Genomic DNA, 65,641 nt, shown 5'->3' on the forward strand with positions numbered 1-65,641 from the left:
CTTGACTTAGTAGGACTTGTCTTATGATTGTGGTCAAGGTGAACCATGTTAATTTTCCAGTATCCGTGAATATCTAAAGATGCAGATATTCGAGCTTTACAACCCGTTTGAATTGTTGGGTGTGGCTTCAAAGAAATGCTTGTATTACCACTTCTTCGTCCCTCCCGACTACATGTGAATGTGACATATCTCAAAACACCATCATCATCCTTCGACGAACTCCTTTTCCTAACTGGAAAACCTACGGTATAAGCATATCTTGCATAAAATGCATACAGTTCTTTTTCATCCTTGAACTGCATACCAACCTCAGGCACGATCAAACCATCTCCTTCTACATTTTCATCTTCCACACTATTGACATTGTCGCAGACATTCTCATTTTCAGAATCCATGAACACAACATCTTCCATATTTGGCAGATCCTACAAAATATAAACCATCACCCAAAAATTATGTTTTTTTTTTGTTTAGCGTAGGAAAAGTAGTTCCACAATAAATTTATATAATAAAAATAAAGCTTAACTCTCTACATTATTCAGATTATTTTATTTTTTTTGGATAAGGTACATTATGCAGATTATGTTAATTATAATTATTAATACATTAACAAACAACAAAATATAAATATATTCATGATATATAAACTACTAAGAACACTGATGTCAAATGAAATTCAAACAAACAATACCTAGAACGTGACTTTCTACTAAGGTAAGACAAATAAATTTAGAACCCTTCTCACCTGGTAGTGGTAATGAACTAAATGGGCAATACCACCAGCCAAGTTTGGGAACGAGCATGTATCGCTGGAAAAAAATTGCAAAATTTTCAGCTCATTTAAACAATAAAATTCCATTCACAAATTCGTACCTTCCTGTGTCATGACCCGGTTTCGGAGATGGGGAAGATGGGCAATAGCGTTCAATGCCGACTTCGTCGACGACACAAGCAACCAGCCAAGTTTGGGAACAATCACGTAATAAATGAAATAGATTTTGGAAAATTTCAGCTCAAAACTCCAACCACATGAACGTACCGTCGTGTGTAATGACCCAATTTCAGAGATGGAGAAGATGGGCAATCGTGTTCAATGCCGGCTTCGTTGCAATCCCGCTCTTTTTTGCCGCCCTCAATTCCTCTGCCTTACTTGTGTGCCTGTGTCAGAAGTCAAGATTTTATAAAATGGTCAGTAAGTGGGTTAAACATTGTAGACCAAATCCCTACCGTCCATTGGTTTTTATTCTCAGCCATACACGTCATTTTGTCAACCACTTTTGTCATCTAACTTGGTACAAGTAGCATTATTGATACAAATAAGTATTTATTTTCTACTTATATCAATCTTCACTTATTTTTGTCATTTTTGCATTCTAAGGACAACGTGCTTGTCTTCTGCGTTTCCAATGCAGGCATGCAGCGAAAGATCCGCTCCGGTTCAAATTCGAATTCGAATTCAAATTCGAAAAACACACTAAAACAACAGCGCCTTTCTCTCAACCACCAATCACAACTTGCCAAGTTAATTACAATTTAAATTTTCTCATTTCTGATTGGTCGTTCACTAAATCACTTGTCACCACATAACACCCCAATTTAAACGGACAGCTCCTGTGGGCCCCATCTCTAACGAATACCCAAACTCAATCAACGGTCCAGATCTTCCTCAATACAAATCAACCCTTTTTCCCCGCCTCTAAAGTATCCATTAAACCCATTCTTCTTCACTTTCTATTTCTACTGAAATCCATGAATTGAGGTTGAATTCAATTTTTGAAACCCTAAAGCGTAAAATTTCGACAGGGTTTTGAAAATTCCTTTTATAACCCAACTTTCCCCCTCAAATTTTGAGTTCTCTTGCCAATGTAATTTTTAGAAAATCCATTTCTAAGAATAGTTGCTTAATTTCAAATTCTGAAAGGTTTTAGTGGGAAATTCCAGTTGGGTTCTTGAAAAATCCTTTTTAAAGCCCTGTTTTTCGATTCAAATTTTCAGTTCTTGCCATTGTTCATAAGTAATAATAATGGCGAGTGCTGCCGGTGGGGGTAGGAGGTCTACGACAGCAACGGCGTCATCACTGGCAAAGCGGCATGCGTCAACATCGTCGGGATCAGAGAATTCTGGGAAGGGAGCTACGGCGGCTGCCGCTTTGTCGTCTCAGCATGCGGCCAAGAAACGACCGGCGCTAGCGAACATCACCAACCAGCGGCATGGTTCTGGTCCCTCCAATCCGGGTCGGAAATCCCTGCCCGAATCATCAAGAATTGTAAGTCCAACTGTTGATCTCTCTAGCGAGTTCGTTTTTATGGTGATCCTGCATGAAGAATAGGCTCTTCAAATCATAGAATGCCTTCTGCAAGGCGATAATAAAAACCTTTTTTGGCTTTTATGCATACATGAATGCACAAGATCATACATCCAAACATCTATTTCATTTTTCTTTTTGTTCACTGATTTTTTTCTCACATTTCCCGTCAAAAATGGGTTTTCGAATTTTTTGAAGCCGAAATTGTAGTTCCATTACGTTAGAAAACTTAGGGATGAATTTTGATTAATCCATTGTTCTGGAGAAGGAATTAATTGTTTGAATCCTGGGTTCTTCTTTAGTATATCTGTAGTATGAGACAGACACACCACATAAACCAAGCTAATTTTGAGGGAAATGTGGGATTAACAGTAATTTCGTTTCTTGTCAATGTTTTCTGCTTAGTTGTGCAAATCTTTGTCCCATTGAGATTTTTAGGAAACCTTACGGATCAAAGGAAAATAAACTCAATAGGCGACTATAAATAGCTTGATTACTTTTATTGGTTGTATTAGTAATGCGTTCCAAACTGTTGGGAGGATGAGCTGAAAGTGCGAATTGTTTAGAGCTTTCATTTGAAGAGAAGTTAGAAAAATGTTCTTGATTGATGCTTGAGCCTTTATAGGTTGGGAAAGTGAATTCGTACAAGGCAATGTCTTTGTTGAACTGTTATTTTCTTCTCTCACCAAATGTAGAGCTTTTTGTTTCTAATTTGGATTACACTTTTGAATTGATTTGTTAAAGAAGTAATATTATAGACTTTCTCAAGTTGAAAATGTTTTGCAACTGAATAGATAAAAATGTGCTGCCAAACAAATTTACTTTTTGTCGTTTTGGCTTCAAACTCGAAAGCTGATCTTCTTCTTCTAGCATTATGCGATTAATTTGAATATTGGTTTAAATTTGTAGGTACCGTGCACTGCCAAAATTGTGAGCGTCAAGAAGGGGTCTTCGACTTCGACTTCAACAAATGCAAGCTTCTCAGTGCCTACTCTGCCTTGTTCCAATGTGAAACCGAGTGTGGTTGTTTCTAGTAAAAATACTGCTTTTTCAAAAAGTAATGCAGTGCTCTCCAGTATTAGTGTTGCGCCTGCACCATGCAGTATGAATGTATCTCCAGATCAATCAGTTGGTCTTTCAATTTCGATCGACGAATCTATGTCTACCTGTGATTCCTTGAATAGTCCAGAGGTTGAATACATAGATAATAATGAAATAACAGCAGTTGATTCCATTGAGCGAAATACATCCAACAAGCTCTGCATCTCAGAGTGCGTGGAAGTAGCAGGTAGTTCATTGTGATCTCTTTACCGTACCTTTTGATTTGTCTTGGTAGTAGGTGTGTACATTTTGATTTTCATGGTTTGTAAATATGTTTCATTACATCGTGCGTGCAGGGAACATATGCAAGCGAGAAATACTTGCAGCATTGGACTCTGATGATATGGTTGTCGATGTTGATGGCAATCTGAAAGACCCGCAGTTATTTGCAACCATTGCTTGTGACATTTACAAGCACCTGCAAGCATCTGAGGTTAAAATTCTATTTATCCATTTAGAAAATTGTTGAAATAGTTGAAATGCTTCACTAGTATTAAAGCATGACGCACATAAATAAAGATCAATATATTATCTCCTTAGCTTTTTTATGTTCAGATTTATCCTAGTCTCATGAGCAATCGGTTACATGTTATTGTGCCAGGTTAGCACGTGAAGACTGTTGCATATATAATGTTGAATGGATAATTTTATCTCAATTATATAGGGCAAAAACTTTTCCTTTACAGTCGTATGCAAATGGAAAAGTTTATTCTTAAAAAGTGTGAATCACTGTAGATTCCAGAAATTTAAATTTTGTAATGTTTGTGATTGGTAATATGTATCAAGAATTTTAAGTGTAATGGGAGTAGCATTGACCATCTATTTCTATTTCTCTCACAATTTCAAGTGTCCGTTCTCAAAAGTTCTGCCTAAAGAAATCTGGAAATCTGGATACTGCTTGACATGGTGTTGTGCAGCGGAAGTACTTTTCTCCATGATAACTTGCTGATTATTTGTTTTATGATGTTCACTGTATTCCCTTGTTTGTGCAATTTAGGCAAAGAAAAGGCCTACTACTGACTTCATGGAAAGAGTCCAAAGAGATATCAATCCCAGCATGCGAGCAATTCTTATTGACTGGCTTGTTGAGGTAACGAGTTTATATCTTAATGTAGAGGACTTAATCTGTCATCTTTCGTAAAGAATTCAACCTTAAGCTCAACATGAATCTTGTGTCTGACAACAACGTTGAACTGCAGGTTGCTGAGGAGTACAGACTTATCCCAGATACACTATATCTAGCTGTCAACTATATAGATCGTTATCTTTCAGGAAACATCATGGATAGGCAAAAGTTGCAATTGCTAGGTGTGGCTTGCATGATGATTGCATCGTAAGATTCGGCATTTTGTCTATTTCCTTTTCCGTTCATATCTGTAACTCTGAATGATTTCTCTCTTATGTCTGTCTACGTACACCCCTCTTTCCCTTTCTTGTTAAGCCCCAAAAAATGCAATCGTTTCTCTCAAATAATTCATAATATGAGTTTGTACTTTGCAGCAAGTATGAAGAGATTTGTGCGCCACAGGTGGAAGAGTTTTGCTACATAACCGACAACACATATTTTAAAGATGAGGTATCTTTTGATTTCCACGAAGTTCAAATATGCTTTTAGCTTTGAACTACAATTAAGCAGTTTAAGACTCCAACAGGTTTTGCAAATGGAATCTGCTGTTCTGAATTACCTGAAGTTTGAAATGACTGCCCCTACTACTAAATGTTTCCTGAGGTGATCATTGGATTTTTATACGTCGAAAGAAGTATTTTAGTTTAAGACATGCTGGGTGTTGACTTTCTTTTCACTTCTTTGTAGGAGATTCGTTCGTGCTGCACAAGATGTCAATGAGGTATCATCTCATTTACATTATATGTAAATAATTACTTAGGAGAGTACTAATCAGTTCTAATTTGCTTATTTCTGGTCATTCGTTATGTTCCAGGCTTCATCCCTGCACTTAGAGTGCTTGGCCAACTACATTGCAGAACTGTCTCTTCTAGACTACAGTATGCTTCGCTTTTTCCCATCCTTGATAGCAGCTTCTTCGATCTTCTTAGCCAGATATATTCTTCTCCCTTCAAAGATGCCCTGGGTATGCTTTTAGAAATGTTGCTTGGTTGCTTAAATTTTTCTATAATCTTTTCTTCTTATTATTTCTAGTTTCTTTGTTAGTAATTCGACTCCTAACGTTAATGCAGAACACTACCCTGCGACATTACACGCTCTATCAGCCTTCTGAGTTACGCGACTGTGTTCTGGCATTACACGGCCTTTGCTGCAATAGCCACAACTCTAGTCTACCTGCAGTCCGGGAGAAATACAGTCAGCATAAGGTCAGCATAGTTTCTTTCGTCCCAATTAATGCTTCTCATACTAGAATGAAAATGTAGAAGACTGGTAGAAAAATAGGATGTCTAAATCCTGGGATACCTTGTCCTGCTAGTCGAAATCCTAAGTAGCACAAGTTAATAATCTTTTCAAGAATGGCAGTGGATATTTTTCACTAAATCTTTTGTGCATGCATAGTAATGCTGACAAGCAAAAGCTCTATAAACTCTTTGAACTAATGCGTTCCTGTTGTGAATCAGTACAAGTTTGTTGCAAAGAAGTACTGCCCTCCATCAATACCCCGAGAATTCTTCGAGAACATAAGCAGCTAGTCTCGAGATCATGTTGCCGTCCCAATGCTCCATTGGATAGACTTAAAACTCACACAGTTCATCTTCTACTGAAACTCCAGAGAATGGAAGACATATGCAGTTTGCTTCCTCATCCTTCTTGATGACGATACGTGCCAAATAAGGCCCGACCTGGAGTGGCGTCGTAATCTTGTTAACATTTGTATGGTTCAACTGGTATGGACTGATTTACATTGTATCATGCAAATTCAATTAGTTTTAGACTTAACCTAGTTGTATAGATGAGTTTTGTTATAATTGGAGTTTGTCCTTGCATTTTGCTATACAATTTCTTGCATAAAAAGACAGTGCCGTAACAAAATATAGCCGTCAGGTACTTCGAATTGACTTGTGTAAAATTGCTTCGAGAGGGTACTTCGAAAACATACATGATAACCGATACCGAACATGGCTTGACATAACAATACTTGCCAGAAAGAAACTACAAAATGTTACAATTTGTATGTTTTCAAGACTATTTCACATTAGCCTTTTTTTTTTTTAATTCCCTATTTTGTTGAAAAATAGAATTAGTAACATTGGTTTTCAGGAGAAAAAGTAAGAAAATATGGTATTTGCTTCCTCATCCTTGTTGATGAAGATACATGCCAAATGAGGTCTGACTGGGGGTGGGGTCGTAATCTTGTTACCATTTATATGGTTTAATTAGTATGAACTGATTTGCTTACCATCATGCAAATTCATTTTAGTCTTAGAGTTAACCTAGTTGTTATATAGATGAGTTTTGTTCTAACTATAATTTGTCAACATATTTTTTTTGTACGATTTCTTGTATAAAAAGACGAAGCCGTAACAAAATTTAGCCACGAGGTAACTCAAATCAAGACTTGTGTAAAATTGCATCGAGAGCACACTTACAGAACATCCATAACAACCAACAGTGAACACGTTGCAACACTACATGTTAGTATGTTATCACATTTACAGTAGATATTATAACTCCTGCTCACTATGGGCAGAAGATCAGATCTGAATATAACAATATCTGCAAGAAAGGAACTACAAAATATACCTTAACACACTATTTATTACAATTTGTGTATATTTTCAAGGTTGTTGCCATATTGGAAAATCTTGGCAATAAATCCTAAAATCAAATTCCTGGCCCTTTGTTATAATTTGTTGAAAATTTCAATAATCACAAGCTCGCTTGAAAAATTAAAAAAAAAAAAAAATCATATTCTACCCTATTTTGGTACTATTTTGTCTTTATTTCAATATTTAATGGATTAAATTAAAGTGATGGTCATCACAGTGACCTCAATAACGTTCGTGATACCATTATAAGGGAATGGTGCCCAATTAATTATAAAATCATGAACTATGCTTTCACTCGGGGATGTGAAATATAATTAGATTCGTTATATCATTCTTTATTTCTCTTTCTTTTTTACACTAAGGGCCCGTTTGATTGCGAAGATGAAATTTGGGTGGAAGGAAAATGAATTTCAAAGAATTAAATTATTTAGAAATTGTTTTATTGAAAATTGTAAATTATTGTGTTTGATTGGTATAATTTTTCAAGTGGAAAATGTTGAAATAAAAGTATTTTTTGGTGTTCGTTTGGTTTTATTTTACATGAAAATTTTCAATTATGGATAAAATTTACTGGTATTGGGGATTGTTTCCATTGCCACAAAAAAAAAAAAAAAGACAATCATCTATCTTTCGGTGTTCATTTGGCTTTTTCTACATAAAAATTGTCAATTAAAGGGAAATATTTTTTACAATATTTCTTAGAATTTGATTTCATTGCCCCAAAAATGGTTTATGTGGCAAGAAACTTGGAAATGAAATTTTGGAGAAAAAATGTTATCAAACAATGCAAAAATGGAAGTTGTAAAATTTTCATCTATCAAACGTACCTGAAGTGAACATAACATGCTCATTCAAGAACTATCGAGTCTCGATCGGGTGAAACCCAAATTTCGTGAGATATGATTGGACGTCACACGATCAATGGTCCGAACCAATGTTTTGATTAAGAAATTTGACCATTGGTGGCATTCAAAAGCAGTTATGGTTTTTTAGTGGTCCCCACATATATAGTTGACCGTTTTCTGATCGTCCAACGTGGGAAGAACAAAATATAGTGTATTTTCCCTTTTTGACAGCTTTCTAATGAAGATGAGAAGTCCTAACTTTCCACAATTGGAGTTTTCAAATTAAAGTAAGGGTTTGTTTGGTTGTATTTATTTTTTATGGAAAATATTATTTTTTCATCCAAGTTCTTATTTTGGATTTGGAGTGTCTGATTACTATTTTTTCCATTGAAATAATTTTTCAACTTTTGAAAATATGTCTAATTTTCCTTCTTTTAAGGAAAATATTTTCTTTGGTGGAGTAGATTTTTATTTTTCCTCAAAATAAGGAAACCATTTTCTTTTTAGGTGATATTTAACATGTCAATTAAACACACTTTTAATGTTATGATTTTAGGCAAAATTATACCGTCGGGCTCCACCCAAAGTGTCGTCCGAATAGCAAGTTGGTCGTCTGCTAGTTTTAATTATGCTTGCACAATTAGTTTCTATGAAATAAATCATTCAAAAATATGTTGAAATTGTCATGTGACTCTAATGTATCTAATTTTATGGAATTGGGTTTCGTTTTCTTAATTAGGATTAATACTTAAAGATTTGAGTCGAAATGTGATTTTATGAGAGTCGCATGATAATTTAGCGAAGTTTTGAGAGTTTTAATCACTGTGAATTATTTGTGCAACTATGATAAAAATTTAGTAATCAACTTAAAATATTTTTAAAGATTGAGGACCAACTTAAAACTCGAATCAATAATGTAATTCTCCGTAAATTTATTTCAATGAATTACTAAAATAATATAGTCTTAAAAGATTTAGTATTTATTTTCATCCTACATACATGCTATGGAATTTTCTAAGTTTTAGTGGATCGTATCTTTATGTACTCGTCGTATTATAAATATGTGATGATAGACTCGAATGTATGATGTTTACGTATATGTACGTGCAAGTGCGTATAACAAAATCTCAAAAGAATAATATTTGTCTTGGTTCTAACACTTAGTCAAGATAAGGGAGAACTCGATTTGTTGTCATAAAAAGTTTATAGATGAAATTCTATTCTTTATGCGTCCTTTCATTTTCATAATAATGGTAAACAAAAATATGCAAAAGTAACTTACTTGAAGTTTGAGAATTTTTTTATTTTTTATATAGGAAAAATAAAAATAAAAATTATAATGTTGTTACTTAATTATAATTTTCTTCATCCACGATCGAGTTTATGAGGAAAAACCCCATACAAAAATAATCACAAATTATTTTGAATAATAGCAATAAAATATAATAATTACTCAGGCGGTATTTTTATATATCGAGTTGAAATATATAATTCAAATACGTGAAACACCAAATTTAATTAATGGACATAGTGAAGATTGTACTTAGAAATAGACAAATAATTAACTTACTGTTTTCATCAATGACGAGGATTTGAAAGCACTGAAAAAAAAAAATAAAAAAAAAATCACTAACGTCCCGTTTGGTCCACATTTCTTAAAATTCATTTTTTTCTCAAACTCATTTTTCATTCTACATTTTATGATACCCACTAATTTTATCATTTTTTTCAACCTAACATTTTATCGATTTTTATCAAAATTCGCTGCAGAATCTGATTTTATAGCAACACTATAAATGACCAAAAATAAATAAAATATTATTTATCATATTGTATAATAGAAAGTAGTAAGTTTCAAGCATGTCTAAGTATTGTGCCTTAGAACTAATTGATTTTGGATGTAAACTCGTTTAATATGACTATGAAATTTTACTTATGCCATATCTATTATTTACTTGAATTACTATTTCAATAAATCAAATTGAGAGAGATCATATATTCAAGTTTTGGTAACTTGTTAATCATAAGAAGTTGTGACTGTAGAAATAAAATTACACATGGTTGAATTTTAAATTATTCGTGATTGTAAGTAATAATGAGTTACTAATATCATTATTACAGGTAAACCAACACGTCTGTCCATTTCTTACTTGTGAAGTGAGCTGATTACACAAGCTAAAATGTAGTGATGTGTAAATGGAAGCATATATGTTTTGTTAAGAGAACAAAATATTGGAGCATTGTTGGAGAGATTTTATATGGATAACCATCTGAATATCAATAGTTAATCTCTAACATTTGATAGTAGAATTGGTTATTCAACGTAAGATCATCTTAGTGTCTTATATGAGGACGGTCAGACCTTATTAATGTCGGATGTTGCTCTATTAAGAGTCGCTAATGCGATATTGTTTGGGTATGTCAAGAATTATATGAAGGTTGTGAACTATCAATAAATAATTCAACACTCTTCGGTAGTAAGACTTTATGTTATACGTTTCATTTGGTTAAGTTAATATTGAAATCCTTGACTAAGGTGAGTATATCAATTGAAAAGTGTCTCGACGTTTATTGATTTAAGAGTGGGATGGAATATATAATCGATCTTCGAGATGACATACTTTCATATAATAATTGATCGGACTATATTGATGAAAGAATTATATTTTTTACGATAAACAATAAGTTTGATTTTATCACATTATGTAATATTTTTCGTCACATGACATTATTAGATATCAATATGGGACGACAAATGTGAATTAAATAATTTAGGTGAATTAATGATATATAAAAATGGACTTTTAATCTATCATATCTTGATTGGATCAAAATAATTATTCACGTCGTCCAACATCGTGATAAAAAATCTACTGGGTCACACACAAAAAGGGGAACTAGAAGAATTAATTAATTGACAAGTGTCGAACATTTGAGACTTAATTAATTAGATCATTTATTAATGAGCTTAAATTAATTGATTGAATTAATTAACTTATGAACCAAATTTAATTAATCTGATTAATTAAAGAGAAAATTTCATAACTAAGAAGATAACTATTACCCATTTCAAAAGCAAGAATACAAGTTTTAAATTTCAAAAATCAGAAATTCATTAAAATTTATTAATAATTTAATTAATTAATAATATATTTTATTAATTAAATATATTAAGGTCATGGATCTATACACTTTGGTCACAGATTCCCAATTTAATTAATCGTATATTATTTTTTGATCACAAATTAAAATTTTTTAATGTCAAAAATTATTTGACGGTCACAATTCAAAAAATTTATAGGTAACAATTTATTCATCGGTCACAAATCAAAAATTTATACGTTGCAATTTATTTATAGGTCACAGATCATAAATACTATAGGTCACAAATTATTAATTTTTTAGGTCACAATTTATCTTATTGGTCACATAATGTCAAAAATTATTTGACAATCACAATTCAAAAATTTTATAGGTCACAATTTGTTCATCGATCACAAATCAAAAATTTATACGTTACAATTTATTTATAGGTCACAGATCATAAATACTATAGGTCACAAATTAATAATTTTTTAGGTCACAATTTATCTTATTGGTCACGTATTTTTTATTGGTCACATATTAACCAATTTAATGGTCAAATTAACAAATTAATCTGTGACCACCACCAAACAATCACTGCCTCCAACACCGCTGCCGGCACTACCATCACCCTACAGCAAACACCACGATCAAAAACAAATTAACACATCCGAGACCACAACCACCTACAGCTCACTATCGCCGTCGCACCCACTGCCACGACCACTGTTGTCTACCATCACAACCACCGTACCACACAACACGACCACCGGCACAACCAAAACCACCACAACCACCACATCGCCCCCACGAACACCACCACCACCGCAACATCCCACCAGAAAAAATCCCCAATCTGCCACTAGACTCTACCACCATCCCACCGCCCATATCAACAACCAACACCACTAGTATCATCACCTCCACTCAACCACAACACCACCACAAACACATCACCACCACAGTAACAACCATCACAAACAATTGCTGCCAACCAGGGCTCGCCGCTCACTGCAGAGTTCTGCGGCGACCAAATCACTGCCGTGCACATCTCAATTCCCCACCATCACCCACCATCACCGATCTGTGAAGAACACACCATCACCGATCTGCTCCACAACGAACACACCATCCGGATCTGCTTCATCATCTCGCACGGTGCGATTCTGAAGAGAGAAGGGAGGGAGGCGACTGGAGAGATGAAGAGATAGAAAGAGACGGGTTGTGGGATAGTGTAGAGAAAGGGTTGGAATTAATTGGGATTTGAAATAATAATTGAAATAAAAATTCTGATTTTTGAAATGTTAAACTTCTCCTCTGAATTTAGAATTCATGATTTTAATCCTAGGGTTTTTTGTAATTTCCACTTAATTAAATATTTGGATTGGCTTATGTTTAATGGGCAAGGCAAGCCCACTTAAACATCCGTAAACAAATAATTAGGGTACATTTAGTTTGCTGCTTTCAAGTTTTTTTCAGTTTTCAATTTTATAAAACACTGAAAACGTGTTTGATCAAATATTTCTAAAAATACATTTTCGAAAATAAGGTTAAACTTATAACATAAAACTGAAAATGTATTTTTGACGTTTTGAGTGTTTAATAGTTCAAACTCCTAATGATTATTTACATAAAGGTTCTTAAAAAATATTTATATAAACACAAATAAAAATATTCACAGTCCATGTTATTCATTTTTATTTCCTATATTTTGAACTGAATTTATTTTTAGTTTTTATTTATTTTTGTAGTGAGAAAAAAATTGTAATATTCACCAACTTTAAAAACAAAAACAAAAACCAAACATGCCCTTGAGGTTTCAGTTTTAACAAGTTATCACATTAGCAATTAATATTACAATTACAACTTAACATATCTCAAAATATTATAATCTTGCTATAGAACAAAAAAGAGAAACTCTAATCTCTCATTCTTTTTCTCCTATATGTGGAGGTTGGACAACTGGATAGCTGTAGTGTGAAAAAAAATTGTGATTCACAAAGGCTTGCAAAGGTCGCGATGTTTGTGATTAAGATTCTCAAAAGAGTTTGGAGAATTTACGGAAGGTATAAATTAATTACGATTGCTGACTAAACACAAAGAAGATATTTGAAGAGAATTAAAACTATTTTTAAATTTCATTGAGTAAGATTAAGTAAATTTTCAACACCATGCACTAAATTCACAATAATTAATTTTAGAATTTGTAAGATTTATGGTCAAACATTAAAAGACACTAACAATGGTAGTTATTAAGTTGAATTTTTCAAAATGATACTTCCAAGAATTGAGGTTGTAAGAAAGTTAAAGTCTTTATTACTGTTTTAATTATCATATATAGTAAATCTATACAACTTAGTTTAATAAAGTGGAGTAATAATGACGGTTTTGATATTTGTACACCGAGCCACACAGTTCTATATACAGCCCCCTTAAAATAGGGGTCCACATCCAATAAAAAAAATCATAAGCCCTTCTATTGTGAGGGGCTATACGCCGAACTGTGTAACAAAACCCTAATAATGAATGTTTATTGACTCGTCTTAACAAAGTGCAATCAAATATTTAAAGTGAAAATTTTGTTTTCTTGCCAAGTATATATGTCAAAAGGGAATTTGGTCACTAACATTATTGTATTAATTTAATATTTGCTCTTAGCCACCACCCACCGCCAAAAGAATTTATTGGGCAAAAATCATTATTTTCACAAAGTGCATTTTGATTATCAGTTTCGATCATTTAACTCCAACTGAATCTGAGTGGTGAAAAATAATTTGTATAGTCCACCTTATTTTCGAACACTCAAGTGCATGTCCTAAAACTTGTTTTTTTTTTTTTAATGAATCTTTTGCCTTCAGCTTTCGTCGACCTCATTTTAGTCCTAGCTCGAAGTGGCCTTTGTACATATACATCAAAAGTTACATAATGCACAATTGATATTATGTAATTGTTGTAACCCTTGATGTAATATTTGATATACAAATAGAATAATCCGCCCGAGATTGACTCTCCACAATGTTTGAATATGTATTAGAGATTTATTATAACTCGAAAAGAGTTTTGCGGTACACGAGAATGCAATAATATAAAGAGGTATATGCGCACTTGAACAAGAGGAATAATAAGAGAAGACACCAAATGAACTTTCAAAGATACGTTTCAAAAGAAGTAATTATCCTTGTCTGGTAACCTTTAATCCTCAGTCTTTGGGAACCAGAAAATGAGAATAGGATACCGAGTCTCCCTCTCTAAATGCCAATTATTTGTTCTAAAAAAAAGTGACTTAATTGACTAATAATTGATAGGTTTTGATACTTACTATAATTTAGGGAATTAATTATGGATAATGGAACCCTATTCTGTTCTGATAAAAGGATGGACCAGAAGCCATGGAAGTGCTACTTAACAGAGACTGATTGAAAATTTTAATTTGTAACTCACTTTTTTAACATATATATAATGCTAGGAATTGATCAAAGAATGGAACACAACACTCTATTTCCTTTCTGTCTACATATCCTTAGTGAAGTTTCCACTTTGATCAAAGGAGGAGAGAGAGACTAAAGAGTGAGAGTAAGAAACTTTGAATCCCCTTTTCTTTTGTCGTTTTTCTTAACATTTTTCACTTTCCTTTAGCATTTTGAAATTACTTAATTACAACCGGGCGTTTAGTGTATTTTAAAAAAAAATTGTTACTGTTATTTCTATGTTTTCATCGTTGAAATTTGGACATTAAATATAAACACGTCCTTGCTTACGTGAACGTAACACTGTCAAATGGCGAATGACCATAGCATTGACCTAACGACGAGAAGGTAGATAGGTAGGGAAGTAGGGTGGTGTATTTTTTGCATATCGAATTGATAAGTGGAGCCAATATCTCTATGATCTACACGCTTTAAAGTAGTGGGAACGTTTGACACAACGTATAGGTTCTGTTTGGTATACAGCACCATGTAAGACAATGAGCAAGATTTTAACTTTTTTATTTTTATTTTTTATTTTTTTATTTTTAATGTAATGGACGTCCCATTAATTGTGACTTGACCAAATATACTTGCATGCCTTTTCTAATATGTTTCTCTCCTTATATATAGCCTGCCATGGCTTCTTACAAAGTGCACATTCGTCCCACTGAATCTGAAGAGCATTAACCTTTTCCTTCTGCTCATCAGATTATATAATTTCATCTAATTTTTTCGTTTTTTCTTAATTTGTTTGAATCAAGATGAGTGCAGACAAGAGCCATAACCACCACCAAATCTTTGATGTCTCCATCAACGTACATCCTCAGATTGGTTCCAAGTGTTTTGACGATGATGACCGCCTCAAACGAACCGGTATTTTTCTTTACTTACTCCTGTTAAGAAATATGAATTGAACGTGCATGTTTGGTATTCGATACTAGACAAAGACTTGATGGTATAAAAGAATAAAGATTTATCTTTGTTTTTGACTGAATTTTCTCGTATCATATTTTTCTGATAGGAACTGTTTGGACCGCAAGCGCTCACATAATAACTGCTGTAATTGGTTCTGGAGTTCTGTCTTTGGCTTGGGCTACTGCACAGCTTGGATGGATAGCTGGTCCAACTGTGATGCTCTTATTCTCATTTGTAACATACTACACTTCTACTCTGCTGGCAGCATGTTACCGGTCCGATATCGGGCAAAGAAATTACACTTATATGGATGCTGTCCGAGCCAACCTCGGTAAAAAAATTTCGTATACTTGAACTTTAGGTTAAAAAAGGATTCATATAGCCGACCCCATCATTATCGGGAATATGACACTTTTTTTTTCCGGAATTTCAGGAGGATTCCAGGTTAAAGTTTGTGGAGCAATTCAGTACTTGAATCTTTTCGGAGTGGCTATTGGTTACACGATTGCGGCGTCTATAAGTATGATGTAAGTATGAATGTGAAAGTACTATACGTACATCTTTTAGTGCATGTTTGATACTCGACAATATAATAAATAAGATTTTTCTTAAAAAAATTTTAACAGGGCAGTTGAAAGGTCTAATTGTTTCCATTCAAAAGGAGACAGCAGTCCTTGTGGAGTTTCAAGCAATCCTTATATGATTGCATTTGGTGTTATGGAAATAATTTTCTCCCAAATCCCAGACTTTGATCAAATATGGTGGCTTTCTATTGTTGCTGCAGTCATGTCCTTTACTTACTCGACCATTGGTTTAGGCCTCGGAATTGCAAAAGTTGCAGGTAAGGAAAGAACCCCAGCTGGCTTAAAAGTTTTTCCTCGTTTATATGGCACGTTTGATATGCTGATTCAGACAGAGTTAAAGAAGAAATCTTGTTCGTTTTTCCATAAATGTCTCGATTCTTTGTTTTGTGCAGAAACTGGGAAAATTAGGGGAAGTTTAACTGGAATAAGCATAGGCACAGTGACTGAAATGGACAAGATATGGAGAAGTTTTCAAGCACTTGGAGCCATAGCTTTTGCTTATTCTTACTCCCTTATCCTTATTGAAATTCAGGTACTTTTTTAGCCCTTTTTTCACCTCTATCAGTTAAAATCTTGTCTATTTTTACGTCCTATATGGATTGATCTTGATTCGATTCGATCATATAAAACAGGATACAATAAAATCCCCACCATCAGAATACAAGACAATGAAAAAGGCCACTCGATTGAGTGTAGCAGTAACAACAATTTTCTATATGTTCTGTGGCTGTTTTGGCTATGCAGCATTTGGAGACCTTTCCCCTGGAAATCTCCTTACTGGTTTCGGCTTCTACAATCCCTACTGGCTACTCGATATAGCCAACGCCGCCATAGTCATCCACCTTATAGGTGCATACCAAGTCTACTGCCAACCACTTTTCGCCTTTGTCGAAAAAACATCAGAAGAATGGTTCCCACATAGCACATTCATCACAAAGGAAATCGACGTCACTATCCCGGGATACAGCCCTTATAAACTCAACCTTTTTCGACTAGTTTGGAGGACGATTTTTGTGCTCTTAACCACTCTAATCTCCATGCTGATGCCATTTTTCAATGACATCGTGGGGATTCTAGGTGCCTTCGGGTTTTGGCCTTTAACAGTATACTTCCCTGTGGAAATGTACATTGTACAAAAGAAGATAGAAAAATGGAGCACAAAATGGATATGCCTACAAATATTAAGTGTTACTTGCCTTGTTATCTCCCTTGCAGCTGCTGTTGGTTCCTTCGCCGGCGTCGCTTCTGATCTCAAAGCTTACAAGCCTTTCAAGACTAGTTATTGATTTGGTTCATCTCAGGATTGTAAAATCAAGAAATTTATGAAAATTAGGTTTTCATTCTTGTTCATGTTCATGTTCATAAAAGGCACAAAAGGGTTACTTGTGCCTTTGTTTTTAATTCATGAGTGTAAGTGTAATCTCAAATGAATATCACTGTAACCATAGGGAAAGAAAAGAGGCAAGTATATGTAAGTATATTGTTATCTGGAATCAAAAATCTTATTTTCCCAATTGTGCAAGTTTGCCAATCTCTATTAGGCTAAGATGTTAGACGAGGTGATCAATTCGAAATGGTATGAAATTTTTTACTGCCTCTCATTTATGAATCCCATTTAATTCTTTTTATCTTGGAATAGCTATAACTTATAAATAAAGTGATTATTTAAACTTAATACACATCTACTTCTTGACCAGTTACCAAGGTGACAATGTCTTATAAAAAGCATGTATTTAAGACTTCCCCCCTTATAATTGGCAGATTTTGGGCCTAGTAATGTCAACTCTTAATCTCTTCTGGTTTCTCAAGATGGAATTCAGTAGAAAATTTGCTACCCTTATAGTAGGATGGTCATTGAAAGTTGACGTGGGGGTCGTTAGTCTTGCATTTTCTTCTTTCTGTTAAGATTTGGGGTTCCATCTTGAAAGGTCAACCTTGTTAAAAAGAGTAGTCAAATCCTTTATAAGTTAGTCTATATTTTCATCTTTAATCGATGTAAAATTTTATCCCTTAACATGCTCCCGCAAGATACTGGCTCGTTTTGTGCAGACCAATCTTGAAATTCGTATGCTCATTTATTGAGTTTTAATCGGATCAAATTACTCGTTGGGGTTTAATAGGTTCTGATACTATGTTAAAACTTGGGGTTCCATCTTAAAAAATCAATTTTATTAAGAATGGTAGTTTAAGACTTTATAGGTTAGTCTATATTTTTATTTTTATTCGATGTGGGATTATATCCCTTAACTTCGGATTCCATTTTAAAATATCAACCTTGTTAAGAGGAGTAGCTCAAAACCTTATAAATTGATATATGTTTTAATCTTTATTTGATGTGGGATTATATCTCTTAACATGCTCCCGCAAGATGATGACTTGTTTGAGCAGACCAATCTTGAAATTCATATGCTCATTTATTGAGTCTTAATCGGATCGAATCGCTCATTGAAGCTAATTGGGCTCTGATACCATATTAAGATTTGGGGTTCCATCTTAAAATGTCAACCTTATTAAGTGGAGTAGTCCAAAATCTTATAAGTTAATATATATTTTCATTGTTATTCGATGTGAAATTTTTATCCCTAAACACTGCCTGTATTATGAAGACCTGGCTTTACGCCCCTTCAAAATATCCTATAGTTTCTTATTCATTCTCGATAAGCTGGGAAGAGTCTGGAAAAATTCCCTCATTCTAGTGGTTTTATAAACGGGTACCTTCATAAAGACATAAACACCATTGAAAGTGCCCTATTTTTTATTTTTTTCTCCCTGACTGACCACTTAGGATAGACAACATGACTATCAATTTCCTGTCCAATCGATACGGTGGAATCAATAAATTAGTAACACCTCTACTCGTACGCAAATCATAGTACACAGGTATTATTAAAAAAAGGTTGAATCCAATCATGAGGGTCTCCACCGTCCCGCTTCTAGAACATCGCAAGGGAGGTAAATCATCGAATATGTTCCAATAGGCGAGAGAACAAGAGTTTACCCGTACACCAGGTATTATTTTTCGGAAGGATGCTAGGAATGAACCACTTTCTTGAACCAAGAAAGTCAGCCTTTCGTGCCCTCCAGGGCACATCCGAGTTGGTGGATCAATCACTTTGGCGGGCGCCAAACCTCAGCGTAGAGAGTTCGATTCCCAGGGGGAACATGTGGCCAATTAAATTGGTATGGAGCAATCACTGTGGCGGAGGGCTCTCTTGGGGCTAGGAGTTAAAATCGGATGGGAACCTGTGATCCAATGAGGACACATCCTGCGGTTTACCTCCTCGAGTCAATGTGGGGCCGGAGGCTCGAGGTCCAAGATTTAGTCCGACGAAACTGGGACACTTGGGTTATCAAAAAAAAAAAAAAAAAAGTCAGCCTTTGGCATCTATTGCCTCCACCACCCACCACCCATTACAATGATGGATGGAGAAAGAGAAGTATACAATCTCAAAAGACTAGTGGAATCAACGGGGGTGACTATCACCATCATCAATAAAAAGGATAAATCTTTTTCTATAAAAGAATCTTTTTTAGGACAAAATATGTTCTTGAAGTTATGGGTGGCCATGATTAAGAGTTTAATGGTGGAAGAATTTAAAATTCTCAATTATTTGATTCTTGGTTGAATTTCAAATTTGGAAGATAAGTTGAATTTTAATTTTTTACTAATCTTTTTATATATGAAAGTTGATGACCTCGTACATCATCTTTGAGTAGCTACGAGTAGTGACTAGAGTCGTGTTTTAATAAAGGCTGGTTATATATTTGACATATTTGATCTTAATCATGACAACATGTTTTGAAATTGATCATCTTTATAAAAATAAATGTGCACTTTCACATCTTCACAAAACTCTGGAAGCCAAAATCCATTTATTGAGTTGTAGAAAAATCTTTAAATTTTCTAACTCTTAAGCAATACGTCTTTAAAATTATATATGATATTAATACGGGTTTGTAGAAACTAGGTTGCTGAATTTTGTGAAGCCCAATTATTTGGGGTGGTACTAGTGAATTCGAGATTAATCCTAACGGAAGTTCAACGGAAACTAAACGTTAGAAACGATCACTGAACCATTGTGTTCCTTTACTTTAATTTTATTTTTCGTTCGTGATTTTTACTTTTAAACGTTGAGTCACAAAGCTTGAGTAAAATCTAGGACCAACAAGGTTTAATTTAGTTGTCACGTAGTATTAAAATATAATTTTTTGTACTCGATAAAATTTGAAAAACTCCCTATTTTTATAATTTCCTTGATTCTTATGAATATCCTAAAATATGGTCGTAGTGATCAATACATGATATGCAATCAAATTAAAAAAGTTGATGATCAAACCGAGTCTAAATTCAAAGTTTTGATACTCACACTATGATTATTATGTACACGTGGTAGTAGTGGCGGCGCCGCCGTGACCGGTTGTCTAAATTCAAAGTTTTGATACTCACACTATATCTAAATCTATTTATTCTTTTTAATGATAACCATTACCAAATCTGCAATCATGTATCAACTTGTTTAGAGGAAATTGGCTCGTTCAATTTGCTTGTTTGAGTTTGATAACACTGATATCATATTAAATCGTAAAAATTCCATTTTAAAACGTCGAACTTATAATATTTAATTGATATGAGAATCACCATTAATAATCAACACTATGTCTATCCCATTATGAATATTTTTAATTAGGATTGTTGAACATCGAAAACTTATTATACCCAAACATATTTTTCGCGACAATGTTTATTACTTTGAGTAAAAGATATATCAAAATTAATATAACTTCGAACCCACCCTATAAGCTTTTTTATATCACGTTATTTGATTCATCGTTGAATCTACTAAAAAGATAATGAATAAATTAACAAATTTAATTTGTATTTAATAACATGAAAATGTGTTATGCTGTAAATTATAGAGGATGGGATAAATTTAACGGAAAATTGCAGCATTGATCCCAAACCTTTGAGTTTTTTGTAGATATCACCTTACCTTCAGTTTGTACCACTAGTGGTCCTGCACCTTTGAAAAATTAGCACATGGAGTTCAATGAATGGATTCCATTGACCGTTAGTTGACTAAGAAAATTTGTTTCGACCAAATTTAAAGAGGCAAATGGTAAATTCCTCTTTATTACACATAAAATAAAAAAAGATAAAAATTAACAGGAAGATGAACTGTTTCATCTTCCTCAACCCCTCGTACCCCCACCATTCCCAAACCCCCATCCCCCAACATTACCCGCTAAATCAAAATAAAATCAATCTGTCCCCGCCGCCGCCTTCTTCCACAACTACCATCACTCGCCGCCGCAACATCTTCTTTACTTCATCAAAGATTCTAACTTTGCAATCTCGGCATCTAGATTTGATTCAAGTAAGATTTTCATGTCAAGCAAGCATTCATACCACACATCATAGTGCACTCTCCCATTTCATAATCCACGGGCAAACGCTCCCAAAAAAATCCGATTTTTTTCTCCACTTTGATTTCATTTCAAATCTCAATCATTTTCACCAAACCACTGTAATTATTCATTTTCTTGATGAGTTTTTATTTATGAGCCTTGATTTGTTGTTTGTCTTGGATTATAATTGATCTGGGAGCAGTAGCGGATCCCTGATTAGAGGCCAGCTAGGGCGATCATTAACCTTTGACCATTGACTGTCGGCAGTCAACGATTGTATTAGTAAGGTCTGTTTTACTAAATTATTTCTAAGGAGTTTACGAATTTCTTGCCTAATCCAATTTCATGCTTTACTGCCTAATATTAAATACTTTAGAAATAGAATATTAAAAATATCATTTCCAGGATATGCAATTTTAAAATCATACTAAAATACCATAGAAATTCACCTTGTGAAATCTAGCTAGTCTACTCCTTGTGCCATTTCTTGACATGAGATAATCCAACTAATATTTATTTCTGCAGTTTATTTTCTCATTAAACAAGCATAATATCTTTAGTTAGGGCTCTTGTGGCTTCTGCTCAGGAGAATTCCCAAGAATAAATAAACATGATTATTGGCATTTTACATTGAGAACACGAGATTTAAAGCTCAATTGCCCTTGAAATTGCATTGTATAAGAAAGTGCAAGTTACTTTATCAAGTTTCAAATGTTGATCTCTCCAGGCTGCCTTGAGGTGGAAATTCCATTATGAATTAGGCCAAATAAAAATGACACACCCTACAAAATCCAACAAATTTAATACACGAAACAATCCAAAGTCATTGAGGGTAATAGTTATCTTCAACAGTGTAAACAATATTTTATATTATTATAGATAACAAACCTTAACTTACACTATAAACAATTGATCAAAAGAATAATAAGATAATTCACAAATTCCTCAATTTATCATTCATCACAAATATCACAAATTCACATAGTAATTTGCATGCTAAATTCATCTCCAAGCCATTTGAAACCCCTGATTTTGTGTTCTTCTCAGCATCTGCTAAATGCTTAACTTTTTTCCCTAATTTTATGATAAATTCAATTAAATAATTTAGTCAATCTCAAGCCTTGTCAATTGTTCAAATTGGACAAAACCCTACAATCTTTGATTGTAGCCCTAAACATAATTTTCCAACTATCATTTTCAAATTTTCAACAAAATCTACTTCCCTAAACTTGAAATGGTGATAACTCGTTCATCTCAACTAAAGCATCCCATATAAAAAGTCACATAGTAATTTGTAAGAAATACTTGCTATCAGTGGTGACGTGTGTTTGTCAGACCTGCAGCTACAAGAGTGGGAGATAGCGGGAGTCGGGAGGAGAGGTAGAATATAGGGTTTGGAATTGGGCGTTTGGCATCTATGGTTGTGAAATCAGAAATGTCACGCAATGCCTATATTTTGTTGATTGGGAAAAATTCATAATTCAGGTGTATTGTTTACACTAATTCACAAACCATGTACAAAATTTAAAATTCAAGATTCGGGTATTTGTATAATTAATTGAAAATATTTATTAATTAAATATAATAAAATCACAGTTACACGATTAATGATCACATATTTATTTACTGGTCACATATCATCGAATTAATTGATCGCAGTTTATTTCGAGATCACAAATAAAAAATTTACAAGTCACGAATTATTTCAAGGTCAAATTGCTTGGTCACAGATTATTAAATTTTTATGTCACACTGAATAGTTGGTCAAAGAAGATTAAACGGTTGGTCACATACTCCAATTTCTTGGTTACAAACAATCAAATCATCTGTGGCCACCATCACCACCTATGTCCACCACCCATCTCACAGCATTAATCTCCAGCACCACCACAAAAATCAGCACATATACCACCACCTTCACCACCTGCATCAATGACCATCACCATCACCACCACCACTATCCACATTGCACTTACTACCAACACCACCACCACCACCACTACAGTCACGGCCAAGATCTGAAAATACAATAAACAAACCCCCAATATCATTACCTACTAATTGGAAAAAGAAAGAGATAACACCCAAAAAGCCCGAAACCCCCTTCTAACATAGGCTCCAGCCTTGGTTTCGAACCTGCAAGTGTCGCCAACCCCTTCCAACACTGGCTCCAATAAGCCGTCCCACCACCACCGCACCCAAACTCCGACACTATAGTAGCCTTTACCCACAGAAAACATACCCACGATAGCCTTAATCTACAACTTGCAACTCGGTGCTACCATCAATCGATTGAATTGCGTAGTGCCACCACACCACACGACGAGCGGCAACAATTGTCGGATTAGTACAGTGGTAAAGAGAAAATGGATGGAGGCAGAGCTTACAACGGGGAGAGAGAGCCAGAGAGAGAGATGAAATGAATTAGGGTTTTAATACAAAGGGACCTGAATTATGAATGATAAAGCTTCAACCCTGATTTTTGAATTGTCATCTTTAAACACCTAGATTTATGTAATTTCCACTTGCTGATTTGTCCCAATTGAATTCATTTAATGGGCCATTATTTTTAAAACAAAAAAGCCCATCTAAATAAAAGCCCAGAGTGTAAAAAAAAAAAGAGTCCAACAATTCATTTTACCCATTTTTCATTCTTCCCTGTCTTTACGGCGTTAACTCCGGAACTTCAATTTTTTTCTGTGCGACTGTACCAATAAATTCCGATGGAGCCAGCACATATAGCCACGCCACCTCGCTAGGTGCTAGCTTCGTCACTGTCTGAGAGTGAAGATGGTTTGGGAAGTGGTGGCAATGGTGGGCACAGCAACGTGGCAATGGGGCTGTGGACGTCACCATCGACTTCTTTGGCATGGCGTGGGTGTAGCAAAACCTATTTTAGTCAATCTGCATCCATCCTTGTTTCAAGAACAACCTCAAAAAGAAGAATAATGCTATTTGTAAACACTGGTATACACTCTCCTTACAAGAGGGGTCCACGTCCAATAAAAAAAGCGTCAGCTTCCTTTTGTGAAGAAAGTGTACACTGGAGTATACGTATAGCAAAGTACCAAAAAGAATAACAAGGAAACAAATTTAAAACACACCCAACTTGCACTACTCCATTCCCTTCCCCATCGATTCCACCAGAAGAAAAAGGGAAGATGAATCTGTTTATTTTCCTTTTACTTTTTGTTTTGTTTTAATTATCTTAAGTAGAATAATGAGGAATTTATCATTTTGTCCTCTTTAAATTTGATCAAAATACATTTTCTTGGTCAACTAACGGTCAAATGCAGAAATCTCATCCATTTGGACTCCAGGTGCAAATTTTTCAAAGGTTGGGAATTGATTATGGTACAAATTGAAGGTTAAGGTAAAGTTTATCAAAAACTCAAAGGTTTGGGACCACTACTACAATTTTCCCTAAATTAACCTTTCTTAATAATATCATAAGACATATATATAGAGTGGGCATTATTCATGCATTTACATTTTTCATTATAATTTCATTAAGGATTTATGGTTGTATTAAAGTACATTATCCTACTAAAATTACTATAAAATATGCATCTTTACTTTGTTTTCCAAACAGAGGGGGGGGGGGAGCTTAGCGATTTCATGCTATTTCTCAAATACAATTTTGTTCCTATGATTTAAAAAATTGCCTCTCGAGATAAAATATTTTTTGTTCTAAAGGACTTGTATTGTTATCTCAAAGGAATTGACAAATTGAACTTTCTAATTTAATTTTAAATTGGAAATAAGAAACGCAGAATTATGGAAGAGAGAACATCGAGAACGAAAGTGGCAAGATGATATGGACGAGACTATTAGCCTCGCGAATTGGATCCTCCACGTAGCCAACGGATAGCTACTCCACGTAATCCTCCCTATGCACAACAAGCACACGACCGGAACCAGGGAGGGTGCTGACGACCTCATACACTCTGACGGTCAAGTCAGTATTGGGTGATCGGAGCAGTGCTCGAGTTATGCAAGAGAGTGGGAAGGATAATATATATTTTTTAGTGTGGAGAGCTAAGTTGTAAGAGCTTCATTACATTTGTCTCTTGTTAAACCTTGGGTATTTATAGATGTAGAACACCGTTGGATGTGGAATACATGTATGAATCTGACGGTGTGAGACATCCGCTAATAGGCATCAATAAGTCGTGTCTAGAGTGGACAGGCAATTAGTTCTTCTGAGTTGAGTTGACATAAAGTTGATACATCACATCAACTAGACCTATGGAGACGTCACATCAATTAATCATTGAAGGCAGAGAGGATCATAACAGATATCTTTCTAAAAGTGGCGGCTGAGGGATCTGTTAGGGGAGCACCCCGGAGTGCTCAACGCTTTGGAATAAAGGGGCACTTTGGTTGCTTCAGTGGATCTACTCTTCGCCTCACAGAGCATCATGCTAGAGGTCGTCAGGAGTTGGCATCACTTCGGACTTCGGACGGACACGTGTCCACTCTCCCGAAGCAGTTTAGTTAGAGGTGCAACAATGGTCCCCCCCAAGTTTGAGCATGGATATTCATATCATGGGTGGACTTGTCTTCCTAATCGTGTATGCCGACCTCAGGGTAGGTACTCGGATTTTGATGAAGTGCTAATTTGAAAGGGTGAAGTACGCAGATGTGCCGAATACCTGTTGGCTGAGGCAAAGGGATAACCGAGGCGATGTGGGTAGGGCGTCCTCTCGGTTGGTCGTTCGTTGTTTTGTGATGAGCCTTTAGTGTTCCATCGAGTCGTATGAGTTGTGATTTTGCTGGAGAAGGAGCTCATCTACCGTCGATGCGCTAACCCAAATGGGCGACGCGTTAGGAGGTGGTGGAGCTTTGTAATGTTTAGGAGGGAACGCAACAACCGAGGTGATCACCCACAGGGGACTCCACATTAGGTACGTTTGAGCTTTATAAAGCTAGGTGAAGAGTTCATCTTCCACCGATGCGCTGACCCAGATGGGACGACGCGTTGGAAGATGGCTAAAGCTTTGCAAAGCTTAGGAGGAAACGCAGCAATTGAGGTGTTGACCCACAGGGGACTCCACGTCAGATGCGTCTGAGCTTTGTAAAATTGGTTGAAGAGCTTATCTTCAACGGATACGCTGACCCAGATGGGACGACGCGTTGGGAGATGGCTAAAGCTTTGCAAAACTTAGGAGGGAACGCAGCAACCGAGGTAATGACCCACAGGGGACTCCGCGTCAAGTACGTTAAAGCTCTGGAAAGCTGAGGAGTGCTTCATCCGAGGTGAATTAGGATGGATTATCTCTGATCTGAAGCGTCTTATTATGACGTTAATCGATGTGACAGTTACGCGTATTTTCAAGGCGACAGTTGAATGTGCTGCTTATTCCCATAAAAAGGGCTGCTACGGCTACTTATTGTTGACCGTTGTTGTTGTTCGAGGTGACGCGTTTTATGTGTACGTGAGGGGCACGATCAAATCTTGGGCGTTGATCAAATTTGATGTTTTATTTCAACGTCCAGATTTGTGATGAGATGAACAGTCTAGATTGACATCGTTTGAATTCAACGGTGGGATCGTCTGAGGTCTCCTATAAAAGGAGAACTTAGTGCCATATGAACATTTTCACCTTTGTAAACTCTGAATCTCTATTGCTCTCAAGTTTCTTGGTGATTTTCGATGAGTTTTGAGTTTCTTTGTGATCTTTGGTGACTTTGAGGAGTTGGTTTTGAGCTTTCCAGTCGATTTTCGTAAGTATTCTCTAGTTTTTTCAAAAATTTTCTGAAAAAATATCGCCTCTGAAGGTTGTGGGTCGTCTAGGTGGGAGTTGGACATAGTGAGGGTCGACCAGCCAGTATTGCCGACCTCCTCAAAATTATTCGAGACAATATTAGAAGGAGAAAACATTTGGGGACGAACTGATAGTCCAGTAGACACTTCCATACACTGGGAGACATCTGACTACCCTTCTAAATTGAAGTCTTCTGACCTTGAGAGGCTTAGGAATGAGTATAGGATCTGAGACAACGTGGACCTGATTTTACCAGAGCTAGACGAACAAGCATGTAACCCTAGGCCGGGATGTGTGGCCATTAGTAAGGCCATTCTAAGGACGGGACTTAGGTTACCCATCCATCCATTCTTTAGGTATGTCTTGAGGTTGTATGGTTTAGCTCCAACCTAGTTAAACCCAAATTCTTGGAGCCAAATGGTCGAGTCGTGGATGCTTTGGAAGGAAGCGTCTTATGGGGCGGAGATGCCTTTCCTTGTTTTTCGAACCCTTTACATTCCTAAGGTAGCAGTGGGGGTGATTGGGTAGAGGATGGTATTATCTGACCTCATGGGGGTTCCCACACTCCATTCGTGCTCGATTTGTCTAGCTCCATCAAGGATTGGAAAAGCTCGTGGTGCTGGGCTTCCGGGAGATGGGATACAATGGAGAGAGGCTCTTTGGCGCCTCTTATGGTCCCCACCAAGTATTCAACACTCAGTGAGTACTGGAGATTTTTTTGTTTATCTTAATCACTTCAGTTCGATTGCTAACCTTGTTATTTTTGTAGACGTCCTTCTTCGGTGCGAGATATCCACCGAGGAGTTTGATAGGACTTGCATCATGTACTAGCTTCCCTCAAAGAGGAGGTCGTACCACAAATTGATCAGGAAGAACATTCACTTCGTTGAACACGAATTGATGGCTTCGCAAGGTAGTTTACCCGAACCATTTGTGTTATACTACTTTTAAAGGTCGCAACGCTAATTTTCCTTTATTGATGCAGATGACTTTAACAAGAAGAGGCCCCTGAAGCTAGATTTTAAAACAATCTAACGGATGATGGCCGAAGCAAGGCCCTTGAAGACCTCCTCGTTAGCCTATACAAAATAGACGGAGGACCTGGTGGCTGCGAGCAAGAAGCTCCAGCCAATGGTCAGCGAGTAGGAGGAGGAGGATCCTGGGGCCTCCCTGTTGAGGAAGGGTAAGAAGGTCGTCAGGCCGTCAGTAAAGGCGCCTTCAGTGGCCAGGCCTACCCCATCACCAAAAAATAATCTCCACTGGGATCGCGATAAGGGAGAAAGTGGTTCCTCCACCCCAGGCATCTGCTGCTGCTCCAATTCTGGCCATTCCAATAGCACAAGTGTTGGGTCAGCAGAAGAGGAAGAGGAAGAGGGCGAGGTAGAAGATGGAGATGGACTTTCTCGGTACGAGTGATGAGGAGCCAGTTAAGGAGGTGTTAGAGGCTCTGCCTCCAGAGACTGCTACAGTGGTACTAGTCCATAGCAGGTATTAGACTGAGGCGTGGAAGGATCACACGGCCTCGTGTACTACGGAGGATTTGGTTGCGGCGAACAGTGCTTGCCTTGCTTGAGCCCTCAGCACTAGTATACAGCTAGAGGGTTTGGTGAAAGACCTTCGAGCCAAGAACATGGATCTGGGTCAGCGGCTGGAGGCAAACCTTATGTATGGGGAGGCTATCCAAACTATTGAGGTGAAGGCTTCAAAGGCAGAGTGTCAGCGGACTGACACAGAGGCCCAGTTGAGGAAAGCCACTGCTGACGTGGAAGGGCTGAAGAATGAGCTCTACGAAGCGGAGTGCCAGGTGGCAGCTCTTACTAGGTGACTTGATCACGCCAGTGAGCACCATTGTTTGGCAACAGAGGCTTTGGAGGCCTCGAATAAGGAGAAGGCTGAGCTAAGGCAGTGGACAGAGGCCCAAGTTGAGGAGATCGGCTCCCTCAAAGAGGATGTAAAGGTGGCAGGGGAGTCAGATGTGCAGCACTTCATTGATCACTTCGAGGAGCACACCTTTTATGACACTTTTGCTAACTTTTGCCTCATGAAACGCCCAGGCAATGCTAGAATGCCTAAGGGAGGTTCACCCAACACTGGACATATCTGCCCTAGAAGCGAAATTCGATGGACCGACTGGAGGCTGGCCAGACATTGCTACGGAGGAGCCTGTCGAGGCTCCCCAGACGGTCGAAGCAACCCTAGAGAAGGAGCCAGTAATGCATGTGGATTAGGATCTTAAATGTAATGGCTCCGGCCCATTTTGTAATCCATTCTATGTTAATGAAATTTAAATTTTTCCAAGTGTTGTTGCTTCTACTCCTTACTTTTACGTTGAACTGTTTGTATCTTGATAAGTAACGAACACAGGTAAATATTAAGCATCACTTACCAACAATAACTAGTCAATGACAGAAGAATTGACCCATAAATAATACTGATTAACTGATGCACCAATTGAATAATCCACAGAACATAATGGGGAATTACGGTGTCATACATTATCTTTCACTAAGGCATTATCAACACTTTAGGAATGTTACAATAGACTAGGCAATGGAGATTGGATCAGAACATACCCATCACTGATAGTACTTCCTCAAGTGTTCAATGTTCTACTGACGGAGTAGCACTTTCCCTGCCATGTCTTTAATTTCATAAGTACTGGGTCAGGATTCCTTACGGATGCGATAAGGACCTTTCCAGTTCGATCCGAACACTCCGGACCCAGTTGGCTTCAATGATTGGAAGACCCTTCTGAGAACGAGGTCCCCCAGACAAAGAGTTCGGTTTCTGGCCTTGGAGTTGTAATTGCGGGTCATCGTTCTTTAATACTTAGCCAATTTTATTTAAGAGAAATATCTCCTTTCTTCAAAGAGGTGGAGTTCATACACTCGAGTTTCATCGTTGCCGATCTCATTGAAATGTATCCGACGATAAGAAGGGATTCCCACCTCGACAGGATTCATGGCCTCTGATTCTTAGGTCATGGAGAAGGGTGTTTCACCTATTACAGTTCGGCTAGTTGTTTGAATGGCCTAGAGGACATGGGGAAGTTCATCGAACCATACCCCTTTCGAGGCGTCAAGCTTCCTTTTCAGGTTATGCTTGATAGTTTTGTTCACTACCTCAACCTGGCCGTTTGCTTAGGGGTGATGAGGTGTTGAGAAGTCCTTCCTTATACTGAGTTTGTCACACAAGTCTCGCATCTTTTTATTGTCGAATGACTTTCGTTATCAGGCACTAAGGAGTAGGGAATGCCGAACCTACAAATGATGTTTTTTCAGAAGAACTTTGTGTTATTCGCTTCAGTGATTTTTTCTATAGGTACTGCTTCAACTCACTTGGTGAAGTAGTCAATGGCAACAATGAAAAAGTAGCTCTTCCTCTTCCTTTTGGGAGCGGGACAATAAAGTCGATATCCCATTTGGCGTACGGCCTTGGGTTGGTGACCATAGAGAGGCTCTGAGGAGGCTGTCTTTGAATGTTTGAGAAGCATTAGCACTTGTCACATTTTTGAACAAACTGGCAAGAGTCCCTTTTCAGTGTCGGCCAAAAGTAGCCTTGTCGAAGTACTTTGTGTGCCAGAGTCGTTCCTCCGAAGTGGTTATCACATACTCCCTCATGGATTTTCCTGAATATATACATGGCTTCTTCCCCTCCAACACATCGGAGAAGCGGCGAGGCGAAGCCCCTTTTGTAGAGCACACTATCCTGGAAAATAAAGTGAGCAGCCCTCATTCTCAATTTCTTCGTCTCGTTTTTCAAGGCTAAAAGTGATTGATCTTTGAGGTAGGTTATGATGGGTTGCATCCAAAGTGGGGAGACTTCAGTCCGTAGTACCTCTTCACCTCCAGAGATAGAGGGCTTTGGTAGGCGATCAATTGGGACAATTTTTAGCAACTCCGAATCCCCGCTGCTAGCCAAGCTGGACAGAGCATTAGCCTGTGTATTTTCGAGGCGTGGGACTTGAACTAGTTCGAATCTCTCGAAGTGAGGGATTAGGTTTAGAACCAATTTCAAATAAGCAGCCATACCACTATCTTTGACTGCAAACTTTCCGTTTACCTGACTTACCACAAGCTGCGAGTCGCTACTTGTTAGGAGCCTTTTGACTTGCATTTTTTTACTAGTCTAAGACCTTCTAGGAGGGCCTCATATTTCGCATCTTTGTTCGAGGCTTTAAAGCTGAACCTAACTGCACAGTTTAGCTTATGACCCTCTGGGCTTTCCAAAACAATTCCTGCTCCGGATCCAATTTTTCCTGACAGTCCATCTACAAATAGGTTCCATGTTGGGGGCTTGGCTGGTTCTATTGTCACCTCCATTTCTGGGGTTTTGGCAAACTCAGCCATCTGCGAGGGCTTGGCCCTTGATGCCGTTTCGGGTTTGGAACAGTAGGTTGAACTCGCTGAGCTTGATTGCCCATTTTAGCAAACGGCCTGAAGCATCTGTTCTCTGCAATACTTGTTTCAAGGGGTAGTTTGTGAGAACTTCAATCGAATGGGCCTGAAAGTACGATCTCAATTTCCTTGATGCTATAACAAGGGAGAGTGGAAGTTTTTCCATATTTGGGTAGTGCGTCTCTGCTGGGAGTAGTGTCTTGCTAATATGGTACACTGGCAATTGACACGTGTTTTCCTCTCTGAAAAGGACTGCGCTGACAGCCTCGTCTGAGACCGCCAAGTACAACAGTAATTGTTCTCATGGTTCAGGTTTGGATAGTAGGGGTGCCTCTCCTAAGTGCTTATTCAGCGCTTGGAAGGCTTCCTCGCACTCATCCGTCCATTAGAACTTCTTTCCTTTCATCAAGATTTTGAAGAAGGGGAGGTTGTCAGTGGCCTTGGAGATGAAGCGGCTGAATGATGCTATCCGGCCGTTGAGGCTTTGGACCTCCTTTAGCTTCTAAGGTGACCTCATTTCCAGTAAGGTCTTTATTTTTTCCGAATTCGCCTCGATTCCTCTTTGGTTCACAATATACCCTAGAAATTGGCCCGAAGCTACCCCCGAAGGTGCAATTGAGAGGGTTCAATTTCATTTTATATTTTCTAGGAATCTAAAGGGTTTGGTCGAGTTGACTTACGTGTTCTTTTGCCTGGAGGCTTTTAACTAGCATGTCGTTCATGTAGACTTCTATAGTTTTGCCAATAAGCTCAGCAAACATCATATTAACCAGCCTTTGATATGTAGCTCTGACATTTTTCAATTCGAAGGGCATCACCTTATAACAATACAATCCTCTCTGTCTGTGATGAATGATGTGAATTTCTCATCAGGTCGGAACATGGATATCTAGTTGTATCCTGAGTATGCATCCATAAAGCTCAAGAGCTCATGTCCAGCAGTGGAGTCCACTAGTTGGTCTATCCTTGGAAGGGGGAAGCTATCCCTAGGACATGCTTTGTTCAAATTTGTGAAGTCTAAGCAAACCCTCCATTTTTTCGCTAGGTTTCTTCACGAGGATCAGGTTGGATATCCACTTAGGATAGATGGCTTCTCTGATGAAACCGCTGAGGCTTAGTTTGTGGACCTCTTCTTTGAGTGCTTCATATCGATCTGAGTTAAGGGCTCGCCTTTTCTGTCGATGTGGGACGTATGAGAAGTTGATGTTAAGATGGTGGCAACTGATCTTTGGGTCTATTCCCACCATGTCTTCGTGCTTGTAGGCGAAGACATCCAAGTTCCTTTCAGAAAGTTCATCATTTTTTCTTTCACTTCGGGGGATAATGCTTTCTCTATCCGCAAGACCTGGGTTGGGTCTTCAGGGTTGGTGGGAAAAGTTTACAGTTCTTCCATTGGGGTCACATTTGGTTCGGACTCGATAATTCGAGGGTCCAACTCATCAAGAAGGTGCCCTTCTTCAGGGGCCTCTATCATATCAACGTCTTCCTCCGATTCGGAGGTATGTCCTTGTTCAGGGACGTCGAGCATTTCTACGTTCATGTCTGCGTCATTGGAGACCTTCGTTATAATGACATTAACAATGCGAGGGTTGAATTTTCCCAGAGAGTTGAGGTAACATGCCCTTGAACCCATTTGGTCACCTCGAACTGTAGCAATCTCATGCTCAGTTGGGAACTTCATACACAAGTAATGGATAGATGTAACTACCCAAAGATCTTTCAAGGCAGTTGGCCCAATACTCCATGGTAAGCTGATCTATGGTCCACCACCAAGAACTCCATGAAGTGGTGGGCCACTAGGGGGGCTAACCCCGTCTCGACAAATAGAGTAATTCACCCTCGTGGGATAATGCTGTCGTCGGTGAATCCAAATACTGAGTCAGTCATGGGGATTAACCCATATTCAATCTGTATTTTATCAAAGGTGGATCCAAACAATATATTCACTGAGCTGCCATTGTCGACGAGCATGCGCTTGAGTCCGTTTCAAGCCAGTACGGCTCTTAACACTAACACATCACAATGGGGGTGGTGAACTCCTTGTGCATCTTCTTGAAAGAAAGTGATCGGGGCCATCCTGCTGGCCTCTTGGGTCTGATTGACAATGTAAGTAATCATTGGTGGATCATTTGCTTCCCTTAAATAGTTTCTCTGGGCATTCCTAGTGTTGCCCTCGATGTGAGGTCCTCCAATGATTGTATCGATTTCCCTGATAACTTGGCCTCTAGATGGAGCCTAGTCCTTATGCCTGGATTCTCTCCTCCGGGGTGACTGGTCTCTATATCGCCTTTCTCCCCTATTCGGGGAGGTGACCTGTTGGGCTATTCATCCCTTCTCAAAGAGCATGGGTTATTTCGGTTCGAAGATCGAGGAACATCCCTGCATTCGCTAGTGTCGTGTCCGTAAAGTTGGTGAAAGGTGCAGAACCTTGCCCCTTCCAAGGGCTTATTCGATCGCTTTTTCTTCTTCTTTCGATTGATGTTTGTGCCTTCAGATGGTCCCGCTTCGGCATGGGCATTCTCGTATGCCAACACTGGTACTGCATTTAGCGTGGCAGAAGCCAACGCTTGTTCGGATGCAGATGTGGAAACTATTGTGTGTCCTGTTTGGGTCCATTGCTGGGTGATGAGGTGTGCTGCTGGTCCTCAACCTACCTGCCTCAGAGGCAAATGGAGTCCCTGCACTGCACGATTTCGATGGTCAATCATCTCTTCATTGACAATCTTCATTTTCATCATTTCTACAAGTTCGTCATATGTGGTTGGATTCTTGCTACGCACATCCCTCCAGAACAAAGTGTTCATATTGAGTCCACCTTTCAGGGCTGAAAGGGTCTTCTGTCAGTGACGTTCGCAGTATATAATTTCATCGGTGAATCTGGCGAGATAGCTTTTCAGCATCTCGCCAGGAGCTTATCTCATATCTTGTAGGCGTTGCACTGGGGCTTCGCCTTTCCTTCGTGAAAGGCATTGGTTCAGAAATGCTTTTTTCAAGTCTAGCCAACTTCTGATACTCAGAGGCGGTAACCTGCTATACCACACCTCAGCAGCTCTGGTGAGGGTTAGATAGAAAGCCCTACATTTTAGTGCAGCGAGGCTTCTCTGAGGCTAATTTGCGTCATGTACTTAGTTAGGTGTTTTTGTGGGTCCTCCTTTCCTTCATACTTTGAAATTTTAGGGGGGCATGAAGTTTGCAGGCATCAGGAAGCTTCGAATTTCTCTAGAAAATGAGAGGTTATTATCATCGTCATCAATTTCGTAGGAGCGACATGGTCTTTCAGAGCCTTTCCCCTCTGATACATTTTGGGAGTTGGAGGCTCCCCTCCCTGACTACCCCAATCGACTGGGTTTCTCCTCTCTCACCTATTCCTAGGCGGAGGAGGTGCTTGTTCTTGTTCCTGCTCTTGTCGAACTGATCTCTGCACGAAGCGAACCCTATTGCTAGGGTTCTGCCCTATTCGGTCAAAGACAATGACAGACCTTTGTGGCTCTTATTCTAGTGGGAAGTTCTCTCCTAGCGGTGATTCTGCTGGTTGGCTCCCCTGTACATAGGATGTAACATCTATACCCACTTCTCTTTCAAGAGGGTGTTCCCAATGCTGGCTTGAATGGCCTCAGCCATGGGATGCACAAATTTCTTGAGTTAGGTAAGATCCTTGAGGCATCTGGAAGCCCTAATGGCCTCGAGCTTGCATGAAGAATTCACGCATCACAACATTCTGAGCTGCAATGTCCCGTATGCCTGCAGCTATTTAAGTCATTCCTTCAGTGAGTGCTGCTGTCCTGTCTCCTCGGTGATGCCGGTGATGGGGTCTCCGATGCGTGACATTAGTCTGAATCACCTCTTCTTCAGAGGCATTCATTTGTCCTTCATAATTTGCATCTTCATTACTATAACTCATCTTGTCTGCCTTTTCAAGGATGTTAAGAATCTTGATTATAAGTTGACTTTCTTCTTTTTCAAGAATGTGCCATTTTCAGGGTAGGTCAATGGTTTTCCAGTAGATTTTCTGATGGAAAATGTGGAACTTTTGGACGGGAAGATTTCTCACAGACAACGCCAATCTGTTGACCTCGCGAATTGGACCCTCCACGTGGCTAACGGATAGCCACTTCACGTAATCATCCCTGTGCACAACAATGCACAGTCAGAAGCACACGGTCGGAACCAATGGGGGTGGTGGCGGCCGCATACATTCCGACGATCAAGTCAATGTTGGGTGATCGGAATAGTGCTCAAGTTATGTAAAAGAGTGGGGAGGAGAATATATATGTCTTAGTATGGAGAGTTAAGTTGTAAGAGCTTCATTACTTTTGTCTCTTACTAAACATTGGGTATTTATAGACGTAGAGTTTCGTTAGATGTGGAACACGCGTATGCATCTGACAGTGTGAGGCATCCGCTCATAGGCGTCAATCAACCGCGTCTAGAGTGGGCAGGCAATTAGTTCTTCTGAGTTGAGTTGACATAAAGTTGATACGTCACATCAACTAGACTTATGGAGATATCACATCAATTAATCCTTGGAGGTAGAGAGGATCCTAATAGATATCTTTCTAAAAGTGACGGCGGAGGGATCTGTTAGGGGAGCACCCCGGAGTGCTCAACGCTTCGGAGTAAAAGGACACTTCGATTGCTTTAGTGGATCTACTTCGCCTCGCAGCGCGTCATGCTGAAGGTCGTCAAGAGTTGGCATCACTTCGGACTTCGGATGGACACATGTCCACTTCCCCGAGTTGGTTTAGTTAGGGGTGTTATAGAGACCATTCCTCCTTAAGTAACCTTATAAAAGGTTGTAAATGTTCAAAGGAAAATATAATAATATTAGAGAAAAAGTGTGAAGAATTAGGGCTTACCTCTTGAGCCAAAATTCTTTATTAAAATGAGCTGCTATTGGCTTTATTTAATGAGAAAAAAAAAATCACACATGGGCCTTATTATGGGCCTCACTATATAGGCTTAGTTTAACAAGTATATAGGTTCAAATCTAGTGGAAATTAAGAATATCAGGGCTTTAAACATCACAATTCAAAAATCAAGGTCGAAGTTTCATTATTCAGAATTTAGGTATTGATTTAATAATTTAAATATTAAATATTTTACCCAAATTCAATTTCAACTCTAATTCCTTTCTCTTTCTACCATCTATATTCTATCCCTTCTCTCTACCATAAAACACCATGGCGACGGTGATTCACGACAGTGACGGTGAAGCTCTTAAGCAAAAGGTGGAGGTAGCGTCGCGACAGTATGGCGTGGTGTGCTACGTGTTTGGCCTTCCTCTACCATCTTTTCGTTAATCATTCTCTCACATTCTCACTTTCTTTGTGTGTTTTTTGAGTATGGATTAAAGGGTTTTGTTTCCAAATTTTCTCAAAACTATCAAAACAAAATGAAGGCACAAAGAGAGAGAGAGAGAGGGGTCATAAAAGTATCTTCAGTGCTAGTTTTTCCTTTTCGTCATTGAAAAGGGCAGTATCAAGTAGGGGCATAGTGTATTTATAGTGATACATATGGCAGCATGTGCCATGGTTGCCTAATACCTTCTGGCCTTCTTTTGTGGGGAAAGTAATATTGATTATTTGATTTAGTGCATAGAAGTCATTAGACAACTCGTGTGGTGGTGTGATGCAGTCGTTCGTCGTGTTTTGGTGATCGTTTTTGTTGTTGTTGACTGTGGTTGTAGTGGTGTTGTGGTGGGGCAGGGCGAGGTGTAATAGTGATTGTGACCAACTATTTGGTTGCTCTGTGACCAAGTATTGGTGGTGAATTAGATCCATGTTAGAGTTTTTGGTGTGTATGACCAATGATTTGGTCTGTGATCTTTAAAATTGAATAATTTGTGATAAAAAAAATAATTTGTAACCAATAAATGTGAAAATATGTGATCTGTAGATAAACTGTGACTAGAAATTTGAATAATTTGTGACCTACAAAATTTTTGATTTGTGACCATGAAATAATTTGTGACAAATTAATTTTGATGATATACGACCAGTAAATAAATTCATGACCTATAATTATGAATCTATAACTATTAATCATATAATTGTGACTTTATTATATTTATTTAATAAATTTTTTTAAGTAATTAAATATATACATGAATATTGAACTTTTAAACTATCTACTTGAATTATGAATTTTTCCCTCAAATATATTCTTTTGGTCTATAGGCCAAACCCATCCTTCTTCTTTACCATATCCTGTTCATGTTGTGGAATGAAGGCAATTTCTTCATTCAATCTTGACATTTTCCAAAGGGTTCGAGTACCATATCTCTATGTAACATTAAACCTTTTCAATTTAACCAAATGTGAATTTGTCTGTCTTTTTAATTTCTATCACTTTTTTTTTTTTCATCGCTTCCAACTTGTAGGTTGTTGTGTTCTTAAAATTAAGTTATGTTTTATGTGTAGATAATGCAAGTAAAGTATAATATTGCATCGATCGATTCGGATCAGGAATCGTCAAACCAGATTTTGGTCTGATTCAAGTGATTTAATTGATCGAGTAAGCATATGAACCGGTCAAATATCTGTTAAACCTCTAACCAACCGCCTGAATCAGACAATTTTAAGTGGAACCAGATGGTTACTATATTGAAGTAAAATTTTCCTTTAAATTTGCTAGAGCTTTGATTCGAACCGTGCAACAAAGGTGATATTTTACCTCCATGACCACTATGGCAACTAATAGTCCTTAGTCATTTGACGTGAGAAAAATATATACATTAGATTTCAGAAAATGGTTTCCTTTGTTATTTCAAAAATATAATATAATTAAAATTAATGTCTAACAATAATCAACAAGTTGAACCATCGACCCACCGGTTGAAACATTGACTTGTTGACCCGATGATTTTTCTGGATTGTTCAAAGGTCAGGTCTAATAATTGTGCCTGGATCTATTCTAATGTTCTGATGGATGTTTGTCATTTTTTAAAAAAATTTATCACTTTTTTGAATAGTGTTTGTCACTCTTTTATTATTTTGTCATTTTTTCAAAATTTGTCATTTTTTTTTTATGTTTGTTAGTTTTTTCCTTTAATTTTTTGTCACTTTTTTGAGTGACAAACATAAATTTTGATTGGTGTTTTGTCACTTTTTTAGTGTTTATTAAGTCTTACTGTCGATTTTTCAAAAATTTTGCCACTTCTTTTATTGTTTATTACTTTTTTTATAATAAAAATAAAAAAATCTATAACTTTCGTGATTGGTGTTGTCACTTTTTGAGTGTGTCACTTTTTTGAGTAACAATTTTTTTTAAATAAAAAAGTGACATTGTATTTCACTTTAACAAAAGAGTGACACTTAACTTATATAAAGTATTTTTTACTTTCAAAACATTTTTCATATGATTTTTTCAAAGGACGCCTAATTTTATAGATATTTTTGTAAGTTGCTCTTGAGAAAAGAGGATCAAATTTTTTCATCAATCAAAAGTGACTTTTCAAATCCTACTAACCATTATCCTACTGCAATAGTTCTCGATAAGAAAAATGCCCATATTGTCGCAATTTCACCCATAAGGTAATGAATTACTCTATAGCATGTCCTTGTAAAACTTTCTCTAAAATGAAATAGTTGATAGTCATTATTATACCGTAGACCAATGTTCACTTCTAACCTTTCGCCCTACTCAACGTTCCGGAACCTCTCTTTTATCCTTCTCAGCTGATCACTTAACTCACAGGTTCATTACAATTTGATCCCTCCATTCAGATCCGTTCGACACAGCAAAGCTAACCTAGTAGCTTTGTTGGCAAGTTATTAGATCACATCATCTTTTTCCTTAAAACAAAATAATAAACATATTTTTTTCAAAACTCATTTTCAACCACATTCTTCCATAAATAAATTTACTCGTAAACCTCAAAACTTCTCTGTTTTTTAACCACATTTTCCTTGAAGCCACTATTCGAAAATCTATTTCCCCCCAAAAAATACGGCTCAAATAGGGTAATGTATAACGACGAACTTAAACAAAATAAAGTTCAGTGGCCAACATAAAATTTCGCTAGAAATTTAGCGATCGCGGGTGCATTTAACTCAATTAAACTGCTAATCAATAATGATAACTCGAACTCGCACTAAGAACATTCAATGTAGTACATTAAGAGCTCTCACTAACTACTCTTTAAAAAAAAAAGAGAGAGAGAGAAGAGGAGACTCATCCATTGTGAATCATACGACTAATTGACAATATTTGCAAACCCATTACACAAGCTATTCATCACAATGAATGAAGCTCCTAAAACGGAAGTCGAAACAAAGATATCAGTAACATAAAGTAAATTCAGAAGGGAACATCCAAATCGAGCCATCATATCAGCTTGGCTGCACACTCTGAACCATCGACCCACCGGTTGAAACATTGACTTGTTGACCCGATGATTTTTCTGGATTGTTCAAAGGTCAGGTCTAATAATTGTGCCTGGATCTATTCTAATGTTCTGATGGATGTTTGTCATTTTTTAAAAAAATTTATCACTTTTTTGAATAGTGTTTGTCACTCTTTTATTATTTTGTCATTTTTTCAAAATTTGTCATTTTTTTTTTGTTTGTTAGTTTTTTCCTTTAATTTTTTGTCACTTTTTTGAGTGACAAACATAAATTTTGATTGGTGTTTTGTCACTTTTTTAGTGTTTATTAAGTCTTACTGTCGATTTTTCAAAAATTTTGCCACTTCTTTTATTGTTTATTACTTTTTTTATAATAAAAATAAAAAAATCTATAACTTTCGTGATTGGTGTTGTCACTTTTTGAGTGTGTGTCACTTTTTTGAGTAACAATTTTTTTTAAATAAAAAAGTGACATTGTATTTCACTTTAACAAAAGAGTGACACTTAACTTATATAAAGTATTTTTTACTTTCAAAACATTTTTCATATGATTTTTTCAAAGGACGCCTAATTTTATAGATATTTTTGTAAGTTGCTCTTGAGAAAAGAGGATCAAATTTTTTCATCAATCAAAAGTGACTTTTCAAATCCTACTAACCATTATCCTACTGCAATAGTTCTCGATAAGAAAAATGCCCATATTGTCGCAATTTCACCCATAAGGTAATGAATTACTCTATAGCATGTCCTTGTAAAACTTTCTCTAAAATGAAATAGTTGATAGTCATTATTATACCGTAGACCAATGTTCACTTCTAACCTTTCGCCCTACTCAACGTTCCGGAACCTCTCTTTTATCCTTCTCAGCTGATCACTTAACTCACAGGTTCATTACAATTTGATCCCTCCATTCAGATCCGTTCGACACAGCAAAGCTAACCTAGTAGCTTTGTTGGCAAGTTATTAGATCACATCATCTTTTTCCTTAAAACAAAATAATAAACATATTTTTTTCAAAACTCATTTTCAACCACATTCTTCCATAAAATAAATTTACTCGTAAACCTTAAACTTTTCTCTATTTTTTAACCACATTTTCCTTGAAGTCACTATTCAAATATCTATTTCCCCCCAAAAAATACGGCTCAAATAGGGTAATGTATAACGATGAACTTAAACAAAATAAAGTTCAGTGGCCAACATAAAATTTCGCTAGAAATTTAGCGATCACGGGTGCATTTAACTCAATTAAACTGCTAATCAATAATGATAACTCGAACTCGCACTAAGAAGATTCAATGTAGTACATTAAGAGCTCTTTCACTAACTACTCTTTAAAAAAAAAAAAAGGAGAGAGAGAGAGAGAGAGAAGAGGAGACTCATCCATTGTGAATTATACGACTAATTGACAATATTTGCAAAACCATTACACAAGCTATTCATCACAATGAATGAAGCTCCTAAAACGGAAGTCGAAACAAAGATATCAGTAACATAAAGTAAATTCAGAAGGGAACATCCAAATCGAGCCATCATATCAGCTTGGCTGCACACTTGGAGGGGCAGCTGGCTGAAAACCCAACTTAGCAGGAATAGCGGCAGCTACCTGTTTATGGTGTTTGTGGCGTTCCTCCACCTGTGCGGAAGCAGATTTCTCAGGGCGGAACCCTTCCACAAGAGCCGTTTCTTGTTTCCTCTTAAGTTTCTTTTTTGATAACACATCGGTCATCCTCACATCAATGGGATTGTTTGGCTGTCCTTTGGTTTTCTCCAGTTTTAACTTGTCCAAGTTAGGACCATTTGCAAAGGTAGCAGGCATGCAAACAGGGGCGTTAGCTACTGCAGCACTGGGAACTGGCTTGTTGATCAAACTTGAACTGTAATCACGAGAATTTGGCACCAATGTCTCTTGCACATGAGGTGGCTGAGAAATGTTACTAGCTTCTCCTCGAACAGGCTCGTCAGCTTTGGGTGCCAGCAGCTTCTTCCTCTTCTTCATTTTCTCTTGCTCCTAAGCACAAGTGGGCTTAAATTATTGTTCAAAGATCAAGCAAAAACCATTACAGCATATTTGGTTGTGAGGATTCAGTAAAATTGGACAGTACTGATGAAGAAAAAAGCTAAAATCTTATTCATTATACTGCCATGTTCTGCCAGTGCAGCGTATTAACATACAATTAATGCATGCAACATTATAAACAACAGATGAATCAGATATTGTCTGGTGGAAGATCGAATCAGTGGTGTGAAAAAAAAAAAGGAAAAAAAGAATGCCTGCCCCGTCCTGAACATAACATGTAAGAATTATTATTTTGCAAGGCATAAAAGCAGTTTCAAATAACATATATTACAATTTCCAGCACCCATTAGCCCAACTCTAGTTGGCTAGATATTTTAGTAGTAATAAATCGTAGGACACAATGATCCATAATAATGTTATCGATGTTAGACGTAATTACAACAGATCTCAATTTTTAGTGGAAATGGAACTCCCAGAGCGTAAGAATTATTATTTTGTATGGCACAAAAGCCGTTTCAAATACCATATATTACAATTTCCAGCACCCATTAGCTAGATATTTTAGTAGTAATAAATCGCAGGACACAATAATGATCCATAATAATGTTATCGATGTTAAGACGTAAGTACAACAGATCTCAATTTTTAGTAGAAATGGAAGTCCCACAGTGTCTTCCCCGTATTTAATGTCTAAATTCCCAAGTCGTGCCATCTATCCAGGATGGCATGCATTTATGATTGTTCCTAATAATGCAAGCCTTATAATTGAACTCCCATGTATGAAGGTGAATTACTTCTGCTCGTGTAAAAATTGGATTAATAAATCTAGCTTGCAAAAGTAATAATATTTTCCTGGATAAGGGTCCCACGATGTGTAATTTTCAATAACAAAAGCCACGAAACGATGATAAACATTTAATGCGAGATAACCACTTTCTGCCATACGTGTTTTCTATGCAAGTTCAAGTTGATTGTGCAAGTATACATATGTGCACATGGTTTAACATCTAAGCCAAAAAAGTTGAAGTATAAGGAGAAATGATATTGATAAAAGATGCTCAAACGCTCACAGCAATTAATGTCATTTGATGTATCTAAGATACCCAAAAAGAAATAGCACTATAGTTGCTATAGCCCCACCAAACACTAAACAGAGAAATGATAAAGCAGAAAGAGACGGTCAAACCATGGTATCAGTATTTTTCTATGGAATTATGAATTTCATTATTAGAAAGGGGTAGTAGATCCTCATATACAATAAATATAGGCGTCTCCAACATAAGCATGCATATAATTACGATCCTAAATACATATAGAAGAAGTGAAAGCTTTCAAATTTGATATGCCTGACAATGCAAACATGAAAATCATAGTAAATAAAGATGATATCCATACCTTTTGTTGGCTGCTTAATGCCTTTCTCCTACCTTTTGCTCTACATATAGCACGTTTAATGAAATGGATATCCATGATCCCACTAGGCCACATTGCCGCAAGCTGCATATGAAAAGGACAGACAACAAAAGTTAGAAAAATAGTTGCGAGTAGAAAGAACAATATTTGGTGGTCACAGCAGCTATAAATTCGCCAAACAATTGAAGGAGATAAGCCAAACCCAGGACAATCTAATAGATCATTAATCTAGCAACGACCCAGATGTAATGCAAAAATTGGTTACTGAGAGGTGAATTTTTCCTAAAACACAGAAAAACATTCGAGCAAGTAGCAATCCCATCAACACTAAGCCAGGATCCTCACATATGGGCCAAACACAAGTGTTGGTTCATGCACTTCAGTTACTTGCAATTAAGAAGCTTTTTAAATGAGAAGGAACATATGGAAAATTGCAATACTAGAAATCTTCAATTCTCACACGTACATATAATGCATCTTTTTCCGCTTAATGTAAGAGTTTTATTATCTAACCATAAAGGATATTCTGTGAAAAAAGCCATGCTAAATACTAACGTTAAATAAAAATAGACCTATTTCAATCAAAATAACTAGATCAGTCACATGCCAACTACCTCTTCATACAACCTCCTGACTTGTGGACCTGGATCTTCCTCGAACCTCTGAACGAAAAAGAGAGATCAAGTTAGATATTCTAGTTTAAGTTCCATTAAGAGGAATTTGACTAGAATAAGGGAAGCTTGATCTATTACTTCAACATGGAGGTCATATAGGTCACAAATTTTATCTTCCAGTGCACTATCGATGCGATATTTACTTTTCAAGGACTCTTTCTCTTCTGGACCAGCTTCTTGAAAATCATCTGAAGATGCAGTTTGTTGCTCCATTACCTGGATAAAATCTCTGACTTTAGATATTAAAATAAAACCAAAAGCAATGGCCAATTGTGTACAAGGCCAACAAGCTTCCAAAGTGGGTCATGGTGAAACAATCATTTCAAAAACATGGATTTACTACAAAGCAAATTGCTTCTCCACACTAAGGGCCTATTTTATAGGCCCCATTTTCTACCCAAATGGTATGTATGATGGGCAAAATTTTTCATGGAATTGGTTTTCCACCCAACCCCCATGTGACCACATTTTCCAGCTTTCTAAGGAACTGATTTTCCTTCGGTTTTGGCGGGAATTGGGTTTCCCAGCTCCCCTCTTTTTTTTTTTTTTTTTTTTTTTGGGCATTGGAAACAAATTCTATCCCTTCAATTGATAATTTTCATGGAAAACAAAGTCAAATGAACACCAAAATATTCAAAATTTCAAAATCAAACACATTTAATTGACAATTCCCAGTAAAAAAAATCTAGGCAATTCAATTTTCTGGAATTCGTTTTCTTTCCACCAAAATATCATTCTTGCAATCAAATGGACCCTAAAAGTTGTTTTTCCCTATAGCTAGCCCAAATTATATAACATCACATAAAAACATTTAAAAAGGTTTTGGGTACACGATACCCTAGAAAAATCATACCTTGGGCTTCACCAGTGGAAGTCGCACCTTAACCATCTCTGCAACTTCCTGTTTTATATGCTGCACTTGATCATCTTTCTCCTGCTTAGCTGATAATCCCATAATAGCCATGATTTTTAGATTTCTCTGTACCAAAAAAAGCACTCTAGATTAATCAGCATTACAAGTACAAAAGTCAAAGAGAGATTCCTCTATAATCAAATTTCACCCCATCCTCCACCCACCCCCAACCAAATAGAGAAGAAAAAAGCACGTTCCATTTAGAAAAATGGATACTAACCTAACGCCATATAGTTGTAGCATCTTTCTATTGTGTGAGTGAGCATTTAGGAATGTAAAACTTACTATTTAATATAAGATGACTACTAAGAAGATGAATAAAAAGTTGGAGCCGTGGTGGTCCCCCCCCCCCCGCGGGACCGCCCGGATCCCACGAGTGAATCGAAACTAAAAAGATGAAATGATTTTGCATTATCTCAATTGAAGTAATGAGCCTCCCAGCGTTGAATATCCCCCGGGACCGCCCGGATCCCACGAGTGAATCGAAACTAAAAAGATGAAATGATTTTGCATTATCTCAATTGAAGTAATGAGCCTCCCAGCGTTGAATATCCCCCGGGACCGCCCGGATCCCACGAGTGAATCGAAACTAAAAAGATGAAATGATTTTGCATTATCTCAATTGAAGTAATGAGCCTCCCAGCGTTGAATATCATTGCTAGTGTACAATCAAGTGTGATTTTCCCTAAACTGCTGAAGAAGTATATTCTTAATATATTTTAGGGGGAAACAGAAGAAATTATGGTCAAAGTTTAAGGCTATGACACCACGTGACAATTCTATGGGTAACTTCCTGGATAATAATTGTAACTCCTTTTGATAACTTAGGTGCAGGACTCATAATTAAGTTTTTAGTTACTCCATATGGCGGGTATCTTATTCACATAGGAAACGAATATAGACACGGTAGATTCCTCGAAGCCCTAAGGTGCACACCAAACATGGGACTTGAGGCAATAGGCAATAAATACCGATAACCATTTTCTTTGCTAATATTGAAATGATCCTTCTAGCTGATATTAGGTTTCTCCATCCATGTACAGCCTAATTGATCTAGATTTTTTGAGAATATATTTTTTGGAAAATGTGTGATTAAGAAGCAGGGAAAAGTTATGGGTTCACTGCAAAGTTATTTTATTGGAACAATGTGTAGTCGAAAATGAGTTAGGCAAAAAATGAGTTTTTAAAGAATCCCTACCAAAACAGGCACTTAGAAATGTATTTGGCCAACTTTAATAATATGTATCCAACACAGAAAGGTCCTTCTCCCCATACCTATATGTGTTTTACAGGGTCTTATCGTAACCTGTTTTTCCAAGAAGCATAATTTTCCACCACTATGTTCATGTCCATTCTACGTCATTTGACTCATTTCAGATAGTAAAATTAGGAAAATATTCAATTATTAAGCCATTTGCGTAGAAAAAGTCAAAATAATGTGACCATAGTCCTAAGAAGTTCATGTCATATTTGTTAAATATTTGATATTCACATTTTTCTTTCTCTAACACTAGTAATAAAAAATTTAACCCAGACTTATCCTAATACAACATATATCTTATAATCTAATTCAAAATTTTCATCAACAAACTATTGAGAGAGAGAGAGAGAGTGTGTGTGTGTGTGTGTGTGTGTGTGTGTGTGTGTGTGTGTGTAATTTAACCCCAACTTATCCTAATACAACATTTATCTTATTATCTAATTCAAAATTTCATCAACAAAAATCAAAGCAGGAAACTATTGTGTGTGTGTGTGTGTGTGTGTGTGTGTAACACATAACTGAATAATTTTAAGGAATTTAACAGCCGTGTCCCATCTTTGTGTCCTTACATTTTTGAAAAATCAAGTGTTGACTGTGTCATGTCGTGTCATGATGTTTCCATGCTTCTTTAGGGGCTAGATTGATCACAGGAAAGACCATGTTAATTTCAGTTGGCAAAATTGTGAGTGAAACAGTATATAGGTTTGTCCAAATTTCTTGGATGGTCTCTGAAATTCAAACATACCCTAAAATCAAAACACAAACCTTGATCTTTTAATAAATTAATGTTCTTCATTTTTCTTTTATCTCTCTAGTAATGATGCCAAGGCAAAAGAGACTAATTAGAGTCCCCTTATCTAAGTTAGGATTTCTACTGACCACGATCTTGCAAACTTAAGGAAAACAGGATTGACAGAAGTACATTATCTAGATCTCATTAATGAAAAATATCTATAAATCACAAAAAGTACAAGCTCACAATCCAATCACGGGGCAGTAAGACTTCATTATGACTCCTGGGAAGTTTCGGCTTTATGAATTACTCTAATTGAGAAACCGTCAACTAGACTTGGCCGCTGTCAAACTGAAACAACCCAATAGTGACACGTCTATACCCCTTTCCTTCCCTGGCAACTTGATGATTTATTCCCATTTTTAACTTAATCAAAGTTCTTATGTTATGATTACTTACAGTATTTTCCTAATTCAATATAATAAAAGATTTGGATCTCCAAGGTCATGCCAAACTCGGTCTATACCAAACAGTGTACAGTTCCCTAAATTTTTAAAAAAGAAAAAATTTACTGGTTCGAGACTAACTGGACCAGACCGGCATGGATTAGGATAGGCCACTGGTCCCGTCCCCATTAACATTTTACAAATGGAACCTAACCATACATGTCCTCCGATTATATCTTCTAAATCGTCCACACTAACAATCCATCCTTCCCTTCAAAGGGCGATTTTAGTAAATAACCAAATATAATACTTGGGCTAAGGGTCAAGTTGGTAATTTTTCTTCTCAATAAGATGCATTTTTTTTATTGTATGATGGACCCCCTGAAAAACATTGGCGCGCGTGTAAACGAGGTGCTCTACCAACCAAATACTAGTTGCAACGGATATGTAATAGAAACTTTGAAACTTCTTAATCTCTGATTCAATCTTATCTGAATGTACGAAAGAATAAAAAAAAAATCCGAAAGCTCTTCTTTGTGGCGATAATACCAAAATATCAGGGTCCAGCTCAAGCCTGGACCATAGGCAGGTAAGTTCTGCACTGCCCAGAGCCATACCAGAACTTGCCTGCCGATTTTGACACATCTACAAATAAATGTATACATAATGGATCACAGATCAAAAAGGACTTTTAAGGACATAATTTGAAAGCTTCAACTATTGGGCCAATTGAGACCCAATTGAACAGGCAATATGATGCAAATATGATTTTTTTAACCAAGATTTACTACGGATGCTATTTATCTTCTTTTGATAAAGACTGAAAGTTGACTGATCAAATGTCTGACTTGTTGACTTCAAGAGCAACATGGGAAACTTATCAAGAAAATAAAGCGATTCAAATATAACTACACTTTAATGGGTTCTATGCATGAAATTGATAAGTTCATATATTTTCAGAACAGCTCCCAGCAGGTTTGTAAGTGGCCATGTTCCAGAAGAATTTTAAACATGCATAGACCATATTTTCCTCTCGTATGGCTTTACCAAACTAGACCGTGCATCAGCCACACTGTTGTAAACCATTAAAACTGGTTTGCTTCTCTTCCCAAACATGAACCGAATATTACTAGGAGGAAAATTGTTCCCTCAAAGAGACGTATGAACACACTGACAATTGAAATGCAGGACACATCATACATATTCAAACAGAGACCCAAGAAAGGAATGCAGGGGCAGCAGAGAGCACACAGAACAAAACAAAGTAATCATTCATATGTTGATTCTTCGTTTAAAAGAAGAAAGATACCTTCAACGTCCTAAGTTGCATCAAGTGTCCAACAATACTCATTAGATGGTTAGTCACGTCCTTTGATATTTTTCCATGGCTTGCCTGCTGCAGCCAGCCAAAATAGATTTAACTTCTCCAGAAGTAAAGCATAAATACAAGGGCACAAACCCATTTATTAAACATAGTGACAAAGATGAGCAAATAAGACTATTAATCACTCGCCAGTACCGCTAATCTAGCAACTTTAGCCAGCTTCTGTTTTATTTCAGGCGTTAATCTCCTCTTTACTGCCTGAGATGGATTATTACCATCCTGAACTTCCAAAGATGGTGGTCTAGCTGTTGTTTTCAAACAAAAGAAAAAAGAATTAAATACTATGAAACTCACATTATATCAGGAATGAAAATTACAACAGTAAGAGTAAGAGTAATAATCAAATACATTCAGCAACTTTTTTCTCCAACTCCCTGATGGCCTTGTCCAGCATGGTACTTTTTGGTCTAACACTAGATCCTTCCTTCCTCTGCGAGACTGGAGCAGTCTACAGAACATGACATAGGGGACCGTGAGAAAGAGTCAAAAAAGTTATCTACTTGAAAACTTCGTACTTTTCCCAGAAGCAAGCCTTCCACTGATAACATGCACAAGATTAACATAAATTGCGAATCACAATAAATGCTTTGATATATATTATGGATCATTAACAAAGTGCTAGACAGTGCAAGGATGCAGCAGAGTTAAAATTACTTGATTTTGCTTCACAAGAAAACATTGCTCGGCACAATAACTACTCACCACAGTTTGAAAGGAACTCCCACTTGCAGGAACATTAAGGTCAGGTCTTTCAAGAACTTCGCCTTTTTCTTTCCTTTGAATGGATTGACTTACCTCATCACTGCTCTTTACCGGCATTCCAGATTGAGTTTTGAAACTCTTATCATTTGACCTCTGAGCTGAAGTATCTAAAAGTTCATAACCCTCTTTTGATTTGTTACCATGGTTCTTTGATGAGTCAACTCCAGTCCTCTGCTGGTCAATATCCTTTTCCTGCCTGATACTATCACCATTTGACAGTTCCGAAGGACCTGCTGCAGTTTTCTTCTTTGATAAAACTTCGGTAGCATTTGTTAGAGCCTGAAATTGCATATCTTCACCTTGTACATTTGGTACCGGCACTCCGTGCGACTCACTAGTTGAGTTTCTTTCAATCATGGATGCTGTTTTTTTACCTTTATTCCCTATCTTCACGTGTTCACTAGGATTAGGTCGGTACCCACTGCCAACAGGGCCCTTCGCCGGGTCTTTCCGTCTTCTCTTCTTTGGTTGCTGGTTTGGCAATGATGGAGGTTCACTGCTGTCAGAAAGGCCAAAACATACAGCCTTAAGCTCAACAGATAAACAATCAGTGATAATGCATTCTCTTGGAACAGGGAAACCTGGAGGAGCATGTTACTGTAAAATGAATAAATAGCTAGTTGAATGGATTTCGGACACATAAATCCTTGAGAAGCCCAAAGAAGTTAATTAAGTGTAAGGCACAAAATAATGAAATCGTGTAGCTAGGACAGCATATGCCTGGAACAGGGAAACCCGAAGAGGAGCACGTTGTTGCAAAATGAATAAATAGAGATTTGAATGGATTTCGGACACATAAAATTCTTGAGAAAACCCAAAAAATGTTGTAAGGCACAAAATAACGAAATCGTGTAGCTAGAACAGCATATGCTTGTTTATAAATTCAAGGACTCTAGCCACGGCTCCTTCATAAAAGAAGCTGAACTGCTGTCCTAAGAATATAAATCATTAAGCACATTGTTTCAACACAAAGATGATTTCATAGAACACTATTAGTGTGGTACAAGTAACCAAAAACTTGCTCTTATCTCAACACAAAGATGATTTCATAGAACACTATTAGTGTGGTACATGTAACCAAAAACTTGCTCTTATCAGCCTTGTACAACTTTATGCAGTCTTTCCTTGTCTACTATTTAATTTGATTTGGATGAGAAGCAGATCTGCAAATCCTAAAATAGAAGCCAACAGATATGTCCATAAACTAGGGGTATGCATATGTTTTATATATTTGTGATTGATTGAAGACTGAATTTTGAAATACAAAACAAAATATTTAAATTAATTATTGTTTCCAAATTCCAATTGCAAAGACTGAAAGACTTGCAAACATGTCAGAACCAGTTGCATATATAAGGTTCTTGATAAACATATTGCAATACTATACTAGATTTTCTACTTAAAAACATCTAGTCAGATGAATTTAGAAATGCAAGTGCATACATAAATTAATTTCATTAACAATATAATATAATTCAATATATAAAAATTTTGCATGAAAGACTGTCTCAAAAACTCACACGCGCTCCAACTTCCCCCTATTAACAAAAAACCCATCATGCTTTACTGCTGAGTTATCAACTTGGAAATAGTCATCCTGCACAAAAAGTAAACGCGTTATCAACTTATCGTGTAAATGAGTTACTATCAATGTAAAAGATAAATAGATAATTGCCAAAACTAGTTTAAAAAGAATAAATAAAAATGTCGAGTATAACTAACTGATCAAATTACCCACCAGCTCCGTATCATCTATAAAAGAATCCTCTGTATCATACTCATCGTCATCCGGCACATCATCTAGAACAACATCTTCCTCTTCACTACTTCCATCACCCTAGAAATTCCGGGAAAAAAAAAACATAACAGAATTACAGAAGCAGTTTTAAATTGGAACTTTGGATTAAACTAATTAATATGATTTTAAAACAGATTGCGCTACATTAATTGTAGTTTACAATTACAGTTTATATCGCATTAATCTTTTACAGAATACACGCTTATACCCACTAAAAAAATCAAAATTAAGATTTTGAAATAAAATCCATTCAGGACGTACCGCATACATGCGCTCAATTCTTTCAATCACGTTACTCAGACGGTTGGAACCGGGCTGTGCTTGTGAATCTTTATCTCCATTTACGCCGGATTGCTTTAAAGATGAAGCCCCCGGAGGGGGAGCCGAGGCGGGATCAGGAACGGTATTGTGGGCCTCCAAGGACGGGCCTGGGACCAATGGGCCACTCCCATTGATCTTACCGGAAGCAGCGTCTTTGAGAAGCTTTTTCCACGACACAATTGTGGTTTCGCCGGGTTTCAGCTCCACTGTAAACCGTAGTCGGCCGCCGAATGATTCATAATAGGTCGTGGATTTCGACCCGTGACCCAATTCGGGTCCACCACTCCCACCGTCGCCACTGCTGCCTTCTACCATGGAATTAGAGTGCAGTCATACAAGAATTTGTGTATATATGAATTGAGTAATTGGGATTTGGATTTAATTTAAGGGAGAAGAGAAAGAAAAGAGGAAATTTTAGAAATGAGAAACCTTAGGTTTTGGGGAATCGATCGTAAACGGTGCTTGTCGATGAATCATGAAATTGAAAAGTATAGTGACGGAATGAAAAGTAAAATATGGTGGGATTTTTTATTTTTTTTTTTGGTTATTTTACTATTTGAGTCGTAATTTTTGACTTCTTCTCTTACAAATGGATCCCACTTTTCTTCTAATGAGCAAAAAATCAATTCTCAAAATCCTTTTCAAATGGGGCCAAAAAATCATCACAACCTCAATGTTTTATTTTTATGCTCTACCAAGAAAGGATAAAAAAAGTTGAGACTTCCCTAATAGAACAAAAACAAATAAGGGGTGTAAACCTATCCTTCAATCACAATAAAAAAAAAACGAAAGTCTTAAATAAAGAGGTACTATGAATTCTACAAATATGAAGAACAAAAACGGTAAAGCCTAAATATCTCTGATATAGAAGGTCATATCTATCAATTTACACAAGAGCTCGAAGTCATCGTGATAAGTCGATAGGATCATACTCCTGTTTGTAGTTTCCTTCCTATTCTTCCGTAATAAGTGACTCGGCAACCTGATTTAACTCACAATATAATTGAGAAATAATGTTATAATCAAAGTGAATTAGACGTTTGATACGTCTAAGAGTAGCCTGAATAGACTATGGACTTTTACCCTCGAGTAATGCAATGAAAGGTGAGGGAGGAGTCATGCTCAATCCATAAGTTCCAAAGTCTAAATGGAGCACAAGAAGAATCTCATCAAGGATGATTCGTAGCTCAGCGTCAATATAGTAGTCACCATAAAATGAGGAGAAGAGATTAATATAGTGTCTAGACTGATCTCGAATGATATGCATACTATAGAACTCCAAAAATTTGCAAGTTCTATAGCATATAGTTAATTAGCAAAATTGAGGTGATTTCCATGTATAGTCATTATGTAAGTCAAATCATTTTGCTAAGTGTGCATATATAAGCATTCTTAACAATAGATGGAGCAAACTATAAGTTTGAATAGTTCAGGGACTTAAATTAAAATTATCAAAACTATCTCATTGATGAGTATGGATTATTAAAATTCAGTTGATGCTGGAAAGATAGTTTATATACATAGTTGCATATTTGGATTAGAAAAATTTTACTTGTATATAACTATTGCACATAATGGTGTTCATAATGTGATATGGTAATTATCCAGTTGTTGATGTGCAAGTGTGAGATTTGAATTAAAGATTGGATCTAATGCTACGTGTAATTATGAATATCATTATGTAGATAATTTTGTACATGTAGCACTCTCCTTTAGATTAATTGCGGAGTAGCAATCATCTCATCAGGTATAATTCATTATACTGATTTGTCCTCATTTTCAAATTTCATGTGACAATTAGTGTTTTGGACACCAACAGAGGAATTTGTATACCATTGGATCACATGTTCTTTTCGTTGAATATTAGTGATATTGTGAATTTCTTAAATTATATTTTATTTGGGAGGATTTTTCTATTTGGCCTATTACTATTCATTTTCATGGAAAAATCTATGTTACCCTTAATGAAATGATTCCTTCTATATTGCAGCATATATCCCAATCTTTTAAAATTATTTTATCTTATATTTATTCTATTTTGAATTTTAGCATATAAATTCATTCTTCGATCAAGTAGATTGGAATAATCTGTAACATGCTGTTCATATTTTTCATTGAGTATATTATATTCTTCAAAAGATACATTCATATTTTTTTAATTGAGAAATAATATTTTTTATTTCTTCCAACATTTTTTCTAACAAATTATCTAATCTTTCAATTATATATCCTGACATTAATACAAATAATAATCAAATCATGTAATTAATCCCTTTGATTCTCTAAGATCTAAAAAAATTCATTCTAATTTTAGCAAAAATTTAATAATTTTACATTAATTTTTATCTGAATATTCATTCTTAGAACTGAGTGACCTTTGAACTCTGAATGTGTAAACTGCTTCCTTCAACGACCTCATGCCTTTACGAAATCTTTACTATTTTAGTTTCTTGTTCCTACTGTATCAACTCTAAATAATAAAATTCTAGACTTCTATTAAAGAAAAACTCTTTTTGCTAAAACAAGAATGAAACTTTCTATTAGATCCTTCAAGAATCTATGGGAATAAAAATTAAGAAATTCATATTGATATCAAAATATTGAAATTTTATTTCTATCAGAATTTATACAATATTTCTATTTGGTATACAAGAATTTTCAGAAAAACTGGTTTTTCAAACTGGAGATGGTTTAAGAGTAGCTATTGATTACAATTCGAGATTTCAAGATGATCTCCTTCTATTACAATGCCTCTATTTATATAAATATATTAGACTCTATTATTGATCTATTACATCATTCAGTACATCAGCAAATACACACTTGTCTTTCTATTATTGTCCTCTTTGGACTTACATCTTCACATCTAGCATTTGATTTTTATTAAAGGAACTTCTATTATTGTCCTCCTTTTTCTATATCTCTACATGCTTTTTCAAATTTTTATCCAAAAGTATCTTTCTCTATTATTGCCATCTATCTTTTATGTCTTCACATGCAGTTGGGGCACTCCCTTAACTGGCAGGATTCTTTTATAGTGGTATGACATCCTGAAAATTGATGTATTTCGAATCTTGTAAAGTAGTCATTTAAGATTTCTGATTTTCAATGTCCTCCATTTGATACCAGCATCCAGTTTTCATATTGACACAAGCATGAGAATTTTTTTATCAAATAAATTTTGAGCAATATTGTATATAACTTTAATTCGAAGTGCTCTTCTATGTATGATCCATGACTTTGTCACTGTTGGAGCTTTTCTATCATTCTCCATCACATCTATTTGGAAGTTGGCTACAACATATCCAATTAAGATTATATGTTCAACTGGATAATAAACAATTCCATCATATTCAGGACTTATTGAATAAAATTTCAAATATATTCTTCTTCCCTTGGCAAATCTTACTACTTCTTTTATGAATATATCATCAAATTTCGAAATTTCAATCAAATCTTTTCCTGAATATATCAAATCCATAAATACATAGTCTGTCAGAATCTTTATAAACGAAGGGTCCTTTCCTTCCATGACTATTATTCTGGGATAAATATAATTTTTCGTAGAGATGAAATATAAATAACTTATTTTTATCTCATCAACAATTCTAACTATTTTAGCATACTCTTCTTCTTTTGGATCTAAAGGGATTGTATCATCCTGATCTATGATGCTGATAGTTTTGGAATCTTTTTTATCTCCATGTATCACCACTTTTTTAGTTGGTGTTGAATCTCCTTTTTTATCAATTGGTATGATGTCACGTCTGGGTCCACTACTACTTCCAGCTGTCCCTATTTGGTATTGATTTGAAAAACTCATTTCTGAACTCTTTGGTATATCTGTCTAAGACAGTATATCTTTTAGTTGTACTACAACAGCATCAACTTGATTTGTGAGTTCTATGGCTTCTTTATGATACTTAGTAGTGATATTTAACAATAGTTTTATATTTGAGTTGAATATCTCTAAGATCTGTGTTGCTCCAGTATTTATGTTTTCAGATTCTCCTTTAAAAAAATCTGTCATTTTTTGTATATGTAGGATAGATTGGTATAATTCCATGACCCTAAATTTATCTATCATTAAATTCTATGTTTCTGTTGAGAAAACTTGCAAGAAAATTATTAACTACTTCAATATGGACTATATCAAAATTATTAAATTCTAAATAAGTTTGACATCTATGGAGCCTTCTGTATTGAGGTTCTGATGGTAGTTTATTCTTGACTAATTCTGCAACTTGAGAATTATCAGTCTCAATAGTAAGTTTCTTGGATAGTAAGAATAATGAAAACTTTTTTATTCCTCTAATAATTGCTAATAATTCTTTCTCATGAGTAGTATAATTTATTTTTGCTTGATTAAAAGTTCAACTTGAATACCTACAAATCTCATTTAAATCTATTTTTAATATTTTCACCCAATATTTATCTGAGGCATCAATGTTAACAATCAAATTAAATGATAATTATGATAAACCTGTTAACCGTGAAGGAACAAAATTAGATTTAAATTGCAAAGTAGATACTAAAAAAACCTTATTAACTTGGGCAGATTCAATGATATTATTCTTTTTTGTATAATAAAGACGACACATGGGAAAGTATCGAAAGAAGAATAGATTTCTTAATAGCATCCTTTGAAGGAGATGTTAGAAATTGGTGGGAAGGAATAAGTAATGATACAAAAATATTAATAAAAAGAAATGTACAAACAGAGATAATAAAATCAGATAGACATGGTATAAAAAAGTTAGTAGAATATATTTCAGATAAATTTTTATGAGAAAAGTGGATAAGAAATGCTGAAAAAGAATAAATAAGAGAAAAAGACAATGTTAGAATTAAATTAATAAATTTAACAATATGTAATATGTGTAAAATTAAATAATATACTTATGAATTTAGAAATTATTATTATGTTCAATTTTACAGTAATGAAAATCAAGAAGTATACCAAGATATGTATTATAATAAATTATCAGTTTCGTGGGGAATATATTTTAAAATAGAATTTGAAAAATATGTTAGAGACAATGTTGAAATACCTAGAACTTTAGGTTCAAGAATAAAATTTTTATTTGAAAGACTTGTATATATATGTCAACAAAGACAATTAATGAAAAAATAAGAAAATTAACTAGAATATGTTGTGAAAATATGGAAAATCCTATGCAGTGGGGATGTAATTATGAAAAAAGGGTTAATAAAAGAAAATTTAAAAATAAAAAATTCAAAAACTTTAGAAATTTTAATAAAAATATATATATAAAATCTAGAAGAAGATATTATAAACAAAAAAATATCTCATATGGTCAACAGAAAAATAAAGGTCAATGTAAATGTTGAAATTGTGGAGAAATAGGTCATATAAGCTCTGATTGTGATAAAAAGAAAGTTAAAATATTACAAAAAGAATATTTGAAAATAAAAGATGAATTAAGTAAAATATCAGATATTGAAGAATATTATAATCAAGAAGTTTATATAAGTGAAACTGAGGATGATGAATCTGATTCTGAATAAAGAAATAAATGAAATAGAAAGTAATAATATAAATATACAAGAATATGAATGAATAGAAGGATATGGATTAAAAGTTACATTTGATAACAATAAATTTAGAAAATTGCAAAAATTATCTTTAGATTTTAAAATAGGAAAATGGGGAGTATTAGATAGAATTTGGAAAAGAGAAATGATAGCAATAAATAAATATCACAAAATAGAAAAATTCATAGATATAAGAACAACATATGGACAATATAAATTAAATCTTTTTAATAAAAAATACAGTTGAAGAACTATTAACAAAAGTTAGTAAAAAATAAAGTGAAAAAATTATGTTTATTTAGTAGGAATACAAATAATGTTTAAATCATTATTTAGAGAATGAATAGATTCACCCTTAACTATAACCTTACATGATGGAAGAATAATAAATTTAAAAAATAGTCATTTAATAACAATAGAGGGAAATTTGGCATATCAAAAAATAATGTTTACATATTATCCAAAATATTGTGTTTCATTAAAAGATAGAAATTTTAATGAAGTGTTAGGATTACATATTAAGCTGCATAGAGATGATATCATGCAACCAGATGATCAAATTACGACTATAGAATATAGAGTTTTATATACATTTACCAATTCTAATTATGAAAATATTTATTCTAATAAACCATATATTGAAGTACATAAAGAATGTAAGGATATTAGCAAAATAATATAACCAAATAAACAAATAAGTTTAATTTCAGAAGAATATGAATTTAGCATAACAAAAAATAAACATGAAATAACAGAATTAAATGAAGGAGAATGTTCTAATAATATAACATTTAAGAATGAAAAATTAATTAAAAAATAAAAAAGTCTTAGAATACCTAATAAAAACCTGTTAGAAGAACTTAATAATATAAAAGAAGTAAAACTATATAGCAATGCTGGAAATATGAAAATAGAAGGAGAATATTATAGTGAAAGATAATATATAAATGGACCAAACATATTAATGGATACAGGAGCTAGGGAATGTCAGATAGCTTCAATCAAAAGTAAATGCTTAATAACTCATAAAACTGATCCATATAGATATGTAATTTTGATGGACAAGTACATATTATAGATTTGAAAGTTAATGTACCAATAAAAATAGGAGGAATAAATCTTTTAGTGCCATATTATAAGATAAAAGCATGGATATAAACCCTCATATACTTTTATAAATGAGTTTTTTAAATGGATTAGAAGATTATAGTATAAATAGAGAATAATTATATATAGTACATAATGAACAAACTATAATATGTAAAAAAAACTAAATGAACAATCAGATAAGTTTTTCATTGGCTGTATATATATATAAGTTACTATTGTAGAAACAAATATAACAACTTGTACTTTAATTGACACGGGAAGTGATATAATAATATTTAAAAGTTTTTCTGATAAAATCATGGAATAATAATAGTAACATAAAAATAACTGAAGTCACAGGAGAAAGTACCCAGATAATAAATAGTGCTGATAAAGCTAGTATAGTTCTTAGAAGTAAACAAGTTACAATAAATAAAATTTATAAGTATGATAAATTAGAGTGTGATATATTATTAGGAAATGACTTTATACAACAATTTCAATATTATAATCAAAATAATTATATGATAATGTTACAAACACCTTGTTGACACTTATTAAAAATTTCAAGAGAATTTAAACCTTATAGAGTTCAGCCGGCCCAACGTGGTGATAAATAGTAGAAAAATCAATCATATTTAATGAAATAAAAAATAAAAAATATTGTATAAATTTTTTTTAAAGAGGGGAATAGAAATAAGTATAGAAAAAATTATTGAACAATTAGAAAAAGTTTATTGGAAAAATTCATTATTATTTTGGAAACCACATCACCCTAAAGTTAAGATAGAATTGACAGAAAATATTATAATAAGAGTCGGACTAATGATGTATACTATAAAAGATACACAATAATTCAAAAATTAGATAAAAGAATTGTTGGAACAAAAACTTATTAGACCAAGTAACGAATTTCGTAGTAGTCCAGAATATACAATATACTACATTTAGTACACGTTAAGGAAAATATGAATGGTTATTAATACCATTTGGATTAAAAAATGCAACATAAATATAAAAAAAAAAGGATAATATATTTAAAAAATTTAATGAATTTCTGATTGTTTATATAGATGATATAAAGAAGAACATATGAATCATTTAATCCAATTCATAAATGAATGTAAAAAAGAAGGAATTGTATTTTCTAAAAAGAAATCTATAATAGAAAAATAAGAGATAGATTTTCTTGGATTATCAATAGATAAAAGAGGAATAAAATTGCAGACTCATATATCTAAAAAGATAGAAAGTTTTTCAGATAAATTAGAATCTAAAAAATAAATACAAAAATTTTTAGGATGTTTAAATTATGCAGAAGGATTTATTGAAAATCTTTCTAAGAAAAGACATAAAATACAAATTTTATTTAGAAAAACAAATACTAAAGGATGGAATAAAAAACATATAGAAATAGTTAAATAATTAAATGAAGAATGTATAAAATTACCAAAATTAAGATTATCAAATGAAAAGGATAATTTGATTGTTAATACCAATGCATCAGATAAATATTGAGCAGCAATATTAAAAAAACGATTTAAATGAAATTTGTAGATATTCAAGTGAAGTTTTTAATCAAACAGAAATTATACCACTCACGAGAAAGAATTACTAGCAATTGTTAGAGGAATAAAAAAGTTTTCATTATTTTTATTATCTAAGAAATTTATTGTTAAAATCGATAATTCTCAAGTTGTAGGATTAGTCAGGAATAAACTACCATCAGAACCTCAATACAGAAGGCTCCATAGATGGCAAGCTTATTTAGTATTTTATAATTTTGATATAATTCATATTAAAGGAGTTAATAATTTTCTTGCAGATTTTCTCAGCAGAAATATAGAATTTGTTGATGGATAAAGCCAGGGTCATGGAATTATACCAATCTATCCTACATATACAAAAAAGACAGATTTTCTTAAAGAAGAATATGAAGACATAAATACTGGAGTAACACAGATTTCAGAGATGTTCAACTCAAAAATAAAAATATTATTGAATATCACTACTGAACATCATAAAGAGGCCATAGAACTCAAAAATCAAGTTGATGATATTGCAGTACAACTAAAAGATATACTGTCTGAGATAGATATACCAAAGAATTGAGAAATGAGTTTTCCAAATCAATACAAAACAATGATAGCTGGAAGTAGCAGTGGACCCAGACATGACACCGTACCATTTTTTAAAAAAGAATATTTAACACCAACTAAAAAAGTGGTGATACATGGAGATAAAAAGATTCCAAAACTATCAGCATCATAGACCAGGATGATACAATTCCTTTAGATCCAAAAGAAGAATAGTATGCTAAAATAGTCAGAATTACTTATGAAATAAAAATAAGTTATTCATATTTCATTTCTCCGGGAAATAGTGTTTATCCCAGAATAACAACTATGGAAGGAGGAGACTCTTCGTTTATAAAGATTATGGCAAGTTATAGATTTATGGATTTGATATATCTAGAGAAAGATTTGATTGAAATTTCGAAATTTGATGATATATTCATAAAAGAAGTATCAAGATTTGCCAAGGGAAAAAGAATATATTTGAAATTTTACTCAGTAAGTCCTAAATCTGATGGAATTATTTATTATCCAGTTGAACACATAGTCTCAATTGGATATGTTGCAGCCAACTTCCAAATAGATGTGATGGAGAATGATAGAAAAATTTCAATAGTGACAAAGTCATGGATCAGACATAAAAGAGCACTTGGAATTAAAGCTATATACAATATTGCTAAAAAATTGTTTGATAAAAAATTCTCATGCTTGTGTTAATATGAAAACTGGTATCAAATGAAGGACATCGAAAATCAGAAATCTTGAGGGACTACATTACAAGATTCGAAATACATCAATTTTCAGGATGTCCTACCACTATAAAAGAATCCTGCCGGCTAAGAGAGTGTCCCAACTACATGTGAAGGCATAAAAGATAAATGACAATAATAGAAAAAGATACTCTTTGAATAAAAAGTTGGAAAAGTAGGTGGAGATATAGAAAAAGAGGACAATAATAAAAGATCCGTTAATAAAAATCAGATGCTGCATGTGAAGATGTAGGTCTAAGGAGGATAATAATAGAAAAACAAGTGTGCATTTGCTGATGTACCGAATGATTTAATAGAATAATAATAGAGCCTCATATATTTGTATAAATAGAGGCATTGTAATTGATAGAAATTATCTTGAAATCTCGAATTGTAATCAATAGCTACTCTTAAGTCATCTTCGGTCTGAAAAATCAATTTTTCTGAAAATCCTTGTATACCAAATAGAAATCTTGTAAAAGTTCTAATAGAAATAAAATTCTAATATTTTGATATCAATATGAGTTTTTAAATCTTTATTCCCAACGACTCTTGAAGGATCCAATAGAAAGTTTCCTTCTTATTTTAACAAAAAAAAAGAGTTTTTCTTTAACAAAAGTCGAGAATTTTATTCTTTAGAATAGATTCAATGAGAGTAAAAAGCTGAAATAGTAAAAATTTCGTGAAAGCAAGAGGCCATTGAAGGAAGCAGTTTACATATTCAGAGCTTAAAAGTCACTCGGTTCTAAGAATAAATATCCATATCAAAACTAAGGTAAAACTATTAAATTTTTGTTAAAATTAAAATGAATATTTTTAGATCTTAGAGAATCAAAGGGATTAATTGCATGATTTAATAATTATTTGTATTAATGCAGGATATACAATTGAAAGATGAGATAATTTGTTAGAAAAAATGTTAGAAGAAATAAAAAATATTATTTCTCAATTAAAAAATATGAATGCATCTTCTGAAAAATATAATATATTTAATGAAAAATATGAACAGTATGTTATAGATTATTCCAATCTACTTGATCAAAGAATGAGTTTATATGCTAAAATTCAAAATAAAATAAATATAAGATAAAATAGTTTAAAGATTAAGATATATGTTGAAATATAAAAAGAATCATTTCATTAAGGACAATATAGATTTTTCTATAAAAAGAAATGTTAAGAAGCTAAATAGAAAAATTCCCCATTAGATTTATGGTTTCTATTTCATTCGTGATAAGTAATAGAAATTAGGGAAATTTGCATCAGCGGTTCCAAACATTTTCAATTTTTGCAGACTTTATCCTAACCTTCATTTTGTGCCAACGAAGGTCCCTAACATTTCCAAAATATGCAATATAGGTCCAATTGGATAGAAATCATCTATTTGACCATTAGTTGACCAAAGAATTGATATCGACCAAATTTGGTAAGGGCAAAATCTTAACTTAATTAATTCCATATTATAAAAAGTAAAACAAAATCAGGAAAAAAATAAAAAACATGTCAACCTACCCCCAATCAAACTCGACTATCTTTTTCTTCTCCGACAAGACTTACCAAAATCAGTCACCACCCCACCTTCAACCCAATTTACCACCACCACCTCCACCCACGACCAATTTCGGCACCCTCCACTGTCACCATATTTGTCACTGTACATTTGAAATAAAATCAAGAAAACTCATACAGTTGTGTGGTCTAACTTCAAAATTTGGCAACTCTATTGATACATACAATTGGTCATCATTGTCAATCGATTCGCCTCACTCAACTGCTCCAATTCATGGTGAGATATCGTCCAAAAAAGCTCCGTTTGACAGAGGTTTGCCTCGACAGCAAAACGAGACAATTTCATCAATTAACAAGGTTTGGGAATGGTTTTTCTCAAAATTGGCCTTTTTCCACCAAATTCAAGTATCACAAATTGCTCCAATTTTAACTTCATATTCTGCACATCGACATTTTTTGTTTTCATAATCTATCCAACGACCTTTGAATGGTGGAGACTATCTTCAGAAAGCAGTGCTAGTGATATGGGTATCGGTGATGACTAGCGATGTGGGGTTCGATGACAACCGGTGTGGGTCGAAGTTAGGGAAGAAGAAAGTGTCGACCTTTAGCCTTTTGTTTTCATGAGAATGGGGTGGGTGGGGTAGTTTTCTTTTATTATTTTTGGTATTTTATTTAATTATTCTATGTACAAAAATGTAAAGTTACCCTTTTGTACTTTTAAAATTAGTCAAAATTGCGGTTAATATTAATTCTTTGGTCAACTAACCATCAAATAGATGGTTTCCATCCAGTTGGACCTCTACTACATATTTTCAAAAGGTTAGAGATCTTTGCTGACACAAAATAAAGGTTAGGATAAAAGTCTACAAAAATTGAAAAGGTCTAGGGCCGTTGCTGCAATTTTTCATAGAAATTATAACACGAACTAACAATTTTAAAGTCCGCTTGGGAATAGAAATATACCGTCATGCTTTATATGATCTCATTGAATGTTCTTTTGAATTTTGCATCTTCATAAATTCATATCCTTCATACAAATATAGTAGGTTCATTTTGAGGATAACATTGAACGTCAAATCCAAATAAGTATTGTCCAATTGAAGAATGTAGGGATATTCAAAGTTGTAGTGCTTTTCATTGATTGAGTTTCATAAACATATGTTAATTAATCTAAACATTTGATAATTAGATTAGTTATATGTCTAATTTTCTACTGTAAATTTCTACAAAATTGTTTATTTATGTTAAAGTTAGTCTTAAATAGAATCTAATTGAATAAGGTAGTATCTTAGGGATGCTTGGACTCACATTCATATTACTACATATCATATACAATAAACTTACGATTTAGCACAATAGGGACCCTAAAGAATTTCACTAAATCCAACTCATCGTATACATATTAGGCTAAGAGTCGGAGAATATTAATTTGAATTCTCCTCATTTGGAACCATGTAATACCTCGTAGGATCATTCCCACATATCATGAGATACTACCTCGCCAAAATTGAACTCAACACGATTCCCTTGACCACATAACATCACCCGTTCACCTCATAGAAAGTTCTAGAAGGCTTTGCACAAGCTATCATAGCACGTAAGTCCCAAATCTAACATAGATTTAAATTCAAACGTATTGGAGTATTGTTACCCATTCACCTCTCAAGAAACCACGTGGATACCATGTAGAAGCTATGAACCCATTTTGATTTGAACTTGTCATGAATGAGGCAAATCTCCAATGCTGAGGTCACATGCACAATCAATCGACTGAAGCTATAGAGGTTCTAGAACTCAGTAAGGAATCTAATCTCCTGAAAACACATGACAAATGGTCAAAGATACTTTGACAGGCAATTTGACGGCACATTATATAAAAACACATGACAATTGTCCAAAGATACTTTGACACGCAATATGACAGCACGTCTTATCCATTGAGAAACTTATAAGATGAATAAATTATCAACAATCATTCTTGAAAGTAGTCATGCAACTTACATAAATAATGTGATTAATTAAAATCACACCATGATACCAAGTTAATTTATAAAGTTAGATTGGTTACACAAAAAAATTTCACAAAATAGTATAATCAAATGTTAACCATCGGTGCCCTAAGAGAATGTTAAACTATGTTTAAAAGTTTAGTTATAGTAAAATAAGTTTTAAGATATATATACATTTTTATTTTAAAAAAACTAAATTTGACTCACTTAATTTTTGATAGTATAATAAGTGCTGGTATGAATTTCATTATAAATTGCTAAAATTATAATATAATAAAAATAAGTGGTGATAAGTGGATAGTAGTTATAAACTTTACGAAATGTATTACAAAAATTTAAAGTTTAATTTTAACTCCTAAATTATTATTATTTTTTTAATAAAACCCAAACTGGTAGAGTTAAATAGTTCAATAATCACACAGCTTATATCATTTTTATGATTTATTCACTAAACTTCAAAGTACTTCACAATACTTATTAAACTTTGTTCATTTGCACTCCATCCATAATCCATTAGATTTCTTTTCCTAATTTGCTAACGTGTCAATTGAAAATCTATGTGACAAGTCACAATCGTTGAAAAACTTACAACTTAGACAACCCATCTAAGTAAAATATTTCATTACTTGGACAACCCATCTAAGTAAAATATTTCGTTACTCATACAGCTTATTCTATGGTCAAAATTTACTCATCAAATTTCAAAATACTTTCCAATGATCATTCATCTTTAAGAGTTGCACTCCATACATCATTCATCGGATTCCATTTCTTTTGTTGCTGACAAGCTGCATGAAAATCCCACAAGACAAGTTACGTTGATTAAAAAGATTACAACTCATCCAAACTATCCAAAATCATCAATTGTGAAACATGACTTCTACGGCCCCTTAAACTTACTTAAGCCGAATTGTTCATCCCCATTTTTAGCTCCAAAAATCCTTGTCCCCCCCCCCCCCCCCCCCTCTTCTCACT

At 35.1% G+C, this 65,641-nt stretch overlaps 4 protein-coding genes across 10 annotated transcripts in view; 2 read left to right on the forward strand and 2 right to left on the reverse strand.

Moving 5' to 3' along the window:
• The window catches only part of LOC111394897 (protein FAR1-RELATED SEQUENCE 5-like), a 5,224-nt gene extending 4,811 nt beyond the window's left edge, over positions 1-413 (reverse strand). The window contains exon 1 of the mRNA XM_023020947.1: positions 1-413. This exon is cut by the window's left edge and continues 240 nt beyond it. Within this exon, the coding sequence (XP_022876715.1) occupies positions 1-413 (413 nt within the window).
• A 1,301-nt stretch (positions 414-1,714) lies between these two features.
• LOC111394360 (cyclin-A1-4-like) lies at positions 1,715-6,457 on the forward strand. The gene is made up of 11 exons (XM_023020131.1): positions 1,715-2,266; positions 3,215-3,593; positions 3,703-3,839; positions 4,404-4,496; positions 4,606-4,739; positions 4,907-4,982; positions 5,059-5,135; positions 5,220-5,253; positions 5,347-5,496; positions 5,603-5,737; positions 5,993-6,457. Exons 1-11 carry the CDS (start codon positions 2,024-2,026, stop codon positions 6,062-6,064), a joined length of 1,530 nt encoding a protein of 509 aa, XP_022875899.1. The 5' UTR covers positions 1,715-2,023; the 3' UTR covers positions 6,065-6,457.
• Positions 6,458-14,516: 8,059 nt separating this feature from the next.
• LOC111394361 (amino acid permease 3-like) lies at positions 14,517-17,550 on the forward strand. Its single transcript, XM_023020132.1, has 7 exons — positions 14,517-14,643; positions 15,299-15,410; positions 15,559-15,783; positions 15,886-15,979; positions 16,079-16,293; positions 16,429-16,568; positions 16,669-17,550. The coding sequence occupies exons 2-7, from the start codon at positions 15,299-15,301 to the stop codon at positions 17,320-17,322; spliced, it is 1,440 nt and encodes a 479-aa protein (XP_022875900.1). The 5' UTR covers positions 14,517-14,643; the 3' UTR covers positions 17,323-17,550.
• Positions 17,551-39,662: 22,112 nt separating this feature from the next.
• On the reverse strand, positions 39,663-52,165 carry LOC111394362 (ubinuclein-1-like). Of its 7 annotated transcripts, XM_023020135.1 has the most exons (13): positions 51,617-52,165; positions 51,296-51,394; positions 51,078-51,154; positions 49,498-50,056; positions 49,144-49,243; positions 48,925-49,040; positions 48,721-48,807; positions 44,912-45,037; positions 44,137-44,274; positions 43,999-44,046; positions 43,367-43,468; positions 41,469-41,962; positions 39,663-39,917 (listed from the first exon to the last, which is right to left on the reverse strand). In XM_023020135.1, the coding sequence occupies exons 1-12, from the start codon at positions 51,989-51,991 to the stop codon at positions 41,489-41,491; spliced, it is 2,301 nt and encodes a 766-aa protein (XP_022875903.1). In that variant the 5' UTR covers positions 51,992-52,165; the 3' UTR covers positions 39,663-39,917; positions 41,469-41,488. The 7 variants fall into 7 exon arrangements, with proteins under 7 accessions (XP_022875903.1, XP_022875908.1, XP_022875904.1 ...); XM_023020140.1 differs by lacking the exon at positions 39,663-39,917 and having other exon boundaries at positions 41,200-41,962; positions 48,721-48,804; positions 48,931-49,040; positions 49,498-50,053; XM_023020136.1 differs by lacking the exon at positions 39,663-39,917 and having other exon boundaries at positions 41,200-41,962; positions 49,498-50,053.
• Between the last annotated feature and the right edge of the window lie 13,476 nt (positions 52,166-65,641).

This window comes from Olea europaea, chromosome 5 (assembly GCF_002742605.1).
Source record: "Olea europaea var. sylvestris chromosome 5, O_europaea_v1, whole genome shotgun sequence".
NCBI classification, from domain to species: domain Eukaryota; kingdom Viridiplantae; phylum Streptophyta; class Magnoliopsida; order Lamiales; family Oleaceae; genus Olea; species Olea europaea.

Bases quoted from the DNA above. Each gene is read 5' to 3' on its own strand.
- LOC111394360 (XM_023020131.1), top strand. From the start codon at position 2,024: ATGGCGAGTGCTGCCGGTGGGGGTAGGAGGTCTACGACAGCAACGGCG. The intron at 3,594-3,702 runs GTAGTTCATTGT...TCGTGCGTGCAG, and splicing joins AGAGTGCGTGGAAGTAGCAG to GGAACATATGCAAGCGAGAA. The intron at 5,497-5,602 runs GTATGCTTTTAG...ACGTTAATGCAG, and splicing joins TCCCTTCAAAGATGCCCTGG to AACACTACCCTGCGACATTA.
- LOC111394362 (XM_023020135.1), bottom strand. From the start codon at position 51,991: ATGGTAGAAGGCAGCAGTGGCGACGGTGGGAGTGGTGGACCCGAATTG. The intron at 49,244-49,497 runs GTGAGTAGTTAT...CATGTTCTGTAG, and splicing joins GGAGTTCCTTTCAAACTGTG to ACTGCTCCAGTCTCGCAGAG. The intron at 49,041-49,143 runs GTATTTGATTAT...TGAAAACAACAG, and splicing joins GGAGAAAAAAGTTGCTGAAT to CTAGACCACCATCTTTGGAA.
- LOC111394361 (XM_023020132.1), top strand. From the start codon at position 15,299: ATGAGTGCAGACAAGAGCCATAACCACCACCAAATCTTTGATGTCTCC. The intron at 15,784-15,885 runs GTAAAAAAATTT...CCGGAATTTCAG, and splicing joins TGCTGTCCGAGCCAACCTCG to GAGGATTCCAGGTTAAAGTT. The intron at 16,294-16,428 runs GTAAGGAAAGAA...TGTTTTGTGCAG, and splicing joins CGGAATTGCAAAAGTTGCAG to AAACTGGGAAAATTAGGGGA.